Source organism: Lampetra fluviatilis, chromosome 1 (genome assembly GCF_964198595.1).
Source record: "Lampetra fluviatilis chromosome 1, kcLamFluv1.1, whole genome shotgun sequence".
Lineage (NCBI taxonomy): Eukaryota > Metazoa > Chordata > Hyperoartia > Petromyzontiformes > Petromyzontidae > Lampetra > Lampetra fluviatilis.
Genome location: NC_136275.1, coordinates 2537097 through 2598044, shown reverse-complemented (window position 1 = coordinate 2598044; position 60948 = coordinate 2537097). Strand labels below are relative to the sequence as shown.

At 46.3% G+C, this 60948-nt stretch overlaps 1 protein-coding gene across 1 annotated transcript; it reads left to right on the top strand.

Annotated features, from left to right (window-relative positions):
* The first annotated feature begins 1910 nt into the window (after positions 1-1910).
* LOC144951743 (rho-related GTP-binding protein RhoN-like) lies at positions 1911-28320 on the top strand. The gene is made up of 5 exons (XM_078882124.1): positions 1911-2637; positions 5242-5329; positions 16611-16720; positions 22304-22438; positions 26871-28320. The coding sequence occupies exons 1-5, from the start codon at positions 2413-2415 to the stop codon at positions 27189-27191; spliced, it is 879 nt and encodes a 292-aa protein (XP_078738250.1). The 5' UTR covers positions 1911-2412; the 3' UTR covers positions 27192-28320.
* Positions 28321-60948: the final 32628 nt, after the last annotated feature.

Here is a 60948-nt window from a genome sequence, read left to right as displayed (position 1 = left end):
CTTTTAAGTGGCATGGATAATTTAATTCAGTTCCATTGATGTCTTCGGGCGTGCTTGATATCGCCCGCACATTTGACAACACTCTCTGGTAAGAGCTCATCTAATGCAGTGTAAACCAAAACATTCGGTAGATTACATTTTTCAATCTAGAATTAACGGAGCTTAGAAGAGTCAGGCGATCGATTTCATAACGCACTACCAAGTGATGAGAGCGCCGTGGCATAAGTTGACTTTGCGCTGCACCATGAACCCGGCAAATGTGAGTTCGGTTCGCGCCCACGACTAACATCAGTGGCGAGTTGGCGTCCCGACCGATTCTGGACCCCTTTTTCACCAACCCCTACTTCACAGCGTGGTGAAGTATTGCCTAACAACCCTGAATAACGAGGCCGACATAAGTCGCGAGGAGACCTCCATCCAGAAGTGGATTGACATAGGACCGAAATATATTATTATTAGTTATGAAGGCGTGGTAGAGGACGTAACAAATTATATTTAACTCACTGGCAGACGAACACTAAATTTTTATTTATTACAATGACTCTCAGGGGTTCCATCATTCAGCCCGAGCGTCAAGTATATGGAAATCATTGCGTTGAAGGGGATTTGTGTTTTTGTGAAACAACGCAATTCTATTCGGGCGGAATGCAGCTGTGACAGAATAAGTTCAGTATCAACGGCAGTGTCAATATCATCATGTAACGCGGGGTCGATTAGCACGGCTGGCTACGTACGGTGCAAAATAAGTTCATCATACATACGTGTCTTTATTCAACCGCGTTATTCTTACGGTTCGTGTCCCAGCCTGGGCCGACGCCGCCACTCCTCGTAAAGAGTAATGATCTAAATAAGACGCGGGCTTCCCCAGAACAGAGCGTTTCTACGAAGGGACTCAATGGCCCTTTCCATCTCCGTGTGCACGGGCACAGGAGTGCTGCGTCGAATACGTTTCACGAAGCAGGCTGCGCATGCACACGCTGTGCGGCACAAGTTGTTGCTAGCGTCTGTTGTTGCTCTTGTGTTGCCGAAACCAGGCCTCGGAATTGTGGAACAACATCGCCAACTGTCCCCCTTGCTGCTCATTCATTGGCCACATTTCTCACATTCAATCCGCATCTCCCGAAGTGATTGATCGGATGTCTGAACTCAATGCCACACTTTTAAAGTGTTGCTAATCTGCTCCACGCGACATCGTGACGGCTTCTCTGCAGGCGGGCGGGGGGTTGGCGGATTGTGCGGAGATTTTAGACGAGACGCTGCAGCTGTCGGCCTGCGTAGTGGCCAAGGGGTGGCAGTACAGCAAGTGGAATCGTAGCTCGTCTGGACGGATTTTGACTGTTGTCATCTGTGGGGGATTCCCACCCACATGCAAACACATTTATTCATAATTGGCCAAACATGTCAAATGCGCGACCCTCCTTGAAAAAAAAAGTATTGAGTTCTCGGTGAGGCTTTCCTGGCTAAATAGATGTTTATTGTAGCTGACATTACAAGGCTCTCATCGATCGTGTAATTACACAAATGAATGTCATGGGTAATTCTAAATGGCGAGGAATTTACCCAAGGAGCACGTGGGTGACACACGGGAGGCGCTTTGTGATCGCTGGACCGGACAGTGTCGTTTTTTTTCTGCCACACGCCCGCCCCCCCCAAATACTGCCCTGTTGGCAGCTTGGCAGCGAGAGACTTGGAGAAGAGTGAGAGACGGGGAGAAGAGTGAGAGACGGGGAGAAGAGGGAGAGAGACGGGGTGGAAGAGAGGGAGAGAGACGGGGTGAAAGAGGGAGAGAGATGGGGTGGAAGAGAGGGAGAGAGACGGGTGGAAGAGAGGGAGAGAGGCGGGGTGGAAGAGAGGGAGAGAGGCGGGGTGGAAGAGAGAGGCGGGTGGAAGAGAGGGAGAGAGACGGAGTGGAAGAGGGAGAGAGACGGGTGGAAGAGAGGGAGAGAGAGGCGGGGTGGAAGAGAGGGAGAGTGGTGGTGGTGGTGGGGGACACTCCTCGCCCCGGTTCCCCGGCTCATCATCGCCCTTGCAGTGCACAGGAATGCAAGCGCGAGGAACGCCGGAGTATAGAAGCTGAGATGAGCAGCTGATTGGGTGGAGAAGCTTGACAGCCTGGAGAAGCTGGGAGGGGAGGAAAAGCTGAGCGTGGGAGAGGCTGAAGGAGGAGAATCTGGGAGCAGAGGCTGGGAGTAGAAGCTGGAGAGGGGGCGCCGTGTTGCTGGGAGGAGAAGCTGGGAGGAGGAGGAGAGGCTGGGCGGTGCGGCTGGGAAGGCGGGTACGACTAAAAAGAAGACTTGCGCAACCCCGCATTTAGGCAGCAGGGGTACGCGCCGGCTCACAGCAAACACAGGCACAGCAGCGCGCGCGGACGCACGAACGCACGCACGCGCGCGCGCACGCTTAGCTCTCCCAATGCACTCCTCCGCACAGTCGCACGCCACGTACTCGCACACTCACACGCGCGCACACACTCACACGCGCCCTGGCAGAGCGACGGTGGCCAGGGGCTCGGCATCATTGGGGAGAAATCCGACCATGGAAGGTCCGGCCATGCGCTGCAAGGTGGTGGTGATCGGAGACAGCCAGTGCGGGAAAACGGCACTGCTGCACGTGTTCGCTAAGGACAGCTACCCGCAGGTAACCATCATTCATTCACCTTTACCCACGGGTAGTCGAATACGCCAGGAGGAGTGTGTGTGTGTCGACGTGTCCGCCTGATTGAGCGAGCGTTGGGGTGTTTCGTGGTGTAAATTCCACGTTATTATGGCGAGGGCAAGGGAATCCGTTGTGGGGGTTTCCCACAAAGTTGTACTCACTTTACTCCATCCGCCGATGGGATGATGCTGGCATGAGTAGACCCCGACCGGGATGTGAACTCATGAAATTGCAATTGTGAGTCGAGTGTCAGTCGTCGTGGTGGTTAAATGGAACAAACAGAACGAATAGTTTGTATTTGTAGAGCATATTCCCACATTGTGTCATTCACGTTGATAGCATTTTGAGTGTATGCGTTATCTGCATCGGTTTGCGATCTCTACGTTGTGTTGAAGAGATGGATGTTGAACTTGTCTCGCGCCGTACGTCGCGCAAACCGTCATAATCGGAGGTGCGAATCACAGCGTTAAATAAAAAATACTCGGAGCAAACCACGCCGAAGCTGGTGTCGGATGATGCGTAATACAGAGATGACTGCGTGGTCACACTCAATGGGGGTAATGAGTCAATGTAGCATCCCCTGCTCGAATGAGCAATTGGGGGCGGGGGGGGAAGCGCTCCTATAGACAGGAGGTAAAATAGAATCCTATAATTCCACGTAGGTCAGCCACTCACTTATAGCTTCACTTTTCACACAGTGCCATCTAGTTTTGTGACCTTTTTTTTTGGGGGGGGGGGGGGGGATAGGCCGGATCGTGCATTCATTAATTTAATGAAAGAAAAAAATCGCGAATAATATGTTTTTTGAGTGCTTAGGTCTCGCCGAATTAATCGCCATGCTTTGCAGACTTTAAGCTATAATAGGTTTTGTATATGATGTGTACCATTAGCCTCGTTTTGTTTGTGCTCGCTGTACCGCGTCGATGTACGACTTTTTCTATTCGGAACTTGTTGACCATGTATATGCAGTGCTTTTTCGATTGTTTTCATGTTTTTTTTGTTTACGTTATCAGACCCCCTTTGAAAATTATCATTTATTCTCCAATGGCTTTTACCTGTGGCCAAAATAAACCTGAAAAATCGATTCGCGTCGTTCCAAATCCAAAACACGATTCGGGACTCCGTTCGCACCGTCGGACAAATATAAAATAATAAATGAATAAACACATCAGGCTCACGGAATGTGCGAGTGAAACGGGAACCAAAAGAGACTTACCACACGACTCAAAAATGTCGCACGCAAGACTGGCAAGGGCACATTTTGTTCCGTGTGTGTGACCACGAGACCAGTCCGTGTACATACTTACAGCCCAGTGGAGAGGCACAACAGCAAGCTACTCTGTGGCTATTCTGTGTGACGAGATGTGTGTGTGTATGGAGGAGCGGTAGTGCAGCGGTTAGGCATGTATGTTGAACTTCTTTCGCACCGTGCGTAACCAACCGTGCTAATCGGATGTGCGGTTAGCGCGCTGCGCTCACGGCTAATACAAGTGGCGAATATCTGAACCGGGCCTGGGACTCCTCTAGGTCGGCTCGGCCTCAAATGAGCACAGTACCTGGTCCGCTGTATAAACATCGACACCTCTTCGCGTGCCGTGCCGGCCTTAATAGGTGCTCGCTAACAACACTTGCGCCAAAAAGTATGCTGAGGCTACAAGGCGGATCTTTGTCTTCCTTCCCTGCAGAGTTTGAGAATCCTACGAAGGGGGCTTACTCAGTGAGGTCACGCAGGCTGTGTCCGTGAAGCCACACGTTCATAGCAAAGGCTCACAATGCCATTATAATTCCTCGCACACAAAGCTGCCGTTAAGTATACGTAGCACAACTGAGTGGAGGGTGCACTGAGCGATATTCAAAGCTACTGTAATTAATTCTCTGGCACACATTGTGGGGGCTCCCCTCTGCAACCAATACCGGCCTAACCGTTCACTGATTCACTGACACAAAGCCCGTTATAGATTCCCTGTGCGTGTGTGCGAGCGATACCGTGGCTGCGTGACCCTATTGACGCAAGGTTCAGGATCCACGCTGGAAGCGCCCCCAGTAGCATGACGGAAGAGTGGCATTTGATTAGTTGCCCGACAAACTGAATTAGCTCATGCGCCCCACATATGATGGGAGCGGGCATGTGGGTGTTGTAACCGTGTGAGATGGTTACACGTGCAGTACACACTGCACGTGGGCCGTTTGAGCGAGCGAGCGAGCCACATGCCAACCAGAGGCATGGACGGGACACGTGAGCAATTGATGTTTGAAACTACACAACCCCACCCCCCATCCCAGCTCCATGATGTCATTTTAATGGAATATTGGCGTGAGTAATTGGTATAGGTGGGCACGTAGCGCAATGCAATAATTAACTTGGGGAGTTTCATTATGCACGGGTACCCCATTAGGCAGAGAGCGAGTGGGGCGTCGTTGAAATAATTATACCCGTACGCGTCTGGTGCGTTCGTTTTTTTTTCTCTCTCACACTCGGGGCACCGAAGCGCATTCATCTCATGTGGCGTAAACACGACGATGATTCACGCAGTGTTGTCGTTCCCCCCCCCCTCCACCAAACCTTTTTTGCTGTTCGCAATGCAGACGTACATTCCCACGGTGTTTGAAAACTACACGGCAAGTTTTGAGATCGAGAAACAGCGAATCGAGCTCAACATGTGGGACACGTCTGGTAAGGTCGCCGCTTCCATGTGTGGACACGGTCCATCGACACACTGTCTCTCTCTCTCGCTGTGCCACGTCCTCCCTCAAAGACGGTGACGATCTTGGCCTTCCTTCTATCATTTAGCTCTGTCCGTGATGTTTACTCACGAAGTTTGCGTGAATGTGTGTATGTTGAATATTCTTGGTTCTTTCGGTAAAGTCACGTAGAAGGGAAATAATACAAATATAAAACAATACAAATTCTCACGACGTTTCGACTGCAACACAAGCAATCGTCATCAGGTGTGAAATCCACGGCAAGAAAATGTGAACTTCTATCGCACCGCACGTAGCTAACCGTGTTAATGGTATGTAGGAGATAATATTTCTCCAAGTGGTATCTATTTAAAATTGCTGATGTACTTTATTCGCTGTCTTCTCTGGCTTTTCGTAACTATAATTATATTGAGCCTCTTGTTTTCTCATTCGATGTCCATAAAATCAAACCCTGCTTTTCTCTAATTACTCTGATTAATGTTCTGATTGTGTACCTGCTGCTATCCGTAAGACATTTATGTTACTTATCTTGTCTGTCCATTAAATATTTTACATCCTTCATTAAAAAAAAAATCCTGTTTCTTCTTCTTTGTATCGTAGAGTTTTTGTAATTGTCCAGATTTCAAATCCATATAGGAGATCAGGCCCGCATATGTAACATTGCAGTATTTTCACTCGTGTTGTCATTAATAATTATCTATTATTTTTCAACAAAAATCCCATTTTCTGTAATATGAATTGATAAACAGTTGCTATACAAATACAAATTGTGTCATAATTTAATGTTTTGTAGAGCAAAATTCCACACATACGTGCACCGAGTGCAGTGCACGTATGTGTGTAGTGCATTTCCCTGCATGTCACCACACACTCACATTGCCCTTAATTTTTTTTTAAATGCCTCACACAGGCAGTGAGGTGGTGTATGAAATAGGGCCATCCCATGTGCGCCTCGTGCCACAGACAATTAATCTGTGTGCATCACGAGAGTGTGAGCAGCGCATTAATGAGGATCACGGAACCATCCCAGGCAAGATGCCCTTTAGTATTTCATATCATTTTCACGGTTAGTGGTCTCGGGCATGGAGCGCTGTGGCGGGTGTTTGGCCCAGCGTACACCACCACCACCACCACCACACACAGCGCTCAAATTACAACTGATTCCTTCCAAGCGCAGTTTACTGTTCCCACCTGACGTAAGCTCCTATTTGCCCCCCCCACCACCATCCCAATTTCCACACCACCGCGGCCACAACTTCTACGCAATGTGCGATCGCGTTATACGTTTTACGGCGATAAAGTGATTAATTTCGTGCGGGTGGTGAGTTTGGGGGGGGGGGTGATATTTTTTTTTCCATGTACACGCTGCGTTTTAATTTTAGCTTCACCCTGCCACTTGTTATGGAAGCATCCGCCAGCATGCTTTGTTGAGCACGCGCCGCGTCCCGCTGTGACGCCTGCTGCTTTCATCTGCCGCCCGCAGATATTGCGCGGCGCAATCCCGAACCGTCTTGGACAGAATGTATTTCAACAGTTAATAAGTCTAATCTTGATTTGAAGCTTTCGTGACTGCAGGAATCCACACTCTTTGGTTCTTTCAAAAGATAAGTCCGTTTGACGATTATCTTCGGGGCAACCGTTTTGTCGAGGTTTGGCTCTTTCGAGAGAAAAAAAGTATGAAATATCTTAAGCTTTTCTTAGTTTACGTTAAAAAAATTTTTACATTTTAACTCGTGTCCTATAGGTTTGTCCTGTCTTAAAACTAGTGATGTTTTTAGTCCACGTGGTTTTCTGTTTGCTGGACGCTTACGTCATCTTTAATGCAGACATGGTCATGTGTAAAGGGCTGGGCCCATTAACCACCATTTATTTTACCGCAAAGCCCTAAAAAAAATTCAATTACACTTATCTTAGGAATGGAAAAATAATCAATTGCAGCCCAATTATCGGAAGAAAAAACGCAAATTGTATAAAGTGTGATTTAAAGTCTCAGCAGAATTCATTTACTTTTTGGACAGTAGCTTCCACAAATCAAATCACATTTGAATGACATGGTGTGATGGAATAACAATAAATTAGAGGATATTTTGACATCGGATGTCCCTGCCAATAACTTCAGCGTTTGGATATAAATGCACACAATGCTCCTATATATACCGTCATTATGTTAAATCGGTCTCTGGAAGTCAAATTCTGTCAGTTCACTGTGCTTTTTGTCCCCGTCAAGTGCTGCGGTTGAGCATCATCACAAAGCAGCCAGCGAAGTTCGACGCTTGTGCATTGTGGCATCTGGCCATGGCTCAATCCTCATCGCCAGTACCAATGCACATCTCTGGAAACCTGCCTCCTTCATGGATAATCCCACTTTGCACAGGAGAGCTATTTTCACGTATTAGGCCCGCTGCTCATTAGGCACGGATACAGAGCGTGGTGGGAAATGCACAAGAGCTTTCACACACACACACGCACGCACGCGTGTGTGTGTGTGTGTCACGTGCCCTCAACATCCCATAGCCCCGGACAACCCAAACCCCCTTCCTGTCTCGCTAACACACTGGCCACACCCGTGTTGATTTCACACCCGGCTGCCCGGGTCTTTGGCAGATGGGGTGGTGTGGGGGGGGGCTCCGTTGTGCTGAACGGTAAATTGGACCACACTTTTGGTGGCAAGCTAATGACGGATTGCCTCTCGCCAAGTGTGCGTGACAAAAAAAAACCGAGCACGGCAGCTTCTGAATACACATTGTGTGCCAGACCGCGCCGATACCTTCCAACACGATCAGCACGTGCCCCCTTCTGCAAGGCTTATCGCTCACATTTCGTGGGAGCAGCGTGCGCTATGCAAAACACAAGGAGGGCAATTTAAGAGAGATGTATGCTTAGCCACTCTGAATAAAATAGCTTTATGTAACACTGGGTTTTTTTTCTTCTTCTTGGTTCTTTCGGTAAAGTCACGTAGAATGGGTTTTTTTTGTCTTCGAAATACGAACGTGAAACAAAAAAGCATCTCTGAAGATATACTGACACATGAGAGGGCGTGTAATGATAGCTTTTTACTGCGCCTGGGCCATGAGTGCGATCTGACTGATGACAAATGCCCGAATGTAAACAAAATGAAGCGTACTGGGCAATAAACGCAGGACGATCAATTGATACATTGCCGTGGGGACAGTTGTGTCAGCAACATGGCATGTAGTTAAGTCGCTGTATTGAGAAGGTGTAATGAGTAATCACCAGCTTAGGCAAAACACAAGGCCATTCTGCGCACTCAAGAATGTATCCTTACCGGCAGGTTTTTTTTTGTTGGAACTTAATGGTACGAAGCATGACAGAATTATTTAGAGCTAAGCCCTGTGCATGAACCCAAATTAACCCTGTCCAAAAGCTAATCCAAACTCTAATTAAAAATTTAACTGATAAGCCGGGGATCTCTGTAATGTATTCTGGTGAGTATTCTTTGAGATTAGGTTGTCTTTTAATCCATATCTCAACTCTATAATGTCTGGTAATTAGGCTCTTGGCACCATTACCCCGTCTGTATACTCAATACAATATTTTCTTTGTCACGATAATCTTCCATCAAAAGCCCACTGCTTGACCCACTGTGGAGATGCTTATTTAAAGTCTATTAATAATTCACAAAAAGAGATTATGAATCCAGTTTGTTGAGCCGTTTACATTTAAAATATTTTTGCAGAAAACAAAAAACAACAACCCCCCTTTTGCCCAACACAGAGGCTTACAATTGCTACTTTTGAATGCGGTTTCAGCATTATTATTGCAACATTTATTGTCGAGAGTCGTAACAATCCAACAATGGTCTTGTTCATTTAGAATTCTTATTAGCTATTTAAATATACTTTCAAGGGACCCGTTACCGTTCGTTGATGTTTTCTAATTGCGAAACAGTCTCTGCAGCGTTTCCATCCCATTGAGCATTTGGATTGAACTCCTCAAGTTATTTAGCCGCATCGTTTCTCGGTTGTTAAATGAATATTTAATTGGCAACACATTTTGTCGTCAATAAATTGATGTGCAAGTTAATTGTTCATTTGATTAATGTGGTAGCAAGGCTAAAGACGGCGTGGACCTCGACCCGTGTTTTGTTTCGTGTGCTTGTTTTAATGTCTGCGAGGTCACCAAGAGAATGTATTCGTCACAGACGAAGCAATTAAAGGAGGTTATAATAGGGCGCTTTGAAAGAATATGGCGAAACATCGGCGAGCCGGTCTCACCGGTGGGAGCCCTTGTATGGCCCAGCTGAAAAGTTTGGCTAACCGCTAAACTAAATTAATTCTAAATTTCGATTTAAAGCTTTCGTGACTGCAGGGATTCATCTTCTTGGTTCTTTCGGTAAAGCCACGTAGAAGGGAAATAATAAAATAATAAAAATAAAACATAATACGACGCTGTCTCCCCGACAGACCTGGTCTTCACCTGAGGACGGCTGCTTGCGTTGTGGCTAAAACTTCGTGAGAATTATTTTATTATGTTTTATTTTTATTATTTTATTATTTCCCCTCTACGTGACTTTACCGAAAGAACCAAGAAGATAAATACATTCTATGCAAAACAACAACAACAACAACAACGGTAACAACAATAAACCGTCACTAAATATTTCCGCAAGTACGGCGCATTTATTACACTGCAACTTAATATTTTATATATCATGTTCTCGCGCATTTGTATTACACGTACATGACGGAGCATTCTAAGGTATACGGTATGTACATTATCCCGTTATATTGATAATTTTTATATATTTCAATAAATAATTTAGATTTTTGTAAAAAATTTATATTTTTGGAAAAAATATATAAATTATGGTGCAGCAGAACGCAAAATCCATCCCGCCTGGGTATTACTATTAACATAACAGTAATAAACAACAGCGAGAAGAAATACAGAGAACATTTATAAAGAGCCAGCTCTTTAATGTTCTGCCGCTTTTAAAGCTCACGTTTGCGAATAAGGCAACAGACATTTTTTTTGCATTGATGCCAAAATTGCCGTCTATAAACGCCGGTTGTTTTTGGAGAGCTTCGATGTGACTCGTGTTGGCTTTCGATGCCATCACATGACAGAAAGAGTTCCACGTCTTTACTGCAGACACGGAGTGACATTCTCAGCAGTTCGTGTTTTGCTCGAGAATTCTCTGCACAGAGTAAAACGTACGTCGCAAATAAATAGAAAACCATAAAAGTTTGGGCACTTTCAGTGTGTGGCACTATAATTTAGAGTTTCATGGCGAATGGTCAAACTCAATGTGGCAGAATGTTCTGTAGAACAGTGTGGAAAGGTAAACTACTATAATTATAAACCCTTTCCTTTAAGTTTGCTTCAAAAATATAAAATTGGGTGTCTTAACTTTTTTGGTCGCGAAGGGAAGCTATTTTTTCTGTCAATTTAAATTCTGCACAAGCAAAGTGAAGATAGCAAGTGTGTGCTCCAGCATACTCCTCCCCCTCGGGCTGTCATGTATCCGGAGACGTGGTTTTTTTTATTTTAAACAATGGAACTTGTATAAGATCCGTGCGCACAGTGGTGAGTTATACTGGGAACACTTTTAAATGTGTCTACCGGCACCTTCGATGAGCACGGTTTGCTGCGTACTATGCGAAAGAAGTTCAACACACACACACACGTGTACCTGAAACACAAAGCTGCAGACCTAAGCAGTTTAATTAAAATAATGTTCTCTCAAGCATATGTGTTGTTAATACACAACGTTTAAATCATCACTCTGGGTTCTGTTGATGCTTAATTTATTCCAGTGATGCTGCTGCTGTTTCATTGTTTATGAACACGTGACCTGAGCAGTAACTTTTGTAAATGCTGTTGAAATGATGAAGCAACTGATAGGCAGAGGTGTGGACTCGAGTCATGTGACTTGGACTCGAGTCAGACTCGAGTCATGAATTTGATGACTTGCGACTCGACTTGGACTTGCATAACAATGACTTTGTCCCACCTATGAGATGTGGACTCGAGTCATGTGACTTGGACTCGAGTCAGACTCGAGTCATGAATTTGATGACTTGCGACTCGACTTGGACTTGCATAACAATGACTTTGTCCCACCTCTGCTGATAGGTATGAAATAATTCCAATTAAACGAGGTGTCATGTTAAGATGCCAACTTTGTATGGATGCATATCACGCATTGTGTGCTTTAGAAATGCGTACACACAGGCAGTGTCACCAGGACACCCACCTTGTAAGGCGAATGAAATTCTCCCACTAACAGCAGCAGCAGATTCTTTCCCTCCCACGTGGTTCACCCTCCCCCCCCACCTTGCCCCCCCCCCCACCTCGCCCCCCCACCACCCCTCAAGTGTTCATTTATAAACAAAAAAGTTCAGCCAACCACATTTAATCCCAACGATCAGTTCTGTAAATAAAGACGAGCAAGGAACGCACCATTCGTCGAGAAATGTGAATTTAAGAAAATCCCCCCAAACAAAAATACAGGCAATTAAAAAGTTAAACGCATGAAACAAAGCAGTTAATTCTCTTAATTAGGCTGAGAGTTGTTTTAGGCACATAATTAATTTTTTTTACATTCTCCCTAGACAAATGGCAGTTTATTTCCACTCATCAATGCTGCCATGCTTATCATCCAATTGTCTTGGAGTGCATCCGTGTGTACAAAATCATTTGCGAGTATATTTACTGATTTTTGTCATGCCTTGATGCACACAAATACCTACTGCCCAAAACGCAGCTTATGGAAGGAAGCACATACACACACCCACACACACACGTGTGTGTGCTTACATAAGATGCGTTGTGTGTGTGTGTGCTTCCCTTGTTTTGACGTGGGGCCCTCCCATATTTCACACTACAAAGCACAGGCCCAGCGTCACAGTTCATCTTCTCAAGCCAACTGCTCCTCACAAACATTGTTCCAGATGCATCCAGCCACGTGGCATCAAGAGAACGTCCTCGCCTCTTGGACGTCACTTTAGCAGCAGCAGCAGCAGCGACTCTGCAACGACAAAAAAATTAATCCGTAAAAACAAAGTTTTTCACTATAAATCCTTTATATGCGTGGCATCGGTTTTATTTTATTATTCATTTCTGTTTTTCTTGAGTAAGAGTTTCATTTTTATCACATTGGTATTTTAAATAAAATATGAAAAAAAATTATTTCAAAAAAGTGGAACATTTTGGAATTTTTTTTCACGAAAATATATTGTCACGCACAACGAGTCTGTGTGCAAAATGTCAGCTCGATTGGATCACGGGAAGTGGGTTAAAAAAACTACCGAAAGATTTGCACGGTCCTAAGCAAGTGAACTTAATATAAAGGATTTTAAAAATACACAACGTGGAAGAGCAGCGTGGTGGCTGCGTGTGGCCGAAGATTAACAAAGCCGTCCGCGCTGCTCTGAGCACTCGGCACCCTTTTGTTGACCGACGTTGTTGCCCATCCTCAGAGCAGCCCAGCGTAGCTGCGTCATGAGCACTTATGCGGGCATACGATCATTCACACAGCCTTCCCCACTCCTCTCTCTCTTTCTCTCTGCGCAGACCGTTTTTGTGGTGCGCGCACACGTGCGCGTTTGCGTGTTTGTGTGTTCCCAGGGAAAAGGGGGAGCGGTGGTGTATCGGTTAGCGCGCTGCGCTACGAACTTGGCGACCCCGAGTTTGATACCCGCTCACGGGCCAACACGAGTGACGATTATCTAAACCGGTCCTGGGCCTCCCCTAGGTCGACTCTGCTTCAAATGAGTACCTGGTGCGGTGCGTAAAAAACATCGCCACTGGGGAGACAAAGGCGGCTGGGCGTGGTGATGGCCACCCTACCCCTTCATGTGCCGTGCCGGTCTTCATAGGTGCTCGCTAACAGCGCTGGCCCCAACAGTCTGTTGAGGCTGTACGGGGGGGAGGGGGGAGTCTTTGTCCCAGGCAAAATGTAGACAATGTTCTTTTTTGCTTGGACCCTAAACAATAAAGATGTGTCCTTTCCCGAGTGTCTGTTTGGCCAATAATGGAAATAATTGAGGGGCGTGCGTTGGTGCTGACGCACGCGGCTGTGAGATCTGGCCTCGCATCGCAATGCACGCCGGAAGGAGTTGTTTGTGTTTTCGGAGGCTCCGGTTTCGAACCCGTGTTCAAACAAGTAAGCGCAAGCATGTGGTGGATTTAGACAAGTGTTTTAAGGGTTACCTGATGCTTTGTGACGTGGTGGTGGGGGGGTGAAAAAAAAACCCCGTGGTTATTTATATATTTACATCAAAAAAACAAACCCCCTTTATCTCAGAGGCTGTTTATGCAGCTCCATGCATTGGTCTCTGCTGCAAGAATTCATCAAGTTAAATAATTGTTACTGCCATAGTAATTACACATTTGCATTGATAATTAGTAGATCAAAAATGTAATTACCTCAACACACAAAAAAAAAACACTTACCTTTGAAAATAGACGAAGCAATTACGAGTTCATGAACATAAAAGTCTGCAACTTTTTCTTTTTTGTGTCTCCTACTGCCACATGTTGTGGTTGTTTCCGCCACTGTCCCCGAAGCATTGACTTGCAAATTACCAGCATCACATTTAAATTCCAGATTAGCGGAAATCGCCCGCGGGTTGAAACGCTGCGCTTTAACAACATTACTCCCATCTCGGCATCTCACGGCCGTCTCAATTACTCTGGGACATTACTGACAACTGCAGAGAAATCGCTGCCTCCGCCGACAGGGTCATCATAAATGCTGAGCAAATTGATGTCTTAGAGGCGGCTAAAGTTAATCATTGCGCTCTTCTAGGTGGCTTTCAGCCCAACGCCAGGGTGAATTGCAGCCCCAAGGATAGCAGGAAACAGCGCCTGTGAAGTTATTATGCATGGATATTGCCGGTGAAGGATTGCACTGAAGCTATATAAGTACACAGACCTCAGATTTGTGTTGTGTATGCATATGCTGGATAAAGGATCGCGCTCTGGTGCTGTATAAGCACATATACTCGCGTGTGTGTTCTTTGTCAAGCATCCTCGGTTTCCTGCGGTCAAGAATTGCACATGGTTACGCAATATAAAGCAAATAACCCCGGTAAGGGAGCATTGTGAGTTTAAAGGGTTCCGTCGATTTTGTGTGTGAAACACCAAAACAGTGGGATGCTACTTTGCTGTACCAGGTTTTTCCAGGACGCGGTGCCCATCCACATCAAAGGAATTCTTTATTTCGGGACGATTAGGAAGATGAATGATACAATGAAAATTATCCAGGCTGGGTGTTTTATTCAGCAGCACTCTGATTTCATTTAGGACTGCAGTCTTAATCGGCTCTCAATTGAAGAGTAAAGCACGAGACCTTTTGATGTGGTTTTTCGGGGTATAAATTTGCAGCCCGAGGCTTATTGTTTCACGCGGACTACAACATTTCCCCGTGGCGCTTTAGCCCATCTCTGCAGTGAAGCGACACCAAACCTCCCTCGTGTACTCGGTGCTGACTCAGTCTGCCTGACCCCCAACTCGTAGTGTCCAAGCACCGATCAGCATGGTCATGTTATGCAGCTTTGCGGGCAACGCGCTCCACGCGTTCATCTAGGTCCACAACGAACTATGGTCGCTTGCATGCATAATATGTGCCCCGCTCGGGGAGATTGTGTTCAGCGGAAACTAAGCACCTGGGGGAGATGTTTGTGTTTGACAGAGGCAAAGGGAGCGTGTTTATGTCGCCTGCTTTGCGTTTGACTCGTGTTTACACTCGCCCAGCGCCCTTTCATCTGGCAGCCAGGGCCTGATGAACGTTTTGCCCGTGTGACAAACTGCTTTGGCCACATGGTATAGGATGTGGAAACTCAGCAGGGCAAGCTCTCGGTAGGGTAGGGCCAGATTCCCCTACCCCCATTACCAATCCTGCGGCAATCCCCCCCCCCCACATTTCCGTCAAGGCAAGCAGACCACCCCGGCAGATGCCTATAATCTCCACTCAGTCTGGCAGCAGGTCACACGCCACCAAAGTCCACACATCCTGAGATCAACCTGCTCGCGGCTAGGGTGAAAACATTTTTAACAGCGTAGCTTTGTCATTGATTGTGTTTGCTTGTTTAAAAAAAAATCCTTTCCTCCCACCCTCCACCAAAAATTGGTTACAAGTCACTAGCCGGCCGAATCCACAGCGAATCACCTGCACAGAGTGGGGGAATTCAGAGTGGCTTGAGCTATGAGAAGCTTCCTGCAAGGCTACACTTTGTAAACAGCAAAACAAACCCCCCCCCAACAACAAACACTTGCCAGGGTTTTACTTGGCTGCCACGGCAGCGCTACCGAGCCAAACGCACTCAGTGCTGTTTCCATGGCTATCTGGTTTCTTTTTTAAATCTAAAGCAAACTTATCCGGGGCGCTTGATAACGCTTGTTGTGGTTCGAGGTGGCAGATAATGATAACATAAACGTTTACAGATATATGTCCACTTGCATAAAGGCTTCCGTAGAGAAAACTGAACAAGCAAAACATATACACATTTCGCCTGGCATTTAAAATTCTATTGAAAATGAGTTTGCACAATTGCATCCGTTATGGTTCGCTTTTAATTCAACGGAAATACAACAGCGTGAAAGTCTCGTATCAATGAATGCAGATTCCTGCCTACATCATGTCAAAAAATAAAATTCTGCATTTCCGCTAAATCAGCATTGTGTACTTTCAGATGCGCTTCTGTGGCCGTCTGAAACGCTCTTCCGAATTTAGGAAGCCACTGGAGCTATGCAATTTAAAATGATCTAGATTGAAAACTCATTTCTTTAGAGCTGCTTTTTGTGTTTAGTTTGTTGTCCTTCCCCCATACTTCCGTTTAGCATGGTTAGCTATGTACGGCGCGAAATTAGTTTATACATACACACCCAGCATATTCATGAATGCCAGTGATATCCTCACAATGGAGCATTTCCTGCTCAGATATTTTCAGAACAATGATTTTTTTTAAACATATAAAAACAATTTCTGGTGCAAATATCTGAGCAGGAAACATATTGCAATCGGATGCCAATCCCACTGCTGCATCAAGGCCTCCCCCATGCCACGCCAGGTGACGAGGACCGATTGACCATACTTCACCACCCCGGTCATTGCGGCTTGATGAAGGGAGAAATCCTGGGCTGGTTAATTTATCACCCATCTTTGATGTGAACCGCGACTGGGAATCAAATGTAGATGGTGCACATATTGCGGTGCCCCCCACATTGCGCGCGTATCCCGGTGCCCCCTCCGTTTGATCTGTCCACGATGTCACTGTGACCGGCAGGGGCCCCCTACTACGACAACGTGCGTCCGCTCGCCTACCCGGACTCGGACGTCGTCCTCATCTGCTACGACGTGGCTCGGCCGGAGACACTGGACAGCGTGCTCAAGAAGGTGCTTTAAACAAAGATCCCCCCCCCCTCCTGCATATCCTTATTGGACTGTTGGGAAAAAGTGCTGTTAGCGAGCACCTAATGAAGGCCAACGCGACAGACACGGGGGTGGGTGGCAAGCACCACACCCGGGCCGCCTTTGTATCCCCAGTGGCGATGTTTACGAGGCTGAGTCGACCTAGGGGAGGCCCGGGACCGGTTCAGATAATCGTCACCGGTGTCGGCTGCGAGCGGGAATCGAACTCGTAGCGAAGCGCGCTAACCGCGACGCTACCGCTCCTCCGCACAGACAAGACAAAAGACACGCTTTGTGCTCCTGCTGCCACTACAGACGGTGTTTTGCTTTGGGGAAATCCGGCAAATCCGACTGAATCTGGTCCTGGAATCCATTTCACGATGCGCCTGCCGCTGCCAAGCCCCATGTTTGGCATTTGGGGGATATGCCGCAAAACACCTGTCAGTAAGCAATACGTCAGCTGCTGGATTTGTTACGGTCGGTTATTTGGAGTATTTTGAAAGTTGCTACAGGCTACACAGGCCTGGCATTTTCACCCTGCACAAGCACCATAAATTACAGGCACTCGTGACCCTGCTTTTGAGCAAGCCCGAGTGTCCGATGAAGTGTTGAGCTGGCATTTTGATAAATAATCTACACTGCTTATATTAAAGGTTGCGCAAAGACTTGTTTTTGTCAGGGGTGGGTTTTATGGTTTATTCCTATAAACTACTTTTGTTATTTATTTGATCAAGTAAAGCCCACTGAGCTATATTGCTATTTTGTATCCTGGCTACAAATGATAGCTCAACAAAGTGGCTTATCGTGTGGACATTTGTAGCAGCCGAATGCTCTAAATACACGCGACCACGGGGAGAACATTCAAACTCCAAATTTACGGGCGTCGGGGTCGGGATCGAACCCATGACTGGTGCTTATAGTGCTGACCAAGGCGTGCGTAGTGCTGACTCAATAAATGGGGCGAGTGGAATAATCAGAAGCAGCTCTTTGCATTTTATAACACATTATGTACAATGCATACAAGAGGCAATTACAATCAGTGCATTTTCTACATGCAGTCTTTCGTAACCAATGTCATGATTCACAATTGATTTTTAGGTCAGATTACGTGGGTTAAATGTGTGTCGTACACCCCCACCTATCAACGAAGCGGCGTTACACGTGGGGGCTTGCTCTCCTGGACACCCGCGCGCCCAAGAAGTGGAAACACGTCCACGCCTGCTCACGTGGCAACTTCATTCATGGGCCGTGTCGGGTGGAGGAGGGTGTATGACACACATTTTATTTCCACCGTCTGACCCAAAAATCGATGATGATGATGATGGCAAAAATAAACCATGCTCGATTAGATTACACCTGGACTGGATGACTCCGTCACGGCGCGTTGTCGCCCTGCGGTTTTCTTCACTTGTTGCGAATGCACGACGCGTCCGGTGCTCGTGTACAATGATGAATGCGATGCGGGGGGGGGGGCTGAGCAGGAGTGGGTGGGTGGGGGAGCTGCTATCGCACTTATCGTGCTCACCCCCCACCTCCCCCCCCCCCCACTTTGTTAACGAGAGCCAGAGAGCCGCGGGCTCTTCGATCGGGGCGCGTGCGGAGCATTGGCCGAGGTTTCCCGCAAGCAAGGAGCTCGCTGACGTCGTCAACGAGCGTGAGCCCGCCGTCACGCGAACTCCCCGCGGTCGCGGCGGACTTTGGCTCGGTGGCCGTCAGACATTTAAAATGCTTTCGTGACTGCAGGGATTCATCTTCCCGGTTCTTTCGGTAAAGTCACGTAGAAGGGAAGTAATAAAATAATAAAAATAAAACATAATAAAATAAAATAATTCTCACGACGTTTCGGCTACAACGCAAGCAGCCTGAAGACGGCTGTTTGCGTTGTAGCCGAAACGTCGTGAGAATTATTTTATTTTATTATGTTTTATTTTTATTATTTTATTACTTCCCTTCTACGTGACTTTACCGAAAGAACGAAGAAGATTTAAAATGAGTTTGCGCAATCACGTCCATGACGATTCGCTTATAATCAGCATAAATACGACAGACTGAAGTTTTGTATCAATGAATGGAAGATTCCTGCCTACATCATGTCAGAAATAAAACTCTACATTCCGCAAAATCAGCATCACGCCCTTTCAGATGTACTTCACTGGCCGTCTGGAATGCTCTTCCTTCCGATATTAAAAAGCCACCGAAGCTGTTTAGTTTGTCGTCCTTCCCCTCCGAACCTCTGATTAGCACGGTTGGCTACGTATAGCTCGAAAAAAGTTCAATGTACAAAGACAAAGATCCCCCGTATAGCCTTAACATACTGTTGGGGCAAGTGCTATAAGCAAGCAGCTATTAAGGCCGGCACGGCACACGAGGGGGTGGGTTTCCAGCAACAGGCCCGAGCCGCCTTTATCTCCCCAGTGGCGATGTCTACCACACACCTCACCAGGTACTCATTTAAGGCCGAATCGACCAGGGAGGAAGCCCAGGACCGGTTCAGACAATCGTCGCCGGGTCGCCAGGTTCGTTGCGCAGCGTAGCGCTCACCGCTACACTACCGCTTCCCGTCGTGCTCGTGAACACACTCGCACTCGCTCGTGCCTCTCACTCGGACCAGAAGCCTCCCTCCCTCCCTTCCTCCCTCCCTCCCTCCCGGCGCGACGCAACGGGGATCGATGCAGTAAAAGCAAAATTGCTCCGATACTGCGTTTACAAAAGAACGGGGGTGGTGGTGGTGGGGGGGGGGGGGGGGGTGGGAGACCCCATTGCATGGGGGTCCGTTTGAAGTCGAGACCCCCTTCCCCAGCCCCTGCTGCCACATCGCGGTTTCCATTAGCCCGCCGCCGTCTCTCGGCACAGATGCGTCGTCCAAGCTCTCATATTGCCGAGTGCTTCTTTTATACCTCTGCGTTTGAAACGGAGGGATAGTGCTGCTCAGATCAGGCAGGGGAGGTTTTCAATGTTTGTGAAGAAAGGGAAATGCTCACTTGTGTCAATGTCGTTGTTGTTGTTGCTATTTCCAAACAGTGGCGTTAGACGTTCTTTGGTTTGTGCAGGGATTCGCATAAATGTATGTGTGTTAAACTTCTTTCGCACCGTACGTATCCAACCGCGCTAATCGGAGGTGCGGGGGAAGGATTTAAATATATTTCAGTGCTCGCTTACCGTGGTTCCAGGTTAAATACTCCAGGGAGATAGGAGAGCAAACGTTTTACCGCATCATCGTCATCATTTGCAACGTCAATCACTCGCGTACAGATTATTTGCAATTGAGTTAACGCAGCTTAAATATCCTGCTCTGTCTGAATTCACAACGGGCTCGTTGACGTCTGTCTGGTCACCGACACACACACACGCACACACACGCACCCCTTGTGCTTGGTACGTAATGCCGTAGTCCCGAGCAGTTCCGGAGCCAAAGCCCCGCAGGTCACGTGAGGTCAATCGTAAATCCTTCACCTTCTGACCCCGACTTTGGGGCGGGCAGTAGCGGTGGGGCAGTGGGGGGGGGGGGGCACGGCTTTCCGTGTGGCCTGCAAGTTGAGTCGTCGGCAGAGTGAGAACTCCTCCGTGGCAGATCATCCGAGTAGCATAAGTAGCTCCAAATGTAGTAGTAGCTACTATGACATACGTAGTAGCTACATATGTAGTAGCTACGGGCCCCACACTTTCAAGGCCCCCGCGCTAAATGCTTTCAAGCTATTAATTCGGGTTCAGTGATTCTGCACTTGCTCTATTACTATAGTACTATACTGCCTTCAACTTTTATGAACGACTAGGTGTTTAAGGTTAGCGATTTGTCGTATTACCTGTCTGTGTAGCAAATGACACAAATTACAATGACTTTACTATGCAAGTAAAACATGTGTGTGTTTTAATACATATGCGTTTTATTTATTTATAACAAATGCTATACAGGCCCCGCACTAGCTTAATCTGGCACTGCTCCATGACAGTCGTTCCCGAGACGTCCCCCCCCTCCCCCGTCCCTTCACGGATCCTGTGTTCCGTGTCGAGTCGCCGCGACAATCCGTCGTGGCGCGAGGACGACGGCTCACGTCGTTCCCAGAAGTCACTTTTGTTTACCACTCTACCTCCGTAGAAGCCCTTTCATTTTTACACTTTTTGACAGATTGTTCACGTGTTCTGTAGACACGATCCCTTCACTCGAGCACGTGCGAATAACAATCATCATAAGTGCGCGCGCGGTACAAGAGGGAGGTATGCATGTTGCGTATGCGTGTCGAACTTCTTCCGCACCGTGTGCTAATCGGAGAAGTCGCGCGTGCTGCCTCGCGCTCGTGGAGTGTTCACGTTTGTGTAATCATTTGGTTTTTTTTCGGCTCAAGGAGGATGCCCCAGGAGTAGATCGTTTCTCAGATTAGGGCCGTGAGCTCAAGGTGTGACTACGGGTTCGTACCCGTCCCGTCTGCTAACCGTGTACAGCAGCAATCAATCAGGATGAGATCTTAAGCCTCCACTAAATGTCGGAGTCTCATTTCCTCTCCTTGGGTGGCACTGTTATTCTTTGCGCCCGCAAAGCTTACAAACAGGTTCTAATGCGACACACACACGTGCGCTAAAGATCCTCAGTAGTTTATTATTCAGCTGCCTTGGGCGGTGCTTAATCGAGAGCGAGTTGGCTTATTTTGCGTTGTGCGATGATCCACGTTTGGTTAAAAATTTCCTTTCCGAAGCCTTAATGAAAACGGATTATGATGAGATGCATGGCTACGCTGATACAGACCCTGCAGAGCAGTTGCTTGAATAAAATTAAAGAGCAATAAAAATTTGAATGCCACATTCAGGTTAATTGACAAGTAACACGGCATGCTGGTCTGTGAGTGCCGGTGCATCCGTGTGTGTCGATGTGCATGGCCTCCATAGGTGCTCGCTAACAGCAATCGCCACATCAGTCTTTTGTGGCTAATGGGGAAGCTTTGTCTCTCAGCTGTGTGTGTGTTTGTATTGGGGGCGGTGTTGTAGCAAACACCAGTGACGATTATCTGAACCGGCCATGGTCCTCCCCTAGATCGACTCGGCCTCAAATAAGTACCTGGTGTGGTGTGTAAACTTCGCCACTGGGGAGACAAAGGCGGCCGGGCGAGGTGCTGTCCACCCACACCCTCGTGTGCCGTGCCGGCCTTCATAGGTGCTCGCTAACAGCACTTGCCCCAACAGTCTGTTGAGGCTACACGGGGGATCTTTGCATTGATCTTTGTTGTAGTAATCCATGGAGTGCCCCCTACAGTCTCGGCAAACCTCGGTTAAATTCCTGGCCACGCATATCAGTGACATTTGCTATCTGAACCTGTTCTGGACCCTGTGGAATGTTGCTCCAGTCTAAGTGGAGCAAGGCAGGTGCCAGTGTGGTGTGTGACCAGTGTCAACCCTGGGAAGACAAAGGTGTCTGGGAATGCAGTTTTGCCACGCCACTTCCTCGTGCGAACACGCCGGCGCTGAAAAGTGCCCGCTTAAACTTGCTCCGTCAAATCTATGGAGCTAATCGGAGGTGCTTCGTCTGTTCGTGCGCGCGTGCGTGCGTGCGATTGCTGGCATGTTGTGCTGGTGCAGTGGCGGGTGGAGAGCCACGAGTTTGGCGCAAGCACCAAAGTCCTGCTCATCGGCTGCAAGGCTGACCTTCGTGCGGACCTGCAGACCTTGCTGGAGCTGTCCAAGCAGCGGTGCATCCCTGTTACGCAGGAGCAGGTAACAGCAGCTCCATCGAACCACGCTCGGACTGCCTCAACCTCCACATTCAAACAAAAGCCACTCGCTCCTGTGTCAGCCATCCTCTCTGCGAGCAATTTTTTTTATACTCTTAGCTTTTCGGTAAAGTCACGTAGGTAAAAAATGAAATAAGAATTAATAAAAAATAAAATAAAAAAAATAAAAAAAAATCACGACGTTTCGGAGGCAACACAAGTATCCGTCATCAGGTGGGACCGTCACAGCCAGATTTGCTGTATACAGAGACTTGTGTTGCCTCCGAAACGTCGTGATTTTTTTTATTAATTTTAATTTCATTTTTTACCTACGTGACTTTACCGAAAAAACCTAAGAATACGAATAGTGTATGAATCCTTGCAGTCACGAAAACTTCAAATCTAGAATATATATTATTTTTACCCAAGCCACTCTTCTTGCGTGTGATACAATGCTTGAAACTCGTCACACTCGTGATGTCCTCCAACGCTTGCCTACGAGGGGGGGTTTGGTGGTGAGCATGTGGTTACAGAGCGCCATGCTATAAGTACGTAGACCTGAGTTCGTTTCCCAGTCGTGGGGCGAACGTCGGCAGCGAGTGACATCTGGGCGGGGTCGCGTGTGCGTGACCCCGTCGGAGACCCGCACCCTCTACGGTGCGGTGAAGTATGATCAAGCCAAACCCCCATGATCTATACGACGCCTGGGAGGTCGTTGTCCAGCAGAGGTTTGAACAAGGGTGCTGTCCATTACAATTATTACGAGGGGAGTTGGTTTGGGAAATGTATCCGGTCAGTTTCGTGTAACATTCCTCTGTTTTACTACCACACGTTGGTCAATTATTCTCACAAATGTCGTGTAGTCGCGTAACCGCAGTGTCCCTTCAGTATTAACTCGGCTTCATCGTGCACAAATGTGTCTGCTCGGGGAGTTTTGAGACAATCGGGTTCAAGGCGTGCTTTCAAATAAGCCCTCGCTCAGCTGCAGAAATTTTTGCCGACTATTGAGATATTTAAACTATTTTTACATTTCACGGCCAGTTAGTAAAATTTGCTTGTTTGTTTTGTTTTCTTTGACAAATTTGGAGACTGTGAACATTGTTTTCCGTATGCTTGTCGGTGCGTTAAGAAGGGAACGCCGAGTGAATAATTCATCCGCCGCTTTGCAACATCTCGTGCCATTGTTTACATGTTTGCACCAGAATGATGTATGCTCAGCGAAGCGCTTGTTTGGCTATGTAAATGCCTGGTAAATAATTGCGCGTGCGAATGAAAATGTCACGCGAAAGCGCCGACACAAACGTGATAATAACCCCGACAAACCAATGCCCGTTTGTCATCGCCCGGGGTGTATCCACGCGGTCGCATCGCCGCCTTGCTTGAGGGGCGATGCGACATGCATCTTTCACGAGGCTCAAGGGAGGAATATGCATTGGGTGGCGGAGGCTGGAAGTAGGGTCACGTGAGGTTAGAAATTGCGTTCTTTCATTTTGGTTAACTTCAAATTGGGAATTTTTTTTTTCAAAACGAGAGAAAAGAATTAGTGGTTCTTGACCCCCACAGGCACGGTCATTAGTGATGCTCCACAGAATGCACGGAATTTGCGAACGGGCTCTGGGTGGCCAGGCTCCCAAACCATCTCCAACACCAATTAAAAACCGACTGTTGTTTTTTTTTCCATTATAAAAGACTAATTTTCCAGAAGAGTACACATCTGAGATGAAAACGCAGAGGCTAAAATATAACCATTAAAAAGTGCATTAAAATTCGGGCAGAATCAGAGAGCTCTGACAGTCCCTAGCAGGCAACACCGGTCAACTCGATAGTTTAATGTGGGAGTCGTTTGTATAAAACAAATAAAACAGGGTTGAATAGCAAACCCGATTGATCGAGGATCGAATAGAACATTCGATTGGTACAGCGGTATCACACATTGCCACAACTGCCACGTGTAATATTCTCAGGTTTTTTCGGTAAAGTCACGTAGGTAAAAACATTAAAATTAATGAAAGTAAAATAAAACAAAACAAACAAAATAAAATTCACGACGTTACACATCAAGATGCAGCTAATTCGGCTGTGACGGTCCCACCTGATGACGGAGACTTGTGTTGCCTCCGAAACGTCGTGAATTTTATTTTGTTTTGTTTTATTTTACTTTCATTAATTTTAATGTTTTTACCTACGTGACTTTACCGAAAAAACCTGAGAATATGAATCATTGCAGTCGCGAAAGCTTCAAATCTAGAATTAATGCCACGTGTAAGTAAAAAAAACAAAGTTTTCACTATAAATCCTTTATATGCGTGGCGGCTAGAGTCCTCTCGTCCTCTGGCTTGAGATGGCTGCCACCTATGGGTCAGATGATTGTCTGCCACCATTAAGCAATTGGTAATTAAATAAATAAGCAGAAATTCCTAAACAGTGTAAAGTTATGGAAAAAAATTTTCACGAAAATAAATTGTCACGCACAACGAGTCTGTGTGCAAAATGTCAGCTCGATTGGATCACGGGAAGTGGGTAAAAAAACGACCGAAAGATTTGCACGGTCGTAAGCGCACAAGCAAGCAAGCAAGTGAACTTAATATAAAGGATTTTAAAAAAAACTCCTTAACATATCACGGAGAGAAGAAAATCTCAGATTCGGAGCGGAGGGGAGTACGTCATGTAAATGCATCGTCTTCAGTGGTGCATTCCCCATTTAATGTTACGCAGCTGACAAAAAAACCAACACTACTGTCCCAGGCAGACTTACTGATGTCACTCCTCAAAACGATGACGTTCCTGGGAAAACCAGGACAGGTGGCATCCGCGGTGTCACGCAGCTTAGTACGCTGCCCAACAGAAACAGGCCTTTAGACTCCTTTTCTTCTCTAAATGTCAAACTGATAAGCCACTTTGTTGAGCTATCATTTGTGGCCAGGTCGCTTGTGAAAAAGAAGTTAATACCTCCAGTGTGCGTTGTCTGGTAGGATGGGTGATGGTTTCGTGTTGTATTTGTTTGTGTTTGGGTGATCTCTTCAACCTTTCTTCTATTCTGCATTCCTGTCGTAACGTTCTTACCCCGTGCCCCGGCTGGACATCTGTGAAAAAGAGCTTCATAGCTCATCGGATTCGTCCAGTATGAACAAATATTCTGAAATATTCAGAGCGGGATACATCGTGAATAAGAATCCCGTGGCTTGCGGAGAAACGGCAAAACGTCTCGCGGGAGTAGTAAGCGGCTCTACGAAACAGCCGGGGCATGCATCCTCAAGAAATGTGTACTGGGAGGTTTGCCGTTATTATTTTAAACATATATATATGAAACAACACTGTTTTTACAATACCTCGGGAAGTTTTCGGCTAACCGTAATGAACGTGTTCGTTGTGGTTTTTTTTTAGCAGAATCGCACATCTGACGCAATCTCACACGCCGTCTGCCATCATCGCTAGCAGACACGGCGTGGCATTATAGATCTATTGTGATTGATTTCAGAGACATTGTCATTGTCTGTTATATTTAAGAATTACATTTTCGTTAGCTTATTTGAGTTTCTGAGCTGTGTTAAATTAATCTCATGGATCCTTACAGCTATATTGTAGCCCAGATAAAAATGAGATTGTGGATGTAGTAGGTCTCTTTGTATTCATGTGTCAAGTAGACTCAAATATATTGCCATCTAAGTGAGCAGCCTTTATATTCCTGGGCATAACATACTGTGAGTGTAAGTATTGAATATCTGTAGGCTCACCACTTGAGCTAATTTTTCTGTCTGGGTAGAATTATGGTAGAGTGCCAGATTGTCAGAAGGCTGTGGAAACTAATCTCTGCCAGGGATGACTCGGCTCATCATATCTCGATTTGAAGTTTTCGTGACTGCAGGGATCCATACTCTTTGGTTCTTTCGGTAAAGTCACGTAGGTAGAAAAAAATTAAATAACGACGTTTCGGGCGCAACACAAACGTGTTGCCCACTTCAGCAATTGTCTCTCGCTGTGGTTGTCCCACCTGATGACAGACGCTTGTGTTGTGCCCGAAACGTCGTGATTTAATTTATTTTATTTTATACCTACCTGACTTCACCAAAAGAACCAAAGAGCTCATCATCTTTCCGAAGATGACAAAATGAGCGTTACTTTGCGAGAAGTCCGCAGTTTGTTTTTCTACGGAATTACTTGCCCCTGCCACAGAAAGGTGGAATTCCCACCGACGGCTTAGGACCGTCGGATGCTGGCGAACGCCACCTGACGGCCCGTAAAGTCACGTAGGTAAAAAATTTAATTAAAATTAATAAAAATAAAATAATAAAAATCACGAAGTTTCGGAGGCAACACAAGTCTCCGTCATCAGGTGGGTTAACACGCTGTTCACACCGCCCCAATTAATTCCGCCGTCCGAACCGCCGGCCCCGGCTAACGACGTCCCGCGCGTTCGCTCTCGCGGCCTTGCGCAGGGCGCAGCCGTGGCACGGCAGCTCGGGGCGGCCGCCTACGTGGAGTGCTCGGCGAAGCTGTCGGAGGACAGCGTGCGCGACGTCTTCCACATGGCCACGCTGGCGGCGCTCGGCCGCCTGCCGCGCTACCTCGTCCGGCGCGGCCACTCGCGGCGCGAGACCGCGTCGGCCACCCGCACGCCCCCCTCGTCGCCGTGCGACGCCGTCTCCGCCGCTGCCACCTCCACCGCCGCCGTCGCCTCCTCCGCGCCGCCCGCCGAAGGGCAGAGGGCGGCACGGCACCCGCGCAAGGAGCGCGCCAAGAGCTGCGCGGTGATGTGAGCCCCGCCGGTGAAGGCGCCACGAGCGCCGCTGTCGCCACTGGCGCCGGGAGCGCCCGGCGTCGCGGGCCGCGTGCCGCTGGCCACTGCCGCGACCGCCGCCCAAACTTCCTGAGACCGTTGCGAGCGATTTTCTGTCTGCCCGCCCGGCCGGGGAGCAATTGAGTTTGTCGTTTAGCGTGGCCCCGGTGAGGGACGAGGGTTAACTTCCTCCTGCCCCCCCCCACCCCGGCCCTCTCTCCGTTTAAGAGTATCACTGCTTGTGATCGTGAAAATACAACCATCCCGAGAATAACAATGGCCTTGTTTGGATAGAATGTGCGCGGTGGTGTGGCATCATGCGTGCATGCCAGCGAGCGAGCAGGCGTTCCTATCCTCCAAAAAACTCGGGAGTAGTTCTCCAAAGATGGAGCGTGTTGCCGTGTTAATACAGCTGCCTTGAGAAGTCGTTTGTTTGGATGGTTGAGTGTCGGACACCTGGAGCCGGAGAGTTGCAGGTCAAGGAGCGGACGCCAGCCTGAGCGGAGGACATTCTGCGTGCGGTGCAGAACTCGCACCCGCCATTGGGAACGGAAGATTGCGGAAAGAGACAAAACGTCAAATCCGTGCGAATGTGCGTCTGTTACTCTTGAAAAAAAAAAGTGCAATAGTTGAGACTGAAGGAAATCACGAATAACAGCAAGAGAAAATTAATCAGTCACGTGTCTTCATGAGTTGTTGTGTAATCTATCACGAGCTACGTAACGGAAAATGTATCAGTAGCGGTAACTGTTTTTTGGCGTGGGTCACTGTGATAACTCTCATGCGATGTGCTGTAATTTGTAATTTATTTCCGAATCTGTAAACAATTCGATTTTTAATTTTTTTTTGTTGAACACGTTGTTTCACCCTCCTGGAAAGTAACAGTTTTGATTACAGCAGAAGAAAAAATCGGCATTCGGCATTTTATTTTCAGAAAGTTGTACGGCATTTTGTTATCTTAAAAAAAACACACACACACACGGCGTGACATTTTTATTTTCGGTTCGAAGAACGTGTAATAAGTGCTTTTTATGTCTGTTAAATGGTTTCTAAATAAATACTTAATTTGCAACCACTGTGTGGGAAAAACTGATAAGGGCCAACAATACCTGGCTGCTCCTGGCATCTTCACATATAGGCGGCTGCTGCTGCTGCTTCTTCCGCGGCCGGTGAGCCGCTGTCAAAGTGGCACTGCTCGGCTCCTCGTGCTTAAGCCACCGAAGCTAGGCCCAACCTCGTGCGACATTTCACGTGTGAACAGATTTCTCATCTTTGCTCGGTCACGGACAAAATCGAACGGCAAGTTCGCAAACGAGACGTATTTTACTAGCTCGAGGCTTTCGCGACCAACATGATCTATAATATCGGTTTTTTTGGGTTAGATCTCGTAAATATAAATGTGTCGTTAAACCCGCCACCACCCAACACAGTCAATTAGTAAGGGGTTTGTCACGTGAACAGAACGTGCCAATTCGTTACTAGTGTAGTGTTGTAAAGGACGGACTTCTAAACTTCTTTATGGCACACACTGTTTATTATCTTAATACACAGTCCCTATCACACAAAGGGGGTCTATGGTCCCCTCACCCGTTACCCTGAGGAGACACAGCCTCCGGACCTTGCAGGCTATCTAATCTCCCTGCTATCCCAGCGTCCTCTGGCTGGACCTAGGGGATCTCTCCCCGACCACTGGTTACTCTGAGCCCAAGCCCTGATAAGGGCTGGAGGGCTTGGTCCAGGGTCCTAGAGGTCTTCGGCCGATTTGGGTCTTCGTGTAGCAGAACTGGCCAAGAGCTCTCAGCGCTCTGGCTTTTATACCTGTTCGTGGCCGGGTTGTCCAATCCCCGGCCACCTTGTGGGCCCCTCCGATTGGTCCTTCCCAATCTGGCGTTTGGATCCTACCTCACCGCCTTTGACCCTGACCGTTTGATTGAGCGGGAAAACCTTGTTTACGATCCGCTCTCTTAGTTTGCGAACAGCGAGTAGTTAACACCACTACACTAGTACAGCACACCGGTGTGTTTACAATCTGACTACTGTGACGTTTCGCCAGTAATTACAACCAGCATCATCAGGCGGGCAGCCAGATTTATGGGGCAGCGACAAAGAGACGTTGATACACATTTAGATACAGTACATGCACTCAGACGACATACACCCATGCTAATATAGAGATATGTAACCGCCCATTGAATTGCCTCATGCATTTATGAAATGTTGAAATAGTCATCTTCTTGGTTCTTTCGGTAAAGTCACGTAGAAGGGAAATAATAAAATAATAAAAATAAAACATAATACAATTATTCTCACGACGTTTCGGCCACAACGCATGAAGACGTCCTCGGGTGAAGAACAGGTCTGTCGGAAAGACAGTCTGAATGGCACTACAAGAATATGAATCCCTGCAGGCACGAAAGCTTTAAATCGAAATTGTTGAAATAGTGTTTTTAATAATCACACGAGGTAATGCAGACATCGTTTGTATGCATCTTCTTGGTTCTTTCGCTAAAGTCACGTAGAAGGAAAATAATAAAATAATAAAAAATAAAACATAATAAAATAATTCTCACGACGCTTCGATCACAACGCAAGCAGCCGTCTTCATGCGTTGTGGCCGAAACGTCGTGATAATTATTTTATTATGTTTTATTTTTTTATTATTTTATTACTTTCCTTCTACGTGACTTTACCGAAAGAACCAAGAAGGTGAATCCCTGCAGTCACGAAAGCTTTACATCGAAATCATTTGTATTTCCCATTTATCTTCAACGATATGTACTTTTTTTCTTTTTTTAAATCCACACATTCATAGTTAACACTCTTAAAATGTAAATCGCCTCGACTTGTCATCCTCTCGCTCGGGTTATCACTTCACTGCTTGCCAAACCGATGTTCCGGATCAATCGCATTCGCGCAAGATGCATGCGATCGGCTCCTGATGCCGCCTCTGAACTGGACAGGCATTATCGACTCCTGCTGCTGCTGCTGCTGTTGGAGCAGCGGCAGCTGGAAGCCAAGTCCCCCGAGGTCATTCTCCACGCAAGTCGCGCAGCCAAAACTTCCGCCGTGCACACACCAGAGGGGCTTCTTCTTACCCGTGACCCTAGAGCCCGCGGACAATCTACCCCGCAGATAAGGGGCCGTTCGTACATGACGTCACGCATCTAAGTGGTGGGGGGGGGGGTCAGACATTTGTGATGATGTGTGACGAGGGGGGGGGGGGGTGAGACATGTGACGTCACATCAAAATGCGCAACTTTAAATAAATATAGACAACACGTTCTACGTAATTAAATTGACTTTTAAATAAATGTTTTCTCCTACAACATCAGAGTGCAGCGCCACATTTAATACGCACTACAATGACAATAGTTTAAAGCGATTTGAAGCATGTTTTTTTTTTGGGGGGGGGGGGCAGAGTTTTGTGACGTCATATTTGAGGGGGGGTCTGACTTTTTTTGACGCCGTGTGACGATAGGGGGGGGGGGGTCAAAAATCGTCTAAAATCGCGTGACGTCATTTATGGACGGCCCCTAAGGCGTGAGCAGAAATCGCGGATGGCGCTGGCTGCAGCATCCGCGATTTTGTGGTGCCCCACATCGCCAGCGAGACGAGAGGCGTTCTCCTGCATGTGCACCTCCGATTAACACGGTTGGCTACGTACGGTGCGAAGGAAGTTAAGCAAAGTCGACGTACGTGCACAGAACCTTTTCCTCAAAACCCAACAACTCTCCGCTCGATGTAAAGCTTTCGTGACTGCAGGGATTCATCTTCTTGGTTCTTTCGGTAAAGTCACGTAGAATGGAAATAATAAAATCAAGGCGCTCTTCCCCCTCCAACCCAGCTTAAATAGACGCTCCAAGCCTGGGGTTGTTTCATTCAGACTCTGTCATCTCGACAGACCTATTCTTCACCTGAGGACGGCTGCTTGCGTTGTGGCCGAAACGTCGTGAGAATTATTTTATTATGTTTTATATTTATTATTTTATTATTTCCATTCTACGTGACTTTACCGAAAGAACCAAGAAGATGAACTCTCCGCTCTCCCAATGCGCACGAGGTGTCCCTGTACGTTGAACTTCTTTCGCGCCGTACGTATCCAACCGTGCTAATCGGAGGTGCGGGGGCAGAGCAACGAAACTAAACACAACACGCAGTCCTCAGGAAATTAGTTTTCAATCTAGAACATTATACCTAACTAATCAGTACAGCGCTGGATTTTTTGCTCCGGGCACTTTTTTTGTTTTTTTGATTTGGCGTTGGCTCTGCAACGTGGTAGGATGTGCACGTGCATCCATTGTTCGGGTCAGTCTCGTTCCGTGCCACCGAAAGCTGCTTTGGCAATGTCACGATAACCCCCCCCCCCACGCCCGCCCGCCCGCACCGAAAAAACAACAACACGGCAGGCAAATGAAAAGGTGTTGTGAACAAAGGGCCGCGGGGAGCGCTAATTGTCGAGGCTGGCAGACCGCGTGCTCATCATCACCGAGGAGGAGGAGGAGGGAGGGGGGAGGAAGCCGAACACAGCGGAAGGATGGTCGGAGAAGAACGAGGAGTGTGTGCACTTTGATTTGCAAAAAACAAAAAAAACATCTTCTTTCAACATCTTCCTCCTTCCCCCGTCGCTCCGTGATAGCAGTGTGATAAATAGATGCCCTAAGTAGTGCATTGTGGGTTGCAATAAGAACAAAAGTAGTGCTTAAAAGCAGGCATTCGAACGGAATGGATGCGTGGCTGTTATTCGCGTGCGTGCTCCACATTGAGGCAACAACAGGGCTGCCAGTTTAAACATCGACTGCCTTTCCCCTGTACCCAGATGCCACCCCCCCCCCTTCTATGGCGAGCATTCTCAAGCGTGAAGCAAAATGGCAAACTCTCTTACAACATACCATGCAAAAAAAGATTTAATTACACTTATTTGGACCATCTTATTTGACAGACAACTATTACAGGTTATTGATAGACAGCCAGGCTTGTTTTACCATGTTTAGTTGTTTTTTTTTCACACTATTGTTATGTAGGCCAGGCTTAGTCACAAACCGTACCTCTCCATAACAAAGGCTCAGCCTCTTAAGCCTCACCTTACCATATTAATAAAAAGTGTGCCGTACTTGGCCCTTCCCCCTCTCCAACCATTATATATACGGAGTGGTAGCTCTTGTAATCTCTCATTTACTTGATACAGCTGTCGTGGCTGTGACGGTTCCACCTGAAGACGGAAGCTTGTGTTGCCTCCGAAACGTCGTAATTTTTATTTTATTTTACTTTTATTAATTTTAATGTTTTACCTACGTGACTTTACCGAAAAAACCTAAGAATACGAATATTATTTCATCCTCATCCATATCAATATTGAATTTACATCCACATTGCAGTAAGGGCATAACTGTGTGAATTAATGTTTAATGTGCCCTGTAATAGGTCGCTTGCGTATGATGCATTAAGTTTTTATCCACACAATCTTCCATTGCCTGAAACAGATTTTTTTTGTTAAATCAAAAAATATTTGCCCACCCCCCAAAGCCCCCCCCCCAGAGCCCCCCATAAAGCCCACCCCTCCCCCAAAGCAGGGCTGTGTGATAAAAACGCATTGAGACAGGCAGGATTTAATGGCCATGCCCGTAATTTTCGTGTCACTGTATTAATTTCCCTCTACAATTGTATTAACTTAACGTGTTTTTTAAAAATATCGTTTGACATGCAATCGTCTCCATTATATATAAAGAAAAGTCACAAACCACCCCCCCCCTCCACCAACTGCGGTGACAACCTTGACAGCAACATCTGTCAAGAGGAGACAAGATCCGGGTCAAAACATAATCGTACGTCTTGGTCCAGCTTCTCGCAAATTCAAATCGTGACTGAAGCTCAGTTCTGTAATTTAGAACTGCCCATCAAGTTTGCAGATCATCCCAAAAAAAAAACAACGCAGCAGAAGCAACAGCAGCAACCCATTTCCATTCTAGATTTGAAGCTTTCGTGACTGCAAGGATTCATATTCTTAGGTTGTTTCGGTAAAGTCACGTAGGTAAAACATTAAAATTAATCAAAGTACTTGATACAGCTGTCGTGGCTGTGACGGTTCCACCTGAAGACGGAAGCTTGTGTTGCCTCCGAAACGTCGTGATTTTTATTTTACTTAACTTTTACTAATTTTAATGTTTTACCTACGTGACTTTACCGAAAAAACCTAAGAATATGAACCCATTTCCAGTATCCGCGTCCTGTCGATAAACTATTCAGCTATTTGTTTATAAATTTACGACGCCGAGCCAGACTCTCGTTGGTATTCACATTGAGGTCACAATAATTCGCACGGCCGCATTATTACTCTGGCTTCATATTTGTTTATCTTCGGTGTAATTCTCGAACCGTAATGCATTTTCTCCACATGCCCAGCCCTCCCTCCTCCCACCTCCCCGCCACTGTCCGACCTTCTTGGCCAATTTGTCTTTTGAAAACGCTTTTAGTCTCCGTGTGACTTGGATAAATAAATAAATAAGCAGTTTTATCGCTAAAAAAAAAAGCAAGTGACTTCGTTGGTGACAGCAAAGACTGGGAAATCTGCCGGGAGTGCAAAGGGAGAAGCCCTTCCAGAGGCTGCCAAGTGTCGATGGGATTCCACGTTGGTGCGAAAACGCGCAGCCATGGTGCGATATTCAGAAACAGAATAACGCCTTCCCACCAGGGCTGTGTGTTCTCCCACATGACCCCTCCCCACCTCCCAAAAAAAAAATCGGACACTTTGCTTGTATAATGAATGATTCCGAGTGAAACACATTCTAAATAAAATAATAATAATACCCCGCAAAGAGCTGTCCGCAACAGAGGGAAGTGAGAGCCCGCTTTAGCTAATGAGAATATTTGCAAGCGGGGTTAAGGCACAGAAATGTCAGATTCATATTAACTTTCGATGGATTTCCATTGGCACAATTCAAAACAGCCTCTGAGCCTTTGGACACTGCGATATTCGTGCTGTCACCATCATTTAATTAACTTGTATGGTGGGCCATGCAGGAAATATGCAATTCGCCGTTTTCAATTGCTGGCAGTTCTGGCAGTTTAGGATACTGAAACTAAAATTGAAAATGGTATCAAGATGTCATTTTGCATCGTACTGACCAACCGTGGTTTGACAAACTACCGCCCGAAGATTCTCGATGCTGTTCATTTTTTTTTAAAGGGGTTTCACGATGGGCACTGAAGACAAAGTAGGCATTCGTTTGCTGCAGCATGAGAGTGAATTCTATTATGAATTGCGAATCTACGAACTATAAAACATAATGTGGTTGCCTCGGATGAATAAGCACATTTGGATGAATATTTTACACCGACTGTGCATTCCGTGGCCCTGACGAAGCGGTGAGAAATTCGACATTTCTATGGCAGGTCCCAGTCATTAAACAGAAGAAATAAAGCCACTGTCGATCTTACGTACACTCATTCATCTCTGTCATCTTCGGATGGATGGTGGTCCGAATTGACTCCAGAATGGGAATTGAACTCTCAGCCTTCTGGTGATAGGTTTTTTACCCTTTCCACTGGTACAAAAACTGACACCTTTATACAAGGCATCATGTTTGCAATAACCACAACACAAGCAGTCAAAATTCTAACAAAAAGAAACAACTCTGATAATGATATGCACTGTCCTTGAAGTTGATTGGTCCACACCCGAGACAGCTTTTCTTAGAATCTAGTCTCCATTGGTGTTGGACCAGATGACGCTTGTGTTGTGGTTATTGATGACGCTTGTGTTGTGGTTATTGCAAACATGATGCCTTGTATAAAGGTGTCAGTTTTTGTACCAGTTGAAAGGGTAAAAACCTATCACTATATTTTGCCACTGATAAAGGAGGTCTCATAGTGTCTCGGCCTTCTGGTTGAGAATCAAAATGCGCTGGCCGTAGCACCATCACCCACCTCGATATACGGTGTTCATTTACGGCTTTAGTTTAGCTGCGGAGCGTTCAGTTGTGCGAATAAGCTCGGCCGTGTTCACTGAAGCATCCATAGCTTCTATTCATTCAATGGGGGGAGGGGGGGCGCTTCTTAAATGTGTTTTTGTACCCCCCCCCACCCACCCCGCAATGACCAGCGTGGTGAAGTATGATCAGATGACGCCTCCCCCCCACCACGACCCCCACCAAGCAGGGAGGCCCTCATCCAGCAGTGGAGAAACTAGAGGGCGAGTATGTGTACATACGGATACAAAGCACGTCATTTATTCTCATTTCACTACGGGCTAAGTACATGTATTTCTAATAAATAATACATAATGATATTCATACATTTGTCCTGGTCTCGAGCGGGCTGTAATGTTTTTTTTTAAAGCAGATACTGTATAACTGTTGTTCTTTTTATTTTTACTTTTTTACCCGTCTTCATTTTCCAAAGGCATTTTTTGGGCTCGAATAAACGGCATTTAATCGCGCAAAAAATATATGTAAAAAAAAATACAGTTAATAACAGAACCTCCCCATCCAACTAGTGTCCAACAAAACCGGAACATGTCGTGGGCAGCGGGATATCTCGTTCGACCAGGAGACCGGAGTGACGAAGTTGACATTGCATTGCTACGAGAGAGTGCTGTGTCATTACGCGGCCTACAACACCTACAACTACTACACTTGTAATGGCCCAGGATGACGTACGGATTTCCCAGGACAGATACCTCAAAGAGACGACGTCCTGAAGAAAACCAAAACGTGACAAGTGGAAACCCTAACTCCAACCCATGGTGGGGGTTGGGGGGGGGAGCACCGTTTATGCATGTATGTATGTAACATGTTGAACTTCTTTCGCACCGTACGTAGCCAACCGTGCTAATCGGCGACGCGGTGGGGAAATGACACCAAACCAAAGACAAAAGAGCAGCTCTGAAGAAATGAGTTTTCAATTGCGATGTAAAAAAGTGCGTCGCTCCAGTGGCTTCCGAAAATCGGGAGGAAGAGCGTTCCAGAAGAGCGTTCTAGAAGCGCATCCGAAGAAAGCGCGCGATGCGGCCTGCCCTCCGATGATCGGAGATGTCGCGCGGAAGGTGCTTCACGAAGCTTCACGAAGCTTCACGAAGCTTCTCGAAGCTTACTCTTAGGTTTTTTCGGTGAAGTCACGTAGGTAAAAAATAAAATTAATAAAAGTCAAATAAAAATCACGACGTTTCGGAGGCAACACAAGCTTCCGTCTTCAGGTGGAACCGTCACAGCACGATTGCTGTATCAATGTATTGATACAGCAATCTCGATTTAAAGCTTTCGTGACTACAGGGATTCATCTTCTTGGTTCTTTCGGTAAAGTCACATAGAAGGGAAGTAATAAAATAATAAAAATAAAACATAATAAAATAATTCTCACGACGTTTCGGCCACAACACAAGCAGCCGTCCTCAGGTGAATACCAGGTCTGTCGCCTCGACATTTTTATTATTTTATTACTTCCCTTCTACGTGACTTTACCGAAAGAACCAAGAAGATACAGCCATCGTGAAACGTCGTGATTTTTATTTAACTTTTATGAATTTTTTTACCTACGTGACTTTACCGAAAAAACCTAAGAGCATGAATCATTGCAGCCACGAAAGCTTCAAATCTAGAACTTCTCGAAGCACCTCGAAGACATCGGCATCGAGGGTATTGTCGTGGGAGAGTTACGCGACTCGTTCACTGTGACCCCCCCCCCCCCGGCGTTCTCGTTCCATGCTGGGTGTCTCTCTCTCTTCTTTCCGGGGTGGACTCGTGCGAGCCATGGATCGTGGGGACGGAGCTGACGGTGACGGCGAAGCGTCTGGACTCCTCGGGCGCTAGAACAAAACAAAATTGCGACGCTTAATTGGATGGTTAAGTAGCGGGCAGGGGCTCCGGGACTCAATCAGTGATTTTTTTTTCTTTTCTATTTTTTTGCTCGTGAACTAAAACTGTGATCACTGGAGTGTAGAAGCAGGGCCCCCCGGTGGCTGGTGGCAAGTGTCTCGCAGGCGAGAGAGGCCTCAGCCGACAGGGAAATCAGACGGCAACACCTGTCGCAGGTCAGGAGTGAAGGTGACTTTGCGTGTGTGTGCGCGTGTGTTGAACTTCTTTCGCACCGTACGTCGCCAACAGCACTTGTCGGGAGAGCCGTCACGCGCTTGGAGGTTTTTTTTTTTGCGAGGCTTCGCCATCTCCGAGTTGTGGATGAAATGCCTCGGTGGGGGTCGTTTAAGAACTGTTGTGCGGAGATTGAAAATGTTCCATAATGATTGCTTCACGGTAGCAGGAGGTCGCGTGAAAAGCAAACACAGAGTGGTTCGCGAGTTTGTGTGAAGATGACAAATCTCGAGAGTGGCTCGCACGCCACGCACACGCGTGCACGTTGGTGGATGGATGAGGTGTTACGTAATGGAGTTATAGCATTCAGAAGATCCCCCTAAATCCCATCTCTCACATTCTCGTCTCTACGCGAGCATCTGGGAACGAGTATCGCACGTTTAAGTATCTATAAAAAAAAGCTGAGCGTTAATCATTAGTGTCATACCAGAAATAAAACAAAATTGATGCATTTTATTTTTTACATTCGTAATCGGCCGCAAATGCACACTATCTTCGCACGAGGTTTGGGAATTTACATCACCGTTCTCTCCGTATCGGGCTGCGAATGAAAATTAGGAGATTGGTATCGGTAAGCGGCCTGCCAGAAGACCTTGAAGGCAGCGGCTTGCCCACTGCGTGAGTGCCTCAAGGTCGTGTTGCCGTCTTGTCACCGCCAGAGCGGTGGGGGAGACGCGATTCGCGTTTCGAGGGAGACAAAGGAGGGTGGTGGGGGGTGGATGGGGGGGGTTCTGTCCGCTCCCGTGATTTATCGGCCGCGCCAAACACGAACGAGTCCTCGAGTCCCCCGGATTAATCGTTCGTTCATCTCATTCATTTGTCTCAATCAGTCACGCGTTTTAGTTCTCATTAGCGCCGAGACGCCGCGAGCTACAACAACGAGTCTTCACGTGAATCGTGTGATAGCGCGCATTGTGCCCTCGTGGTTGGCAGATACAGAAAGCTCTCTTTCTCACGTCTCACCTTATAAATCTCACTTTCAAAGAAGCAGAAGGTTGTTTTTTTATAACATATGTTGTATATTATTATTATAATTTCATCTCACGTGGAGTTCTTTTCCATGGGGGGAGAAGGGGAGGAAAAACAGGGCAGTGGTTTATTTTATTTTTTCTATAAAATGTGTATTTGATCAAATCAGGTGTCCTTCACCACCCCCCTTCCGCACGGTTGGCTACGTACAACAATCACAACAAAGATCCCCCGTATAGCCTTAATAGACTGTAGGGGCAAGTGCTGTTAGCGAGCACCTATGAAGACCGGAACGGCTCACGAGGGGGTGGGTGGACAGCACCACGCCCGGCCGCCTTTGTCTCCCAAGTGGCGTTGTTTTCACGCACCGCACCAGGTACTCATTTGAGACTGAGTCGACCTAGTGGAGGCCCAGGACCAATTCAGAAAATCGTCGTTGTTGATTGGTCGCGAGCGGGAATCGAACTCGGTTCGCCGGGTTCGTAGCGCAACGCGCTCACCACTACGCTACAACACAAAGATAAAACAAAGATCCCCCGTATAGCCTTAACAGACTGTAGGGGCAAGTGCTGTTAGCGAGCACCTATCACACACACATACACATGCATACATTTCGAACGTCACGTATTAGTTTCGTTTGAACGCTGCACAGTTGTGCTCGCTTGCGTTTCGCTGCGAGGTGGCAGGAAGCGGAGTGGAGATGATAATTCGTTGCAACCTCGTGCCACGCTCTTGCCATGTGGTCTCGTCAGCTGATGGCAGCAAGGGGATCGGTGTGAAAGTTCCCCTCGACTCACACACAGCGGCGTAATTACGTGGGGGCATGGTTTTGTATCGCTTTGGGGTTGTACCGAAAAAAGCAACAACAACAACAACAAAAGATTTCCGCGATGCTAATCTTGACGTCTACATAAATAATGGTTTCGGGACACAAACTGTGCAATTCTGCTGGAATTACTTTGCGGGCTGCATTTAAAATGCTTGCGCAATTGGAATGTTACTAATAACAAAAGATATTTTGACACATTTTCTGCATTTAAATAAATATATTTCAGTCACTTTCTTCACATCATATTTACACAAATGCAAGTGCAACAGTATACTTATAAACACAAAAAATAATAATAACGTAAAGACCATATTCTTGGTTCTATCGGTAAAGTCACGTAGAAGGGAGATAATAAAATAATACAAATATAAAATAATACAAATTCTCACGACGTTTCGATTGCAACACAGGCAATCATCATTAGGTGTGAAATCCACAGCCAGAAAATTTTCAAATCCACAGCAAGAAAATTTTCTATTTTTCTTGCTGTGGATTTCACACCTGATGATGATTGCTTGTGTTGCAGTCGAAACGTCGTGCTAATTTTTATTATTTTATATTTGTATTATTTTATTATTTCCCTTCTACGTGACTTTACCGAAAGAACCAAGAATATGAATCCCTGCAGTCACGAAAGCTTCAAATCAAAACGTAAAGACCGTTGTCAATCCACTGCTGATTGAAGTCCTCCACATGCCGTGTCATTTGGGGCAGAGCGGGGGGGGGGTGACCATACTTCACCACCCTGGTCAGCGCTGGGTTGACGAAGACGGTGGTGGGGTTTTCCTCGAGCCAATGCAAATATTACTTGGGCACCGCTGTGAGCCGTGGCCGGGAATTCCACTCAGGTTCTTTGCTATCGGGTGCAATGCGCCCTGAGCCCCCCTGCTCCACTGCTTCCAGCATGTGACTTATGATCGTTGTCTGCACAGATGCGACGAGCAACGCCGCGAATCTTTTCCCGAATGGGATCACGGCCGATGTCACCTTGTAAGATTGAGTGAGGAATAGGAAGCGCACCTCCAATGTATCCCTGTAGGTCCGATTCAAATTTACTACAGCGGTCAACAGATGCCGTTTTTGCTTTTGCTCAGGACGAGCAGTGCTTCTGCGCGTTTTGTGTTTTAACGTTCCTGCATGGCAGGCTCATGGGGACGGCACGCAAGTGCGACCAGGGTTGCCTGGTAGGTGCGGCAAGGCCGTAGCCATGGAGTCAACATTGGGGGGGGACCAAATCTTCCAGGGTGTCTGGGGGTCCCAACCCAGGAAAAAAAAAAATCTAAATTTGAAAATGAATTTCCTGTCTAAAATATTAAAAAATTCGCTAACACATGGGATGGACTTTTTTTTGTTACAATAATGTCTAATAGTGTATTGTATTACATTCTCCGTTTTTTTTTCTCATTTTACCTTTTCTTGTTTCATTGTATGTAATGGCAGAGATTAGGGATTAATAAAGTACAGCCATAACCACAATCATACAAACAGAAATCTACGCATTGATTTATATGAAGACAAGTCCAGATATTATGGTCAATGTTTAGCAAAGTGTTGTTTTTATTTACACAGCATACCAATTTTTTTTATAGCAATATATTGGGGGGGGGGGGGGCATTTTGAGCATATTTGAATATTGGGGGGATGTGTCCCCCCAAATTTCTATTATAATTACGGCCTTGAGGTGCGATGCTCTGTCCACGCAGTATGGTGTTCATGCGGTACTCTGTGCACGCGGTATGGTGTTCATGTGATACTCTGTCAACGCAGTATGGTGTTCATGCGGTACTCTGTGCACGCGGTATGGTGTTCATGTGATACTCTGTGCACGTGGTATGGTGTTCATGTGGTACTCTATCCACGCGGTATGGTGTTCATGTGATACTCTGTGCACGTTGTATGGTGTTCATGCGGTACTCTATCCACGTGGTATGGTGTTCATGTGATACTCTGTGCACGCGGTATGGTGTTCATGTGATACTCTGTGCACGTGGTATGGTGTTCATGCGGTACTCTGTCCACGCGGTATGGTGTTCATGTGATACTCTGTGCACGTGGTATGGTGTTCATGCGGTACTCTGTGCACGTGATATGGTGTTCTTGCGATACTCTATCCACGCGGTGTGGTGTTCATGCGGTACTCTGTCCACGCGGTATGGTGTTCATGTGATACTCTGTGCACGTGGTATGGTGTTCATGCGGTACTCTATCCACGCGGTATGGTGTTCATGTGATACTCTGTGCACGTGGTATGGTGTTCATGCGGTACTCTATCCACGCGGTATGGTGTTCATGTGATACTCTGTCCACGCGGTATGGTGTTCATGCGGTACTCTATCCACGCGGTATGGTGTTCATGTGATACTCTGTGCACGTGGTATGGTGTTCATGCGGTACTCTATCCACGCGGTATGGTGTTCATGTGATACTCTGTGCACGTGGTATGGTGTTCATGTGATACTCTGTGCACGTGGTATGGTGTTCATGCGGTACTCTGTGCACGTGGTGTGGTGTTCATGTGATACTCTGTCCACGCGGTATGGTGTTCATGTGATACTCTGTGCACGTGGTGTGGTGTTCATGTGATACTCTGTCCACGCGGTATGGTGTTCATGCGGTACTCTATCCACGCGGTATGGTGTTCATGTGATACTCTATCCACGCGGTATGGTGTTCATGTGATACTCTGTCCACGCGGTATGGTGTTCATGTGATACTCTGTGCACGTGGTGTGGTGTTCATGTGATACTCTGTCCACGCGGTATGGTGTTCATGCGGTACTCTATCCACGCGGTATGGTGTTCATGTGATACTCTATCCACACGGTATGGTGTTCATGTGATACTCTGTGCACGTGGTATGGTATTCATGCGGTACTCTGTCCACGCGGTATGGTGTTCATGTGATACTCTGTGCACGTGGTATGGTGTTCATGCGATACTCTGTGCACGCGGTATGGTGTTCATGTGATACTCTGTGCATGTGGTATGGTGTTCATGTGATACTCTGTGCACGCGGTATGGTGTTCTTGCGATACTCTATCCACGCGGTATGGTGTTCATGCGGTACTCTGTGCACGCGGTATGGTGTTCATGTGATACTCTATGCACGCGGTATGGTGTTCATGCAATACTCTATCCACGCGGTATGGTGTTCATGTGATACTCTGTGCACGTGGTATGGTGTTCATGCGGTACTCTATCCACGCGGTATGGTGTTCATGTGATACTCTGTCCACGCGGTATGGTGTTCATGCGGTACTCTATCCACGCGGTATGGTGTTCATGTGATACTCTATCCACGCGGTATGGTGTTCATGTGATACTCTGTGCACGTGGTATGGTGTTCATGCGCTACTCTGTGCACGCGATATGGTGTTCTTGCGATACTCTATCCACGCGGTATGGTGTTCATGCGGTACTCCGTCCACGCGGCATGGTGCTCATGCGGTTGGTCGAGAAGTGTGGAGTGAATGTCCAGTGGAAGGCGGTGGGGAGTTGGTTACCGGGTAAAATGTCCGGACGGGATTTGCCATGCAGGCAATGTATTTGTGCAGGCAATGCGTGGACCTGGCAGGAAGATGGGATGAAAGTCGTTTTCTCCACCTTGATGGCAAAAATCGCAGGGCACCGTTGGCATCTTATTATTAGAGCGACATTCTGTGCCGCCAATTAACTATTCATCTCATCCCTCTGACCTTATGAAGCCTCATGGGAAAAGCCACCTGTACGCTCAGGTGGCGTGTGCCTGAGGGTAAGTTTACATCCTCTCTCGCTCTCTCGCTCTCTCACTTTACATTCATATATGTATGTATGTATTTTAAATCAGCTACCTTGCCCAAGTATGCAGGCAAATCATTTTGCACCCTGCACCCAGCCCTCCTGATGGGATGACAGGAGGAGCGAAATAAATGGAAGCCGCTTTCTCCATCTGTCTGCGATAAGTTCGGCAGGAGACACGGACGATTTTGCAGGGTGCCACCTTTGCAAGCTGCAGGTGGCAACTCTGTAAATTGATTTAAGCCGAAAAAAAGTGACATCCTTTAACCATTCTTCTTCGTGATTATGTGGCATCCTGATGTGTTTTTTTTTAAATGGCTATTTTCCTACAAATGTGCAATTGATGAAAGATAATAAATTAATTAATTCTGTGACGGCACACGGCTTAGTCTTGAGTCACCAACGGAGGCGGCCGTTTGAAAGCGTGCAGCGATCGTTCGCAGGAGGGCGACGAGAAACGTTCGGCGCGTGTTTCATTCACCAAATCCTCTCCGTTGTAACCGTCCCGTCGCATTGTGCCACCGCGCCCGACGCATCGGATCGAAGTCTCCCGTTTGCAATTTATGCAAGACCCGCGGTGCTCAATACCCGCGGACCTCAAGACCCGCGGACCTCAACTGTCTACCACCACCAGTTACAGTTTCCGCACCTCCGATAAGCACGGTTGGCTTCGTACGGTGCGAAAGAAGTTCAACATACATACAACGCAAGCGAAGATTAGCACGGATGGCTACGTCCAGTCTGAAGGAAGTTCAATGTACATCGACCAGCTTCACGGTCATCATCTCTGCTGCGAGCAAGTGTTGTGATACAGATTGGGTGCACTCTTTTGAGATCTTATTGACGTCACTGTGATATTCTTAGTTTTTTTCGGTAAAGTCACGTAGGTAAAAAACATTAAAATTAATAAAAGTAAAATAAAATAAAAATCACGACGTTTCGGAGGCAACACGAGCTTCCGTCTTCAGGTGGAACCGTCACAGCCACGACAGCTGTATCAAGTACATGAGAGATTGCAGGAGCTACCACTCCGTTTATTATATAGTGGTAGCTCCTGCAATCTCTCATTTACTTGATACAGCTGTCGTGGCTGTGACGGTTCCACCTGAAGACGGAAGCTTGTGTTGCCTGCGAAACGTCGTGATTTTTATTTTTATTTTATTTTACTTTTATTAATTTTTATGTTTTTTACCTACGTGACTTTACCGAAAAAAACCTAAGAATATGAATCCTTGCAGTCACGAAAGCTTCAAATCTAGAGTCACTGTGATACAGAGCAGGTTGTGAAAGAGATGTCTGTTTTATGTTTTCAAGGTGAAAACAAAAAGCACAATGATGTAATTCGCCAGGTCTGATTATGACATTTTTCACTGCTTAAATGTTTTTTGGCCGTAAGGATACCTGGCTACACATTTAACTTGAAATGTAATCTTGATTTTCTTCGGTGTTGCTAAATTATTAGTTATAAACCTGTAGAGTCCTGCATTTTAATCAATAAAGTAGCTCTATTTAGAAGAGAGTGAAAACCGATTGAGATTAACATCCCTATTTCAAGGGACCTCTGGATTAACATACAACGTTAAACATTATAGTACAGTATATCTGAGACCAATAACATTAAGGACTTCGTTTTTTTTACGCTTCAATTTAAAATACGAGTGTGTGTGCGGAGCCCACTGATTCGGTCAGTTGCAATCTCCCTGCAAGTATAAAACTTCCCAACCTCTGGCTTTGGGCCACAAACTAAGATGAACACCACCCAGGGCTAAATGGCTCAATTTCCCCAACAGCCCACGCCAGATGAGGAAGGGGGGGGGATAGTGGGTGGGGGGGGGGTAGTGGGGGAGATGGGGGGAGGGAATTGAATCTCTGGCCAAGACAACTCTGGCTGGAAATTAAGCCTTGGCACGGCCCCATACTTATTTGAGCATTTCGATAATTCCACATGACTTTAACGTCAGCCATCAATGCACCACCTGCAGTTGCGCACAGGCGGGGTGGGGTGGGGTGGGGGAAGAGCCGTTTTAATTATTTCCTCTGCCAAATGATGAAAATGCGCGCTCTACAGAGCCAGGACAGAAGCCGAAACTCCGTATGGCTTTCATCAAACCTCCCCCATCTCGCTCTTCGACTGCCCCCTACCCTTGACCCTTCTGCTTGAGCAAGTCAAGGCCTTCTGCCGGTATCGGCACTCATTCCCCGTCCTTCCTGCACACGCACACACACACAATCTGAAATTCTCCTTTCACCGACTCTTGTACAATTTCCTATTCTCCTCGGCCCCGTGACTCTGCGACTATTTTTCTCGACCCAATGTTTTCCCATCGTCGTCTCTGCCGTGGCATTCTTTCATTTCCCACCGCCCCCAAAATAGCCCTCCTCCTCCTTATAAAAACAAATATTCCCCCATCCATCTTCTCCAATACCTTCGTCATTATGCGGCATCTTGACACACAGTCGTATTGAGAGAATTTTGATGAATGCAAACATCATTGTGAATTCCGATTCGATGCCTGTTTCCATACGTATCTGGGGCAACATTGAGAACGCGTGCACCGTGTGTGTTCAAACACGGACAAGAGACTGCTGAGTGGACTCCTGTAATGTCGCGCAAAACTGAACATCATTTGTAAAATGAGGCTTGAGATGAAACGAATTAATTGCCATGCCAATGGCAAAGGATGCTTTTGTAGTTAACCGTATCTGTTTTGCACTTTGCATACGCGACTAATTGTTCATAGCAACCTGTGGTCGTGGAGTCATTAATAAAATATTTTTGTTAAAACAAAATTGACGTCTCCGACTACTGCTACCCGAGGAACCAACTTTGCATTTCCTCCCACACAACAAAAAACCATTGAATAGATACGCACGTGAATCAGCACGCCCGCACACACAACAACAACAACAACCGCCATGCGCCACTAAGTGGCGGTGACGTCACCACGACGCTTGTGCCAGGCTATGTGCACCTTGAGGCCACGTGAAGTGTCGAACGCCCGCTGGCAGGAGGTCACGGGGCAGACTCAGATGCTACAGGTCGACTGACTGAGATCACTGAGATGACTGGCTGATGCATCACCTGTGTCACCTACTGTGCCAACTTGCTGTGCTTTAGCCACCCGGCGCTCCGCTCGTTGTTGTGAGCGTCGCTCCTCCGCCCTCCGTTGTTGTTGGAGGGCGACTGCCTCCAACTGCCCAGTAGCGTCCTTTACGAGCCTCCTCCACAGAGGCCGATCTTGACACCATTGGTACCAGTCATCGGCAAGTCCACTCAGCTCCACCTCCTCCTGTACCACATCACTTCATCTCTTCTCTAGCCCGTGCCGCGCCCGTTTAACCCCCTTGATCCGGCCGAACAAAAGCTGTTTAGGCATGCGGTGGCTGGGCATGCGGGCTACATGACCCAGCCAGCGCAGCCTTGTCTGCCGCACGCACACACACACACCTACACACCAACACCTGTACTCTGCGACACGGCACTCTATCGAGGTGAATTAACCATAACTTTTAAACAGTTGCGCATTTATAAACAAGAATCGGCGGATCGTTGTTCGTTATTTCATGCCCCCCCCCCCCACGTGCCTAGCGATTAAACTGCGCAGCGCGTCTGTGATGCCCTCGCTCGGGGGCCAGTGAACGAGGAACCGCCGATTCACACTCAACGCCGCAGCGATTAGACCCAGAGCCCAGCGATGTGTACGATTACTCTTTGGTTCTGTCGGTAAAGTCACGTAGGTTGAAAAATAATAGAGCATGACGTTTCGATCGCAACACAAGCGATCGTCATCAGGTGGGACAACCACAGCAAACAAACAAAACGGCTCAAGTGGAAAAATCTTCTTGGTTTTTTCGGTAAAGTCACGTAGAAGGGAAGTAATACAATAATAAAAATGAAACATAATAAAATAATTCTCACGACGTTTCGGCCACAACGTAAGCAGCGGTCCTCAGGTGTAGACCAGGTCTGTCGAGGAGACAGACCTGAGGACGGCTGCTTGCGTTGTGGCCGAAACGTCGTGAGAATTATTTTATTATGTTTTCTTATTTTATTACTTCCCTTCTACGTGACTTTACCGAAAGAACCAAGAAGATGAATCCCTGCAGTCGCGAAAGCTTTAAATCGAAATTAAAGTGGAAAAACTTCAGCAGTATGGATTCCTGCAGTCACGAAAGCGTCAAATCATTATGTGTATTATTTACAAGAACAACAACAAAACCATGAGTGCAGGGTTCGGACACATTGTAATCCACGGGCAGGCCGCGAGATGAATATACTAAGCCTGCTTACTTTACTACGCGTCTTTTCGTACTCATTGACATGCAAATTTTTCTCTAACCCCTCCCTCTCTCTGCCTCCGCCCCCCCTCTGTCTATTTAAGGCCACCCCACAGAGAGGATCACCCCTCTCTGTACCTGTGTTGCTCTCTCTGTGTATCTTGGTGATGTCTGTCTGTTTATATGTCTGTCTGTGGTTTTCTGGTTAGATTTTGTGTCGCTATTTCATTATACCCGATGATGATTGCTTGTGTTGCAATCGAAACGTCGTATGCTATTATTTAATTTATTATTTTATCTTTATACGTGACTTTACCGAAAGAACCAAAGAATGAATATACCAGCCGGGGCTGGAAACTTGGCCGAGCGTAAGTGGCGCAACAAACAGCGGACTGGCATGAAGACAGCGCCCAGCACATTCATATTCTTAGGTTTTTTCGGTAAAGTCACGTAGGTAAAACATTAAAATTAATAAAAGTAAAATAAAATAAAAATCACGACGTTTCGGAGGCAACACAAGCTTCCGTCTTCAGGTGGAACCGTCACAGCCACGACAGCTGTACTTGATGTTTTAATGTTTTAGCTACGTGACTTTACCGAAAAAACCTAACAATATGAATCCTTGCAGTCACGAAAGCTTCAAATCTAGAATTAGCGCCCAGCACAATCAAAGCACACAGGAGAGGAGGGAGCGTGCCACTTGACCACGATCGTGAGCGGCTCGCTCGAGGGGGGAAATCATCGTTTGCATTGATTGCATGTTGCTATTGATTGTGCTCATTGATTTTCCCGCAGAATTTTAAAAACATAAATTTAAATGCATTTAATAAAAAAATAGATTCAGTACAATTGCAACCTTCATTTTGCGCATTTTTTTTTATTTATTTTAAAGGCTACCTCTCTTCCAGTGGGCATTGGTTCATTAGGAGCATTCACGAGGACATTTAGGCACTGCCCCCCCCCCAACCCCCCCTCCCTTGTGTTTCCTTCTCCTCCAGGGCTATCGCAGCTTAGGAAGACACTCGGGGTTGTCGAGTCGTAGTGAAACACGCGGCATAGACAGGATCCCATTGCCCTGCAATCCGTAGTGCGTGGTTTGTGCTGGCGTCAACCCCCCCCCCCCGCTTGCGTAGCCTCTGTGTTTGTGTTCCTGACATCGTTTTGTTCGTAAAATACTTTTATAGATAGAGAGGAAAAGAAAGACGCACGCACCAGAGCGCACTCAAAGGCCAACGCGCGGTGCCCGTTGACTTACACGATGCCACGCTCGTGAAGGGTCAAAGTGGAGACCCTGAAATGTACTCGCTCACGCCACTGTTTGCAGAAGGGCCTCCACTGCAGGGAGCACGAGAGAGTTCGTATGTTGGCCTACTCTGCCATGCTGGCCACACTTAATCCCACCGCACACAATCTGCTGATTGGCTTCTTTTATTGAGACTGTGTGGTTGTACCCATCCACAATGCTGGCTGGGCATTATGTGGGTGGTTTCAAGAAAGCTGCACCATCATCTCCACTGCTGTGAACTGGCGACCACTGCATGTCCAGTCCACCACGCTAACCATAGCACAACGACAACATCCTTGGGACGGAGGCACGCTTGATTATGAAGTATGTTCTTCAACGCAAGGCAGATGGATTATTTTTTAAAGGAAACGAAGTCTGCATATTTATTTAGACATTTACATATGAATTCATTATATTCGTTTTAAATTATAGTCGTCGTGTAAAGCACTGCAAGATAAAGGTTTGACCTCTGAAAGATACGACACATTAAGTCCGGGTTACCTGCCTTTAGGTCCGTGGAGCTTTAATGATAGTGAACAGCAACTGCTGCTCACAACACGGCTAACCGGACTTCCAGAGAGTGGTGTCAGAGATCAGGTCTTATGGTCAGGTTCCTGGGAATAAGTAACGCAGGGTGTCCGTGCGGAGTCGTGTGACGATCTCTTTTGAACCAAGTGGCACGTTTGTTGCAACAAGCCCTCCCTCTCCACTCGGAACCGAGTGTCTCACTGTGAACGAGGCCACTGATGTGGAAATCAAAAGTACCGAAGCAAAATACAGCACCCAAAAACACAGGGGCACGGGGTCGTTTCCAGCGAATGCTTTGTTTCTTTAATTCCACGTCCTCCGAGTTCAGTGCAGATGTAATTTTAGTCACTTGCATAATGGGAAAAAAGTACGGATACCATCAACAGCCTCCAGCGGTAAAATTCTTTCTGAAATGTTGATTTAAAAAAAAATGTAATCTGTAATTGGAACAACACAAGTCTGTGTTACGCAACCATCGGTGCAAATGTGGAGAACTGTTTCCGCACAAGAAATAATAATGATGCAATGTTCTTGAGGCCTGCCAAATCGAAACGCCGGGGGGGGGGGGCAATGGGTGATCTTGTGATAGCTGAATATTTCCAAAGCAAAAGGACAACCATAGCTGCACATGAATTGGTGCAACTCACTCAGTGCACAGCAACAAAAACTGCCCATCGCTTGGGAATTCATCAGCAGGCGCATCCCGAATATATTTTCAGTTCTGGCCCGAGTAGACTGCTGCCTGGACGTGAATATCCGATGATTGGCCTCGATGGCATCCATCAATTACTGAATGTCAAGCCATGCGAATCTCTGGCAACCCACCTGCAAAATTATTTTCTTCAGCATGATCTCTTCACCGCCAACAAGATACAACAACAACAACGCGCGCTCTGCTGCGAGCCATTGCTGCCCAAAACCACTGGGCCGGCGAATACATAAGTTGTCGCTTAAACAAAACAAACGAAGCACCAAACATCCCGATACGAAAGAAAAAATACCTCATTACTCAACTAGGGTTACGCATAGCAGCATCATCCCCTAATGCTAAAACTTGGCAGGACCCTCCTGGAAAGGTGCCTTGAGACTCAGTGAGGATTGCCTGGGCAAACTAGCGTAGTTGTAATAATGAGAATCGCCTTCCTGCCATCACACAACGTGCTGCCTTAGGTCACCTCGCCACAAAAATAAAGGATGTATTATGTGGAACTTCTTTTGCGCCGTACGTAGCCAACCTTGCTCATCACAGGTGCGGGGGAAGGACAACAAGCTAAACACACAATTGCTGTTGTAAAGAAATGAGTTTTCAATTTAGATGATGTTTTAAAAGTGCATAGCTCCAGTGGCTTCCTAATATCGGAACGAAGAGCGTTCCAGACGGCCGCAAAATCGCTTCTGAAAGTGCGCGATGAAGTGACCGTCTTTCTTCGGTGGTTATCCAAAATCCACTGCGAGGCGATCGCGTGATGATGGTTTACGCTCCTTGACGACATCAGCAAGGCATTGTGGTCCATTTGTGGCGAGCACTTTGTGTGTAATGAGAGCGAACTGATAATGTAAATGTACTTGACTGTCCGAGAATTGGCAATAGCTGCAATGCAAATTAGCCACGGTTAGTACTACCATTTCCAAATTGTACAATACGCGGTGTGATGATTTAAGATATAAATCAAGATTGGTGGTACGCAAGCAAAATCGGATGCGTAGTCTTGAGCGGTTTGTGCATTAAAATGCATTTATAATTGGCTCACTTTTGTGATCAGTCAGGCTCACCGGGAGGGCACACTTTCACAATTTTTAATTACTCTCTGCTGCTCACTGTCACAGCAAACAGCCTGACATGGGATGATGGGACAGACGTTTGTACAAAGACAAATCAAACTTCTCTGGGCCCAACGGCATACATTATTCTGACTTGTCTTGTAAAAAAAAAAAGCCAAAATTAAAATACATTTTTCAATTTTGAGGAGGAGAAATAAATAAATCACGCCTTGTTAAAACATAAAAAACTCCCCGGGCCGGGGAACTAAAGAGGACGCCTCGCCATTGGCGGTCGTAACCAACTGATGTTACCTCAATGTAATTGTTTTAATGGTAACAAGAATAACAAGAATAATTTCGCGTTTACAAATTATCACAGCAATTGCTCAGGGCGGGGGGAAGGGAACAAAAACTAATAGAGGAATTAATTAAATTGATGTCGCAATTCCAGGAAGTATTAAATAACACGTGTTTGTTTTATTATTTATGTCATTGCTAAAAAAGTGCTTGCAAGCGCCGCGCCTCGGGATATTCCTGAAACGAAACGTGCTCTCGATTCTTCTCTCGAACTCGGCTGACGAGGGCGGCTCTGTGTTTTTACTTTCGCTTTCAACAGATATTGATGAGACCCTCTTCCCACCACCACCTCCTCCTCATCACCGTGACCTGCTGTGACGACGTATGACTTGGTAACGTGCGCATTGCCGTCTGGAGACGTCTGCCGATGTGGAACGAACACGTTGTGGGGTATGCTTGATGCGTGTCGAAATGGATGATATCCCTTCCCGGCCCGACGGAAGAATGGCACCGAATTTCATAAATCAAGCAAGTGCGCGCAACGAAGACCACAGCGCGGTTCGCGATTGTATCGTGTAGCATCTTTCAAAAAGGCTCATCTTTCTTTAAAAAAAAAACGATGCCTTTTTCCTTTCTTTTTCAGACGGAAAACAGACCGAGCTGTGAATGCATGGCAGGGTGCAGAAAGCAGATAGCGTCATACGTTGCTTTCAACATCCTTTGCCACGGCATTGTCATCTCAGTTACTCAAGCTTAGCCATGCCGCTCTCAAATTGCACCCGTGTGCGGAGTTAAACCCAGCCACGGTCATCTGGTCGATATACAATTTATTTGTTTTCCTTTATTCCCTTCATGCCGGTGGCTCAGATGGCCTCGCCTTTAATCCAGCCAGACATGAAAGGATTACCAAAGGGTAAGCAGCGGGCAGTCTACAGAGGCTGCTCAAAAATACATGATGCCACTGCACCTCCCATTAGTTGGCACTGAGGGCTATCGAAGCGCCGAATGCATTACGCTGAATTATATACAGTGGGGGTTTTCTTCTTATTCTTCTTCTTTTCCGTCGTATTAAAAACTGTACTTATCGAGCCAAAGGACCTGAACAATTTCAGCATTTTCAACGCGTAGAACCTTTTAAACTTCTCCCTTGAAAACCAAATATACAATTTTTCTTACAAAATGCCGTCGTTGTTTACATGCTTGTGGCTAGGAGATGTTAACTACCTCGCCTGGTATGCAGGAGGTCGTGAGTTCGATCCCGATCCTGCCACCTGCTGTATATTTTTCTACCCGTGACCGCGTGGATTTTTTTCAGGGTCCTTTGGTTTTTTCCCGCACGTTCAGAATCAACGTGCGTTTAGAGTATTTGTCTGCTCTACATTTCCACGCGATAAGCCACTTCGTTGAGCTATAATTTGTGGCCAGGTCGCTTCTAAAAAAAAGAGCTGTATAGCTCAGTGGGTCTTACCTGGTCAAATAAAAAAAATAGTTTACAGTTTTAGTTTATAGTAAAAAAAAATTACATGACGCCTGCAAACAGTGCATTCCCAATAATGCAGCAAGGTGACTGGAACGGTGGTAACAGTTTGGCACCCATGCCCGGTCCATTAGACGGGATCAGAGGTACTGGCACTCCAACAGGGAGGGAGCGTGCAATTGTGTGTGGGCTGCGCAGGAGATCACAGCAGTGGTGGCAAAGGTGACACCACTACCACTAGCACCATCGTCGTAGTCCGGAGGCTATCTTGAATTAGTGCAGGCAGCAGTCGTAGTTCACACGCTGTTGTTTATTTGTCACTTGCCAATGTAAACAAATTATGTTATGCTGCGTTGGCAGTGATGCAAAAACACAATTAGCCAAAAGAAAATTGTCAAAACATGTTTCAATAACACCGTGACCTTTAAAGCAAATATATATAAAAGGCAACAATTCAGGAAATGGCTCCTCAATTTGCGTACTATGAAAAAGGGCCATTCAGCCCATCATCCCTTCAGAGCCGACAAAATTAGTATGATTTGTGGGAAATCAAGAGTGGTCATTTTACTGACAGCCATGCTCGCCATACTCTCGTAGAATGCCTCTCACTGGCTCACGGCCATGTGAGCCGAAAGACACCTTTATGTTACGCAGCGAGCAACAGTCTGCGTTCCGGTGTGTTTTCAGGCTGCGCCACGTGTTATTCGGCACGATGTCCGACGTTTCGATGCGCACGCTGGAAGCCTCTTCAGGAGCCGACGACGGGAACAAAACGTCGGACGTCGTGCCGATCAACTTCGCGGCAGCACAGCCCGAACGACACATCGGAGAGACACGAAGACACACGCGTGAACATCTCCGCCGCAGTGCGCTCGGAGTTAGTGCCGCTGTCCCAGAATATATATTTGATCCAGTACCTGGCGAGCGAAGACGACACATAACCAAGCTAATTCTGTCTTACAGACTTCTTGTAGGAGAAAGAATAATACATCCGCATAATAATCCGATACATTTCTTCCAAACTGCCGTATGTTTGAAAATTGTCGAGATATCAAAACATCATTAGACCTCGCGGAGCTAAAAGCGTCCCCGGACATCAAGAGATGAGAAAATAAATGAGCTCAGTAGGCAGCGAACACGGAACCCACTTACGAGCCTTCGTCTACGCAACAATTCCACGGGGTAGTAGGTTTTTACCCTTAAAACTGGTACAAAACTGACACCTTTATACAAGGCATCATGTTTGCAATAACCGCAACACAAGCAGTCAAAATGCTGTTTTTGAGTTGTACGCCTTTTGGCGTCATCTGGTCCAACACCAATGGTGACTAGGCTCTTAGGAAAGCTGTCTCGGGTGTGGACCAATCAACTTCAAGGACAATGCATATCATTACCATTATCAGATTTGTTTCTTTTTGTTAGCATTTTGACTGCTTGTGTTGCGGTTATTGCAAACACGATGCCTTGTAAAAAGGTGTCAGTTTTGTACCAGTTTATAGGGTAAAAACCTACTACTATATTTTGCCACTGGTAAAGGAGATGTCTCATAGTCTAAATTCCACGAGGCTTCAACGTCCAAGAACAAAAGCGCCAAGGGCACGCGCATGACGAAGCTACCGCGGTGGCGCTCATTGATAGAGGAAGCTCGTTCTAGCACAGGTGTCCGTCTACGTGCGGCTACTTGAATCGTGTACGCTGGGCGGGCACGTGGAGGGCACGTGTAATTACACGCCTCAGTGGCTGCCCGCGCTCGCCCGCCTACCAGGGCTGTCCAACGTCGTGCGCCACATCGCATCTCGCCATTAATCAAAGTCAGCGTGTTTGGGAGACGAGGCCAAGCAAAACAATATAGGTATAAAAAACCAAGACACACACACACACAACTAAGAAAAATAACAACTCCCGCTTGCCTGTTTTGCTTTTAGAACATCGCGGTCTGAACGTAATCCGTTTAGAGAAGACGTGTAATGTCTGCCGTAGCCGGTCCAATTGCTGTAGGCCCCGTTGGGTGTGTTAGACTTGTATTATTCGTAGCTGGTCCAATTGCTGTAGACCCCGTTGGGTGTGTTAGACTTGTATTATTCTGTGTGTGGAATATTGGCAAAACCCCGTTGTTTTAAACCTGTTCATTCAGCACTATCTTGTGATGTTTTTTTTTTTGAAAAGAATATATAATTTGGATGGTATTTACTTTCGTTGATAGGGTAAGATTCTTGAAATATTGATGTACAGTATATGTTAAATTAAATCTTTGTAATTTCACAAAAAAGTACGTTCGAATTTATTCATGGTGAACATTTTTCTTACTCATGTTGCCCCTGTATCGTAGCTCCGTAAAATGCAACAAATATTAAAAATAACAACATATGTACAGCATCATGGTAATAGCGACTTTGAGTTCATGTTATGATGTGACGCACAATGATTGTGTTTTGTTCACGCAGCCAGACATGGTCTTTTGAGACAAACCAATGATTGCCTTTTGATAAATTGGAAACTTTTGAAAACGAAAGAAAGAAAAACTTGAATTACCATCACGTCCCTTGTTTACTTTGATGGAAATTCCAAGTCTCTGGATTTTGCATCTATGGGATCATTTTGTCAGTATCAACATGATTAAAACAGCTTCACCCTCTCTGCCATAAATAAAGGTGTTATGAACATCTTAACACATCTTAACATCTATATTTATGCCAGAAAGGGTAAAAAAAAGTTTTTTTTAATGATCTCTGGAATAAATTTCAACACGCACCTACAAAATAATTTAAAAAGATCCCGTTAAGCAAGCATAGCATTTGCCGCAATTAATTTTGATTGCCTCTAGGGTTCAAATTGTGGCACAAAGTGGGAGAGGATTTGATGTTGTCATGCCAGTGGCTAATGTGACTGCCCGCATACGTTTCCCAACAGCGGCCTGCACGACAGCGGGGAGAGTCTTTAGACGTGCAGCCGCTTGTCATGACCCTCCATTCATCGGTAGAAGCAGCTGACTGGGAGGTCAACATCACGCTCCTAATTGTCACGTCCATAGCAGCCACATTGCCTACATCATGGCAATATATATTCGTGTGTAAACGCGGGCGACATAGTAGAAACGTCAACACAAAAGAGGCTCTGTAAAAAAAAATTTGAACGAGAAAAACATTCCAGTTTGTCAAGGAAAGACAGTGAGCCTCTCTACTCAAGCATTCTCCACCGCTATTCTCCACTGCTGGTCCTGGGGCAGGAGTGAATTTTCCACATTCAGGGGCGAGTCTCTCTGGAGGACAACTGCTGCTTTACTTTCCTCGAAGTGGTTATCACTTCGTCAACTCCTGCGGAGCGATCATAGAGATGAGCCATCACCATCCTCCAATAAGGACCTTTTACTCTTTGGTTCTTTCGGTAAAGTCACGTAGAAATAAATAAATAATAGCATACGACGTTTCGATTGCAACACAAGCAATCATCATCAGGTACAACCAGGTAAGGTGTTGACTGTTGTGTTAGCCGACCGTTTGTGTTGTATTGCATTATATTTCTAAGTTTACTAAGTTTGTTTTCTCTTTCATTTGTACCTGATGACGGTTGCTTGTGTTGAAATCGAAAGGTCGTATGCTATTATTTAATAATTGTTTTCTTTCTCCGTGACTTTACCAAAAGAACCAAAGAGTAATTCTTGCAGTCACGAAAGCTCAAAATCAGGGATCTTATAACCTGTAAACCCCCCCCCCCCCCCCCCCGATTGTGAGTCAAATGTTGGGATATATTTACCGGCGTGCTTTGAATTACTCTCACAACGATCACATCGCATGCCATTAATCACCATCGGCCATTGTCTATCCACAGCTGGATGAAGGCCTTTTCACACCGTCAATATCTCTCAACGTCCAGCGCCGCCGCCTTTCATCTCACCACATGCACGTGGACACCCGTAGCGGTCCAAGTGTGGACGCGTTCTCTCCTTCGGTCCGCCCGCTAGTTCAACATCAGTCTCGACCATGGGACATTGTCCATCTCGTCTGGCGTTGCGTCGTGTCGTGTCCAACCAAGCCCATTTGCTTTTCTGAATTGCCAACGTGATGACTCCGAGTTCCGTTTTTTCAGTCTCCCCGTGAAATTACACTGTGCAACACATTTGTTTTTTGTTCCGTGGTAGTAAGTGTTATTTTCTGATTGCTTATGCCTCAAAAGTACAGAAAATGGCTATTATTCCCCACAAAATTAGCTTTTGTGACCAGGACAGTGATATTTAGAAATTTACCTATTTTCCAGAACATTCCAGATAGATTCAGTGCTGAGTAAACGTGGAGTAGCTTATAGAACATTCTAGAACTTTCCAGTAATATAAATAGTAGTATAAAAACAGGGGCCTTAAGCCCACCAGTTCAGTTTAGTTCCAGCTGCCTAAGTGGATACATATCTGCATTTTTCTAAGATGGCATCAAGAGGCTGCAAGCATCCGGCAGACGCATGTTTCTATGTCTGCGGCCAATTTATCAAGACAAGAGCGAAAAAGTACTCTGTGGATGCATCTGCTAAGATGTGTGAGGCCTACAAGGCATATTTCGGCATGCCTGTCGAGGACCAAGACAAACCCTGGGCACCTCATTTCACCTGCGAGCAATGCACAATAACTCTGGAAGGTAAGATGGACAATTGTTGCTCGGAATTTAATATTATAACATTTGTTACACGTGCCCTTTGGGGTTCCTCCAGACTGTCACGTCCTCAAATGCCCTCTCTCTGGCTGTCACCAGAACCATGACCCCAAAGGGCCCCCTTCCATGCCATACCTACTCTGGTGCCAGAGAGAGGCTCTAACACGCACAGTTACACACTCTTCTCTCAGGAGCTGGCGCTCAACGCCGTAGTGACTCAATATACGTCACTACAGTTTTATAGATATACATCCACCCACCCTCGTAAATCGAACACTGCCTTCCTACAGCTTCGACTGTTGCAATTTGCGAAGAGTGTATGTGAACCCATTGCTTGATAAAATGCTCCCCATGCCGTGCGAACTGTGGGGTTATTCGCATGCGTGTTGAACTTCTTTCGCACCGTACGTAGCCAACCGTGCTAATTGGAGGTGCAGGGACCATAATTTACTGAACTAGTCAGTGCGGGTTGGTGAAGAAAAGCGATATATAGTAATGTTTCGCAACAGCCTGTGCCGGTTCACCACTGCCAATTCAGTGCCTTACATTTTGTTGTAAAAACAACAGTACAGATTTGAGTTAATATTATTTGTTACACGGATGATCTTGTTTAGCCAGTTTCCCAGCTATTTATAAGAGGGAGATCCGTGGTTAATTTCAGCGTATCTCTCATGGAGTCCTTAATAGCCTCAAAAGTGTAGCTTCAAAAGTTTGTCATCCCAACACTTGTCATTTCGCTCTCGTAAAGTTTTTAAATTTAATTCGGGTCACCTTTTCCAGCAAAGGGTTGACTTTAAAAAAATTAATTTAGCAGGAAGGTAGTAGACGACTCGGAAGGGAGAGAGTGGAGATTACCAACACCGACCCAGTGTCATTCACCTGGGGACAATCTCATTAGCACAAAAATAAAATGCCATCTGCGAGTAATAGAAGGTCAAAGTGCAAATACACAAGCGCTGTGAACACTGTTCGGTGCTCGATGAAGCTCACAGCAGTCGCATGGGAAATGTTAAAATAAATAAATAAAATGCACACGTAACTCACGAAACCCGGCAATCTTCACTGGCACAAACAAACGAGAAATTACAAGGATTGCGCGTGTAACGAACCCTGCAATAGTTCACCGCTCCGCTCCTGCATGGAGGAAGATTAAAAACCCAAGTGAGACAAATTGCATCTCAACTGCAGAGGTCGAAGGGGTCGTGCTGCGTAGCACTCCGTTATCCTTTCTGGTTGGTAACGCCCGTTGCTCTGAGCGATGTCCGACGTTTTGCTCCAGCGGGGTGAAACATTTGACATTGTGCCGAATAACACACGGGTACATCCAAAATTTTTTTTTTTTTAATATCATCGGAGAGCTTATGACAACCCAAAATTCCGCCAAGTGGCAGGCATTGGGTTGCCTACGTGTTGTTCATTTTTCACTCACAGGGGTTCGTGGGTTCTCAGGATCAGAGGTAAGACAAGGAACCGTGCTACACAATTATGACATCCTTCGCATTTGTACTCGTGTATGATCCGCAGCAATCCCATTGACTGACATTCAGCAACACGATTGTCGTGCACGAGAAGGCCATTTTAATTTAATCAATTCCCATTTCGGAGAAGGAAGAAATGCATTTAGAAGACAAAGACGAAGTTTGCAAAGTATTATAATCCACACGTCTCGGGATGTGATCAATAAGTTGCCGTTAAAATGAAGCCACGTGTCTGTTTTTGTTTTCGTCACGCAAAAACGACACTCGAGAGGGAGAATGCATTGTCACATTTTTTGACAAAAAATCAAGAGGTCATCTCAGCCAACGACGTGATGACCTTTTGTGGTGAAGCCTCTGCACCTCACCACGCGTCCTTGTCTCTGACACACGAACGCGCCGCTGACATGAACTCACAGACGAAGGCAGCGCTTAATTGCCGCCAAAACCATCCCGATTGCTCCTCCGGGAATGTATTTCGACAGGCCGCATCCGTCTCGCCTTTTGCCTGCATATGGGATGTGGGGATGTCGACGGTGGAACAGCGATGTATTGATTCTAGATTTGAAGCTTTCGTGACTGCAAAGATTCATACTCTTAGTTCTTTCGGTAAAGTCACGGAGGTAAAAAATGAAATTAAAATGAATACAAATAAAATGATAAAATCACGACATTTCGGAGGCAACACAAGTCTCCGTCATCAGGTGGGACCGTCACAGCCAGATTTGCTGCATCAAGTGCAGCAAATCGTATTATTTTATTTTTTATTAATTTTAATTTCATTTTTTACCTACGTGACTTTACCGAAAGAACTAAGAGTAGCGATGTATTGCCCATCCCTAGCATGTCCGAAACAACTTCATAGGATCATAGGAATACGGGGTACGATAATATTGGTGGCGAGTGGTCGTGCCTTACGCCGATAATCTCGACGCCGAGCTGGCCTGCATCAATCACCGGGTGAAATGATTAGCAACGCGCCCCACGGAGATGTTATCTCCCTCGCCTGGTTTACAGGGGGTTGTGGGTTGGATCCCGACCCTGACGCCTGTTGTGTATTTGGAGTTTGCGTGTCTTTCTGCCCGTAGTCACGTGCATTTTTATCCGGGTCCTCCGGTTTTTACCCTACACATTCAGAATCAACACGCGCGTCAGAGTATTTGGTTGCTATACATTTCCACGTGATAAACCACGTGGTTGAGCTATCGATTGTGGTCAGGTCGCTTCTGAAAAAAAGAGCTATACAGCTCAGTCTTGCCTTACCTGGTAAAATAAAATAAAAAGTTTAAATTTCGATTTCAAGCTTTCGTGACTGCAGGGATTCATCTTCTTGGTTCTTTCGGTAAAGTCACGTAGAAGGAAAATAATAAAATAATAAAAATAAAACATAATAAAATAATTCTCACGACGTTTCGGCCACAACGCAAGCAGCCGTCTTCAGGTGGGGAACAGGTCTGTCGAGAAGGCAGAGTCTGAATGGCACGCCCCAGGCTTGGAGCAACTATTTATGTTTGCGTTGTGGCCGAAACGTCGTGAGAATTATTTTATTATGTTTTATTTTGTTATTTTATTATTTTCCTTTTACGTGACTTTACCGAAAGAACCAAGAAGATAAAAAGTTTATTTGTATATTTTTTCGATTGAAAGCTTTCGTGACTGCAGGGATTCATCTTCTTGGTTCTTTCGGTAAAGTCACGTAGAAGGGAAATAGTTCATTCAGACGCTGTCTTTCCGACAGCCCTGTTCTTCACCTGAGGACGGCTGCTTGCGTTGTGGCCGAGACGTCGTGAGAATTGTATTTGATGATGTTTTATTATTATTTTATTATTTCCCTTCTACGTGACTTTACCGAAAGAACCAAGAAGATTTAGTTTTATAGTTTATATTGTGTCTCGAATAATCACAGTGGGTGCTTCATGCCTGCCACGGTGGACGTAGCGGCGCTGTTCACAGATTGGCCGGTATGCCAAGTCTCCAAGTCGAATGCACCGTTGCTGTAAACGTTCGCACAGTAAGCTGGAAGCGTTTGAGTAGTTCAAGCGATACGGTTGCTTTAAATATCGGATTGTGCGATTAGCGCGAGGTTGTTCAGAGGTGCCTCGCTTGAAATGCCGGCCTGTTCGTGGTCGCCAGCTGCTTTCAATGGGTTTTTCTTAGGAAAGCGAATCATTTTTGATTTGTTAAAGCACACAAAGAAAAACCATTCAGATTTTTTTTTTTTGCCTGGAAAGACCCCCCCCCCAAGGCAATAATTAAGACCTGGCATTGACCGCGACCGTGAATCCCTTTAATAAGCATTCGCGATCGCCATCACTTTTTTGTTACAATGTTTAAAGCGGC

What these genes read in the sequence shown, in the direction of transcription:
- LOC144951743 (XM_078882124.1), top strand. Translation starts at nt 2,413, where the DNA reads ATGCACTCCTCCGCACAGTCGCACGCCACGTACTCGCACACTCACACG. An exon ending in CAACATGTGGGACACGTCTG is followed by an intron (nt 5,330 to 16,610) that starts GTAAGGTCGCCG and finishes TGTGACCGGCAG; the next exon opens with GGGCCCCCTACTACGACAAC. An exon ending in TCCCTGTTACGCAGGAGCAG is followed by an intron (nt 22,439 to 26,870) that starts GTAACAGCAGCT and finishes GGCCTTGCGCAG; the next exon opens with GGCGCAGCCGTGGCACGGCA.